The following is a 72089-nucleotide window of genomic DNA, read 5'->3' on the forward strand; positions in this document are numbered from 1 at the left end:
AGAAGAAACACTCACATAATAATGGTGTCGCAGAGACTTTAGTTTATTTTGGTGAAACTGTCCTCCGTCATTCTCTAGGATTCATTCACTTCTGACGAGCTGCAAATTCAGTACCGCCTAAAAAATAGTCACCCCATGGAGACGTGAATTCAAGGATATTTTTTAGTGTTTTGTCTCATTCCTAAGACAATAATTTGATGACCGGCAGCGGTTCCGGTAGGAGACACAAAGAGTCTCCTTTGTGTCTCCTACCGGTCCGCTGGTCATCAAATTATTGTCTTAGGAATGAGACAAAAACTAAATAATATCCATGAATTCACGTCTCCATGGGGTGACTAATCCATAGTAAAAAAGTCATTTTGGGCCCTTAAACCCTCTACCTGATAAAACAGACCTGTAAAAGGGTGTATTAACACGCTCTTATTTCACTCTACATAAATCGATTCGCCGCCAAAAATAGCAGATCTTCAGGTTTCAAGTGTTTATCAAAAGTGGCATTTTAAGTTGTAAGCATAAATGTTACGTTTCGCGTACCGGACTGGAATCGAACCCCGGTCTCCAGCTCGGCTGACCGGCAGGTAACCGGCAACACCAAGAGAGCTAGCTCGCATGGAGGAGCAAGTTACGGCCGGGTCTTTTTGCGGGGTCACTACACTAACCCCCTCCTCTCTGAAGCACGCCCCCACGCCACTATCTCGAGTCCCTCACGTCCCGCACGTAAGGCCACGCTCCACCGGCCCGCAACCGCTTCTGACACCAATGTACCGTTTAGCGCACCGGGCCGGAATCAAACCCCGCAACTCCAAGAGCACTAGCTCCCTTGGAGGAGCAAGTCACGGCCGGGTCTTTTGCGAGGTCGCTACAATATTTAGATTCTCGCGAAATGTTTGCCACAATAATCGTGACATGTTATTTTTTCATTTCATCTGATCCCACCCCTACAGGCCGGGGACGGGGGTCTACCAACACCACCTGTCCCCCTGCTGTGACAGACTGGTGGCTGAGGACAGCAGCCTGAGCCCCCCACCCTGGACCCTAAAGGAGAGCAGCCTGAGCCCCCCACCCTGGACCCTAAAGGAGAGCAGCCTGAGCCCCCCACCCTGGACCCTAAAGGACAGCAGCCTGAGCCCCCCACCCTGGCTGCTGAAGATGACAGAGACATGTCCGCTGTCCTCCGTCGTGTCCCCCCACCACCACCATGCCCAGGGTGGGGGCACGCCCCCCGCCCCCCCGCCCTCCTCCGCGGAGCTGGAGGGCCAGGTGGAGGAGCGCTGTCTGGAGCAGGTGCAGACCCTTGTGGTGGGGGAGGTGCTGGAGCAGGTGATGACCCTGGTGGTGGGGGAGGTGCTGAAGGACATCGACACGGCCTGCAAGCTGCTCAACATCACACCAGGTAGGACGGGGTTAAATGTTAGCACCGTGCTGAGCCCTGACAGGAAAGGAAATCCTGCAAAGTGGCATATCTGCATATTTCATGTGTATTGTTTATTTTAGTGACTGGAGACAGAAATGTTTTGTGACTTTTGCTCTTACTTGGATTAGATAAAAGTACGTTGGTATGAAAATATGCATGTTAGACGTAACCCAGTAGCATTTGTTTAAAACTTGAAAATCGGTAGAACATTCAGGCAGTTGTGACAGTGGCGTCCCCAGGAATTACATTTAGGGCAGGCGAGATTTATTTCTTGCACCCCCACTGTTACCCCCCACAAAAATAAATGTCAACTCAATCGAAAACCGGGATGTTTTGTCCATTATCTCTGGAACAGAAGGTCCAATCGGCTCAGTTCAAAGTTGTTGGATGCGTGACTTTGAGGACATTAAGCACGCTATGACACCTTTTCGGGTTATTTGGGTTTTCTGGGGGAGGCGAGAGCTTAGTTGGGCAGGAGACCGCCTGCCCTGCCTCTACAGTGGGTATACGCCACTGAGCTGTGATGATCTTAATAGTGGAGAGACCGTCTGCTTCAATGGACACAAATAAGCATCAGAAAGGCTCGGCTTCCACTCCCAATATGGCGGAGACGGGTCGCTCCGATTAACTGCAGCGGCCAATGAGCTTTCTAGGTTTCTACATCTATGGTCTGCCAGAGCTCAGAGGGCTCATGGGACATAGAGTTAAAGATAATAGAGAGGTAATGAAAATCACCGCCCATCCACTTGTATGGAGTGGCGTTTTGCATCACTCTGCGCGTCGTCTCGCATGCGCAGTAGTGTCACCTCTGTGCGCGGCAACGTGCGCAAGCTCGTGAGTCGAGCCCATTGGTCGAAACAGTTTTGGCTCGTTCATGTGTCTTGGCCCCGGCCGTAATAGGCTGCAGTACCTATGATCGACCACCGCGTCCAATGCGCTTCACTGCTCCCTCTCAGCTCTGGGGGGCTTGGTTCACCCAGAGGGCTTTTCTGTCCCTTTGATTGGTCAGGCCCTTGACCAATCAATAGCTTATATCTTTCAGCTCTTTCATATCCCTTTTCCATGTCGACGCCCATTATTTATTGGGCCACGGATTCATCACCATTCCATGAGATTTTGACTCTCTGACCCAAAACTTTGAATATTTTGTTGTCGTTGTATAAGAAATGTCAAAATAACAATTCTTCTACATTCTCTAGTTGTGTAGACTTCTTGTAAATTAAGTAATGCAGATGTTTAACAATGATTTAACTCTGGAGAGCGTAAAATGGTCCCGTAAGGGTCCATTTGGTTTAATTTTACGCTCTCAAGAGTTAAAGATCTATAAGGGTCCATTTGGTTACCAACTCTCCATCATTTAGCTGGGGACCACCTGGAAAGTCCTCGTGCTCCCCCGGAGCACTGGTTTACATTTTAGTTAAGTAAAGGCACTGTATGTTGTTTTTTAAGCATGATTTTAGTGGGGTTAATTTTAGACATTTTGGTTGGGTTCATTAAGGTGGGATGAGGAAAGTGTGAGCTTGTAGATCGTCCCCCAGTGCAACACTGTCATAGTATTAGCACAAAGTATAAATCAGGGCTTTAAAGTGTTAGATCTCACTCTCCGTGCGACCATTATCCCCTGAAACAAAAGAACCATTGAGAAACACCTCAATGCCTTCTGTATGACTGCATTGTGCTGACATTAATGGCAGAAGTGTTAGTAGCCAAACAAAACCTTCTAAAGCATCTTTCACTCCTTTGTGTCTGAATCAGCCTAATGTCTTTCTGAACGCCTTGAGCAAACGTCTCTGTGTTGACCAGACCGTCATCATCTTCACTCTGCAGTCACTTTTAAAAGCCATTCTCTTGGCATTAAGGTCAATGATCCACTGTTTACTTTATAGCATTGGAACAGGATCTGATAAATGCCACCAAGCTGTTTGGTTGAATTCATGTGGCGTAAAGTACAGTAACTAAGTAGATTTACTCAAGTACTGTTTTATATTCATTTCCAATTTTCAATACTTCCATCTCAAACGAAAATATTGTACTTTTACTCCACTACAATTATTTGAAAACTTGAGTTACTGCTTTGTATACCTAGGCTATTTTCAAACATTTTAGTACTTTTACTTTTGGTACTTTAAGTACATTTTGATGCCAATGCTTTAGTTTGTTTACTCAATTAACGTTTTCAACACAGGCCTTTTACTTGTAACAGAGTATTTCTACACTGCGATATTGCTACTTTTACTTAAGTAAAACATCCGAGTACTTTTTCCACCACTGGTTGAATTGGTACAGCAAGTTCACAGGTTGACACGGCAAATGTGTGTGTGTGTGTGTGTGTGTGTGTGTGTGTGTGTGTGTGTGTGTGTGTGTGTGTGTGTGTGTGTGTGTGTGTGTGTGTGTGTGTGTGTGTGTGTGTCACACTCAAACTGGAGCGCTACAGCAGTGTCACTTCAGTGTTTAACACTTCAAATGAGGAGGTAAAACATCCACACACTGGTTTAAAGCTCCCAAACACTTTCCCAAACACGTTTCAAAATCAGTCAAATATTATATATTATATTAAATTGAATTCAGTTTTTGATATTTGGCTGATGAAGACCTACTGGTTGCCATTAATAGAATAAGTTTTGGGAGCTTTAAAGCAGTGTGCAGATGTTTTTACCTTCTCCTTGATTCTGATGTCCACCTGGCCTAAATACAGGTACAAGATGGGGACTCCCTCTTTCCCAGGTGTTTCGGCGTGGTTTTGAGGTTAGGTTAAGGCAGTGGTTCCCAAACAGTGGGTCGGGACCCATTTGTGCATTGCGGACCCATTTATATGGGTCGCGACTCACAAGTACATATCCCTTTTTTAATATTTTAAATAAATACATATTTCAAAAGATAAAAAAAAAAAAATATCCTTTTTTCCCCCACAATTGTTCCTAAAAAAAAACGAAATTCCATTTAAAAAGTAGTGAAAATAGCCGATCTACAAGCTCACAACGCGTCGCATCCGCGGGAAGACATAAAATGTCTTTGTCACGACCACAAACGTTGGTGTGAGGTTAGGGTTAGGCTTTGGCATGTAACCACTCCCACCTGGGCCACCAAAGGAAGAGGGAGTCCCGTACAAGACGTGCACACAATCTCCTCTGTAACACTTCAAATGGACATAACTCTGTGACCATTGCTCTGATCAGCACAATACAGGACTAAAACCAGGGGTCTTCAAGATTTTTCAGGCCAAGGACCCCTTAGCTGAGAGAGAGATGGAGCAGGGACCCCCCCCCCCCCACACTTCATATTGTACAAAATGATGTCTATTTTCATAGATCCCTATCCTATCACACAACAATTTGGTGGCCCCCCTACAGAAACTCTGAGGACCCCCTAGGGGTCCCGGACCCCCTGTTGAAGACCCACGGACTAGAGAAAATCTAGTCAGTTAAAACTGTCCTTCCATTGCAGACCCCATGGAGTGGAGCTGTGTTCACGTCCAGAAGTGGTTGCTGTGGACAGAGCATCTGTACCGTCTACCCCAGGTGTGTACGCTGTGTTTATAATAATAATAATAATAATAATAATAATAATAATGTGGGTCATGGCTGACAAAATACGATTCTGGATTCAAGCGGCCGGAATAGGTTTTCTCAGACGGGTGTCTGGCGTCTTCCAGACACGGTGAGAAGTTCGGTCACCGCGGGAGACTCGGAGTAGAGCCGTTGCTCCTTCACTTGGCAGCTAAGGGGGGTCGGTCTTCTAGTACGGATGCCTCCTGAGCGTGTCCCTAGGGAGGTCCTCTGGCCACGTCCCACTGGGAGGAGGAGACCCCCTGGCAGACCGAGGACCAGAACGCCTCTGGATCTGATAGGAGGGAGTGGTTAAAGCGACACTATGTAACTTTTTTTAATGAGTAAAATGTTATTGTGTCCAGTCTGTCTGGTAGACAGGACAGGAATTTCAGGGAGGCCACGAAGGCCATGGCCATCGTTGTCCCCTCAGTTTGGCCCCTCAAAAAATGGCATGCCCCGAGGCCACAGTGGACTGTACCACTTTCTGCTCTGTCTCTTTCTTGTCAATATGTAGACACCATCTTTAAACCAATCCAGTGACTTTGATTGGTGCAGGGCTGAGCAGGGATCAGATTGTAAATACCATAATGTATTTATTTCACTGCAGATAGTCTACATATTACATTTAACCCTTACATTCTATTATTTATTTCAATGGACTAAAATCTTGTTTTATTCGATGGCCTTCCTGCCCTGGCCTTTGGCCTTTGGCCTTTGAGACTTAGATGGTGTCAAAGGTCATGTCTCACCTAGACACAGGATCTGACACAAATTTTGACCTGAAGGTCAAGATTCAATTTATCCCCTGAGCAAGCAGGCTCTGCTGGAACTGTTGCCCCCGAGACCCGGTCCCGGATAAGCGGTTGAAGATGGATGGATAATAATAATAATAATAATAATAATAATAATAATGATCATTATCATTATGATGACCACAGGTGTGTAAGGTGTTCCAGGAGCTGACAGGGAAGGATCTGTGTTCCATGACAGAGGAGGAGTTCAGACAACGTTCTGCACCATGTGGAGACATGATGTATGCTCACCTGGACATCTGGAGGTCAGGTAGGAGCCATACCATCCCATACCATCCCATCCCAAACCATACCATGCCATACCATACCATACCATACCATGCCATGCCATGCCATACCATGCCATACCATGCCATGCCATCCCATGCCATGCCATGCCATGCCATGCCATCCCATGCCATGCCATGCCATGCCATACCATACCATACCATGCCATGCCATGCCATGCCATGCCATGCCATGCCATACCATACCATACCATGCCATGCCATGCCATGCCATGCCATGCCATGCCATGCCATGCCATCCCATGCCATGCCATGCCATGCCATGCCATGCCATGCCATGCCATGCCATGCCATGCCATGCCATGCCATGCCATGCCATGCCATGCCATGCCATGCCATGCCATGCCATACCATGCCATGCCATGCCATGCCATGCCATGCCATGCCATGCCATGCCATGCCATGCCATGCCATGCCATGCCATGCCATGCCATACCATGCCATGCCATGCCATGCCATGCCATACCAAACCATACCATACTATGCACTGTGTTACCATGCACTGTGTTACCATGCACTGTGTTACCATGCACTGTTTTACCATGCACTGTTTTACCATGCACTGTTTTACCATGCACTGTGTTACCATGCACTGTGTTACCATGCAGGGAGGGTGGGAGAAGGGAATTAGAATGCTTAAATGCAGATTGTTAGTGTTGTACGTTGATTGATGTTCTGTCTGTCTGTTTCTTTGCTTTCTTTCCTTGTTTCCAGCTGCCGGTATGAAGGAGCGCTGCCCCCTAGCTGATGGAAAAGCTGGTAAATCCTCCTCTAGATCACATGTAGTCAGACTGCAGCTAAAACTGGGCAATAAATGTGATAAAGGTCAGCATAGCCTGTCCGGGGGGAGGAAGCCGGGCGGGGGGAGGGGGATATTAGTCACTACATGTACTCCTACGGGCTGGGGGGGAGGGGGGGGGGGCTCTTCACTGTCAGGCGGGGATACAACAGCATGCAGTGACAACACAGGAATGTGTGTGGAGAGGAATCAATTTCCATAAGAACTAAATTGGGGAGAAAATGGGATAAAAAGGGGGAAAATAAATGAATGAAAGAAGGTCAGCGGTTCACTTCCTAGGCCAGGTCTATGTTCCAAAGTGTCCCTGAGCAAGACACTGTCAAATAGGTGTCCTCTGATGTGTGTGTGTGTGTGTGTGTGTGTGTGTGTGTGTGTGTGTGTGTGTGTGTGTGTGTGTGTGTGTGTGTGTGTGTGTGTGTGTGTGTGTGTGTGTGTGTGTGTCCATGCAGGTGGTGAGGCCCCCTGGTCAGAGGTGGTCCCCTGTGGCCCCCAGCAGCCCATCCATCTGTGGCAGTTCCTCCGAGAACTGCTGCTCAAACCTCACAACTACAGCCTCTGTATACGCTGGCTCAACAAGGAGAAAGGTAGCCCTGTGTGTGTGTGTGTGTGTGTGTGTGTGTGTGTGTGTGTGTGTGTGTGTGTGTGTGTGTGTGTGTGTGTGTGTGTGTGTGTGTGTGTGTGTGTGTGTGTGTGTGTGTGTGTGTGTGTGTGTGTGTGAGGGAATGTGTGCACACACGTGGTCATGTGTGTGTGGGGGTTCAGACACTCACAGATCTACATAGTGTTATTATTATCTTTAGCTTTTTACCAATTTTTTTACCTCAATTTAGTGGTTATTCCAATTAATTCCTCTCCTCACACATGTCTGTGTTGTCACTGCTGTCACATCCTACCTACTGACCTACGAGTGAGGAGCCCCCACCAGGAGGACGTACTCCTCCCGCCCAACACTCCCCGCTGACATGCTTCCCCCCCCCCCCAGCCCATAGAGTAAGTGCAGTGACTAATATCCTCCTCCTAACACGGGCCAATTAGCCGGAAGCACCACGCTGGATTCAAACCCACAACCTCCGTGGTGGTGGGCTGGTCCTTTACCACTGAGCCACCTAGTGGTGGTGGGCTGGTCCTTTACCACTGAGCCACCTAGTGGTGGTGGGCTGGTCCTTCACCACTGAGCCACCTAGTGGTGGTGGGCTGGTCCTTCACCACTGAGCCACCTAGTGGTGGTGGGCTGGTCCTTTACCACTGAGCCACCTAGTGGTGGTGGGCTGGTCCTTCACCACTGAGCCACCTAGTGGTGGTGGGCTGGTCCTTCACCAGTGTCCATAAATAATATGGTGTTTAACAGGGATTAGAGAAGTTGTCAAAAACACATTTAGTGTATATGGAAGGGTTGGTGGTGGCCATAGCTGAATGTGTAGAGCAGGGGTCTTCAACAGGGGGTCCGGGACCCCTAGGGGGTCCTCAGAGCTACTATAGGGGGTCCGCCAAATCTTTGTGTGATAGGATTTAGTATTTTTTACATTAATCACTCAAACCCTAGAATTCCTTTTCTGAGGGGAACATTAGCCGAAAATATTTTTTGGGCAAATATATTTTTGGCAAAGAGGCTATAGGTGTAGAGGGAAAAAAGAGCAGACTAAGTAAAAAAAAAACTTTAATATGAAACACAATTTTATACAATATAGAGTAGGGGGTCCCTGCTTCATCTCTCTCTCAGCTAGGGGGTCCTTGGCCTGGAAACGTTGAAGACCCCTGGTGTAGAGAGGTCATATAGCTCAATGTGTAGAGAGGCCTGGTGAGGCCTTTGAGGAGGGTCATAGTACCACCACAGCACCAAGACACCACCACGCCAGAATGAAATGTTTGGAACGGGGGGGGGTCTGGTGCAGCGCTCAGGTCCTGGACCTGGTGAGATGAAGGAGGAGCCTGGCCAGGAGGCCACACCCACAGAGCCTAGTCCCTCCACGTGCCAGAGCCTCTCCTCTCCCCCGGCCCCGGCAGAGTAGTTCCGGTGAAGCGGACTGAGGGTCCCTGTCTTTCCCTCAGAGGACTGACCGTGGGTACAGTAGCTACTAGGACATAAGTCTGTCTTTCCCTCAGAGGACTGACCGTGGGTACAGTAGCTACTAGGACATAAGTCTGTCTCTCCCTCAGAGGACTGACCGTGGGTACAGTAGCTACTGGGACATAAGTCTGTCTGTCCCTCAGAGGACTGACCGTGGGTACAGTAGCTACTGGGACATAAGTCTGTCTTTCCCTCAGAGGACTGACCGTGGGTACAGTAGCTACTGGGACATAAGTCTGTCTGTCCCTCAGAGGACTGACCGTGGGTACAGTAGCTACTAGGACATAAGTCTGTCTCTCCCTCAGAGGACTGACCGTGGGTACAGTAGCTACTGGGACATAAGTCGGGGGCTTATTTTTAGCCCACGATTTTTGCAACCCCATTTCTTTTCACCCAGTGCCAATTGTCTAAGTAATCCTGGGTGCTACACTCCCTCTGTCAGCCTAGGGAGAGCCCAGAGCCGAGCTCATGCCTCCTTCAATGCATGAGAGCTAACAGGCCTTCTTTATCACCTGACAGGGGGGGGAGTTTCCCTGGTAGTCGGGGGCAAGTCGGGGGCTTGATCAACCCCGGCTGGGTCACCTGGGCGACACCCTGTGACCCCAGGCTACAACACTGATGATACGTCCCAGGTGCATCCATGTGATGTTTTTCTTTATGGAAGCAGAAGGTCCCAGGCTCGATTCCCGGCCCCATGCAATGTGTCAACGTGTCCCTGAGCGAGACAGCCAACCCCTAACTACCAGTGAAATATTATGAAATAACTTCAGTTTAATTGAAACAGTTACACATAGCGTTAGCATAGTCTCTATGTTGTGCAACACATTATTAGTCAGTGGGTGTTGTTAGTAGGACACTCCTGGTGAGTCAGCATTATAGTTTACAGTCAGGAAGCAGTGAAACAAAGCTTTAACTAGTCATTGTTTACAGTCTCTATCTGTCAGGAAGGAATGGTTACAAAGGTAACCGTGGTTCTGTGAATTCCTGGATGAATTCCAGTCACACTGACATGTTTCTCTCTCTCTCTCTCTCTCTCTCTCTCTCTCTCTCTCTCTCTCTCTCTCTCTCTCTCTCTCTCTCTCTATACTTTTTACTTATGTTGACCTCTAGGCAAGGACAAATGAGATGGAAGTAAAATCTAAACATCTACTAAAACTTCAAGATGTCTTCTATCAATTGAAATAATAATGAGTGCATCTATGACAAATGGTTGTAAAAATATGGGTTCTCAAAAAAAAGTGGTCATGTGGTTCAATTTGCCCCAGGTAAGGGGTAGGTTGATCCTAGTCAAGGGGTAAATTTACCCATATGATATTTTGCATTTTCAAGTTTAAACCTGAACAAATAATGTATTCACGTATCAACAATAATTTAATAACACATTTCCCTTTTGCAAATAGTCTTATTTATTTTCTTAATGGTATTTAAACAATATAAAACCAATTAAATAATGTTTGTTATTCAGAACCTTTTAATATTTGCAATTGTTAATACAATATTGAAAACTTCTCTTAATTTATTTTTTTCCCTTCAGCTGTACCACACATAGCCAGTTCTCCATTAAAGTCAGAGGTTCTTTACTCTGGAATACACACATACTTATTGTAACTCCTCATCTTCACTCAGTAACTTTAAACATAGACTGAGGGCCGGCCTGATGAATCAAGCCTCTCCATCTACCATTTAACATAGCTTTCTGCATACACACACACACACACGCACACACACACACACACACACACGCACACACACGCACATGCACACACACACACACACACACACACACACACACACACACACACACACACACACACACACACACACACACACACACACACACACACACACTGACACACATGTGCAGACACGTGCACGCACATGCACACTCAATACACAGACACTAGCACCCACACATTCAACTGCACTCAAGGTATTTGTTGTTTGTCGTGTCTTATGTTTGATTATTATAACTACTTGTTTATTATTTTCAGGTGAGAACCTTTATAAGCCCTTAATGGGTTTCCTTTTCTCACCTGCACTTATTTCTGTGTTGTTTTAATAATGTTACCTTTGTTCTGTTTTTTTTATTGTGCGAATAAATAAATCGCACAATAAAATGTCCATGTGGTGTATAAGGCAGGATGTAATATCAACATTCTATTGTACATGTCAGTTGATTTATTGTTGTGTAATGTGTCATATAATCCCATATGGGAGGGGCCAAAATGGAGGCATAACACGAATAAAATAAAATCAATGAATTCATTCATTGGTGCGAGCAGATTCCGCGAGCCGATCAGGCTACCAGGTGATATTTAATATAGTTGGCATGCATAGGCATACTGTGTTACCTATACAGTGGTGTAAAGTAACTAAATACATGTACTCAAGTTACTGTACTTAAGGACAATCTTGAGGTATGTTTACTTTACTGTACTTTTACTTCTACTCCACTACATCTCAGAGGCAAATATTGTACTTGCACTCCAATTTAGTTTGACTCAGTTCCCACAGATACATATTGTGAAAATAGCAGATCTACAAGCTCTGATCTTGTAGATCGGCTATTTTCACAATCTTTGCCTCTTTCTTATATTGTTTGACAATTTAGCCAATGTTTGGCCGAGTAGAATTTGGGGGTAAGTGCTCCCCCTGGTGGCTGTGGGTGTCAATCACTTTGGAAAAGTGTAAATGTCACTTTTACACGACGTAGTATAAAATATACTGGGCTTTACCGTTTGACCCTTTGGCCTTTTCACAGACCTTTGATTTAAATAAATCTGAAGGAAAGAAAACTCCAAATAGGGCCACAAGGCTTAACTTTAAAGTTATGTGTCCAGGCAGCAATATGAGGATGTTGTTTGTTTTCAATAATTACTGACTGTCTTCATTGATCCTTTATCGACAGGGATCTTCCAGACAGATCACTCAGCTCATGTATTATTATTATCGTCTCCTGAGAGTCTGTCTGTCTGTCTGTCTGTCTGTCTGTCTGTCTGTCTGTCTGTCTGTCTGTGAACAGCTAATCTCCGGCACCGTAGGCTTGATCGCAGCTAAACTGTGCACACACCCCCTGGATGCCAGAGCAGAACCTCTGCCCCAAATTTTTCACATGGGCCTGTTATAGCGCCACTAGGACGCCGATTTTTGCAAAACATATATTTTGACAGTACTCCTACAGATTTTGTCCAAACGTCACGCAAATCGTTACACAGGATCTCTATAGTCATTAAACAAAACTGGTCTTTCAGATTTTTCATATTCCATCCTGATGGATTGGCTTCCAAAGTTTGCAGGAGTGCTTCGTTTTGAACAAAATGACAATGAAATCATGAGCACAGCGTGCGGATTTCTGTGAAATGTGTTGTCAATAATCACTGACTGACATGTTTTCTATTAAACAGGGATCTTTTCATGTATATTATTCTATTAAACAGGGATCTTTTCATGTATTCTATTAAACAGGGATCTTTTCATGTATTCTATTAAACAGGGATCTTTTCATGTATATTATTCTATTAAACAGGGATCTTTTCATGTATATTATTCTATTAAACAGGGATCTTTTCATGTATATTATTCTATTAAACAGGGATCTTTTCATGTATATTATTCTATTAAACAGGGATCTTTTCATGTATATTATTCTATTAAACAGGGATCTTTTCATGTATTCTATTAAACAGGGATCTTTTCATGTATATTATTCTATTAAACAGGGATCTTTTCATGTATATTATTCTATTAAACAGGGATCTTTTCATGTATATTATTCTATTAAACAGGGATCTTTTCATGTATTCTATTAAACAGGGATCTTTTCATGTATATTATTCTATTAAACAGGGATCTTTTCATGTATATTATTCTATTAAACAGGGATCTTTTCATGTATATTATTCTATTAAACAGGGATCTTTTCATGTATTCTATTAAACAGGGATCTTTTCATGTATATTATTCTATTAAACAGGGATCTTTTCATGTATATTATTCTATTAAACAGGGATCTTTTCATGTATTCTATTAAACAGGGATCTTTTCATGTATATTATTCTATTAAACAGGGATCTTTTCATGTATATTATTCTATTAAACAGGGATCTTTTCATGTATTCTATTAAACAGGGATCTTTAAGATAGAGGACTCGGCTCAGGTGGCCAGGCTCTGGGGCATCAGGAAGAACCGTCCCGCCATGAACTACGACAAGCTGAGCCGCTCCATACGTCAGTACTACAAGAAGGGAATCATCCGCAAGCCGGACGTCTCCAGGAGACTCGTCTACCAGTTCGTCAAACCCGTGTGACGTGGAGCGGTTAAGAGAGACAACCTGGGGGAAGGCAAAGGTCCCAGGTTTGATTCCAGGCCCCTCAGACTGAGCTAGGCACTGAGCCCTAGGATGGGTGAAATGCAGGACAAATATCACGGATGTGTAAAACATGCTGTGATAGAAAACACTCTGAAGGAGTGCGGACCAAATTATTATTATTATTATTTTTATTATTAGAAGCAGCCAATAGGGCATAGCATTGCAGTGGCGGCCATTTTGTGGTGTCAGATAGAAAACCCATATATTTTTCCATAGAGATTCCCAAAAATATTTATATAAATAATTTTAAGCCTGGAACCAAGACATCCAGGCAGGTTAATCATGATCATTAAACATCTGATTCTGTGTAAAAAAAATAGAATATTTAATTATTTGATATACTATATTTAATAAATACTATTTTTTGCGGTTTTCAAATATTTTTTGACGCCCCTTATGATTCACCAGGAGACTGAATGGTTCCAGGCTTAGAATATTTAATGCAAATATTTATATCTGTGGCACCACAACATGGCCGCCACTGCTATGCCCTATCAGGAGACGGCGGCTGCGTCTCAGGTCCTCAAATTTAAAATCCTTGTTTCCTCTTGCTTCCTATCCTTGCATCCTAGCCTTGCATCCTATCCTTGCATCCTATCCTTGCGGAAACGAGGAAAGAGGAGAGAGGAAAAGGAAGACTGTCGTTTAAGAGAAGTGGGACGTGATTGGCTGCTGAAGCGCCGCGTTAAGCCACGTCCATTTTTGATGACATCACCACAGCTGACATGGTTGGAGCTCCTTAACTCTTTAACTGCCAGAGTAATAGTGCAACAGTGGTACGTCACTGCCAGCGAAACGAGCGATTTTTACCAACCATTACACCCACGGGGGTCTCGGGATTCTTGAAAAAAAATCTCTGTTAATCCGTCAATCCGTTGCCTTAGTTGTGGCCAGTTGAATGTGGCTTGTTTTTGCCGCAAAGCAACAGAATCGGAGATAATTTCCCACAGGAAATAAACAGGAATTTTTTTTTTACTTCAGATCCGGGTCTGTCGTCATCTGGCAGTGAAAGCGTCATTCATAGGTTAGCGAACAGCGCCATCTGTTGGAAAACCACTGAAAACACAATTCTCGTCATTCTCATCAGTGGCAGAATCCAACGAGAAATCTCGTCAGTGGCAAAGAGTTGAGAAGTAGTGAAAATTGCAGATTCAAAAGCTTGCAACGTGGCGCGAAGTGACACCTTGGGAGTGTTCAGGGAGTGTTCTGATTCTGTTGGTGGTCATGGCTCTCAGTTCCCACCTGATGTCATGTGAGAGTTCAGACTGATCCACACCGTACTGAATAACTGCTAGCCTACATAACGTCTTCAGACTAGGACTCAAGTCTAGGATTTGCAGGTCATTGGGTTGGCGCTGTCCCCCAAAGAGGATGATGCGATCTCCCACCACGCAACAGCACTTCCAATAGACTGGACCCGGTCCTTTCCCCTTGGGCTCAACCTTCGTCCAGGAACAGGTCTCTGGATTGAATTTCCACATCCTCATGCGACTTAAGGTCTGAAGGTGACTTATGGTAGATTCCCCGTTTTCACCACCAGTTATGTACAGCTCTCCATTGTAGGTAAAGGCTGAATGCAACCCGCGTCCTTCTGGACGAAGCTGTTCAGAAGGTGTGTTCAGCCAGCTGTTGGTCTCTGTGTCAAACACTCTGATGGTGTTGTAGTCCCTCTGGTCCCCACAGCCCCCAAATACAAACATCTTTGTCCCGATGATGGTGGCAGAGTGACAATATGGAGCAGGTGGCGGAGTGTCTCTGGTGTTAATTAAAGACCAGACCATGGTGGTGGTGTCAAACCTGTAGGTGTCATTAGTGTATCCAGTCTGCCAGTGGTTTCCTCCATGGATAAACATGACCTTCCCCAAGTCACAGGCTGAGTGGTTACTCCTCTCCCCTGGAACAGTCCCTGACAACTTGGGTTTGAACCATCTGTGGGTGTCGACATCAAATGCATAAAGCACGTTGCAGTGAGGAGGACACCAGATGTAGACGATATATTCAATCAGCACAACTGTGTGGTCCTTATGCCTCCTAACCTTGCCCCACCCTATCAGGCCCCTCATTTCTTGGGAACTCCCAGTTTCCACCGGGGTCAACGTCCTCCAGCGTAAAGACACTGTGTTGAAAACGTGGGTATTAATCACAGTCATGTTGTCGGAGGTATGATTCTTCATTTCAAAGGCGTACACCTCGTGCTTCACTGCAGTAGCAGCACTGTCATCTAGTGCACAATAGGATCCTTCTGGTCCTCCGTTTACATGTTCCGTCCAGCGGAACATTTCTCACACTGTAGATTTGGAAATCTGTAAATCTGCAAATGTGTAAAGCTCCTGAACAACACACTGAAGTCCTAATGTGCGCGTTTATAGCTTATTATTGCTTCTGTGGAACAAATGTCAAGCAATTTTTGGCCAATCCACAAAGCATGATAGCCTTAAGGTCCTTACACACCGGGGTGATTTTTTCGTGCGAATAATACGCTTTTTTTAAAAACCTTATAAAGTCAATGCAAGCGTACATGGCGCGAAAAAGCGGAAAAGCGAAGCGAAAAAGCGTCTTTTAATTATTCGGAACGAGTCCGAATTTTGCGTATATTCGCACATTCGCCGGTGTGTAACCGCCTTTAGCCTCTTCCACCCTGATCCTTATATGGGCATCTTGTATATCATCTCTGTCGTGTGGGAACCTCCTACGTCCAAAACTGTTACTTGTCAGGATTTAAATTCAAAAGTAGCAGATCCACCAGTTTCCAGCTTGTGGATCTGCTGCTTAACGAGCGTTAATTTACAAATCTTCTTTTTCCTTACCTTTTCAACTAGTCACAGAATATTTATCTCCAGTATGATCGATCCCCTGATCGTTGCTAAACACGGAGGCTTTCTATGTGCTTCCGCGGGAAAAATAAATAAAATCATCGCGATCCCCCGTTCGCTAGTTATTGGCCGTTGAATATAGCATGTCTCGTCAAAAATGCAGAGGAAATCCAGGGAGGCGGGAAAAGGGCATTTTTCCAAATACGCTAACCAGGCAGTGAATGGTGGAGGAGATTTTGCGATCACGTGATCTCCTGGTTCCGTATGTGACTGAGAATGAACTGATCACTCATGTCTTAGCGAAGAGCGCCATCTAGTGTACAAAAACTAAAAGCACACAACAGGCGTCAAAAGACGCTGTTGGCAGTCAATGAGTTAAAGTGGCAAAATGGCGGACCGACTTCAACTTCCTGTATAGGAGCGAGGAGAGAGGAGGAGCTACAGGATAAGGACCTGAGATGCAGCCAATGAGGGCAAAGAGATCAGTGCCGAAGATATGCTGGACATAAACGTTGACACTGTCTCTGGTGTGTTGTGTATATTTTACTGTAAAGACTGCCTATAGCCAAACATGCACTCCTGCCTACTTGTACTAGTTTAAACTACTGTACTAGTTTAAACTACTGTACCAGTTTAAACTACTGTACTAGTTTAAACTACTGTACTAGTTTAAAGGTTTGGTGACATGCTGTTTTTACAAAACATTAAAGTCTTCCTCATGGTCCTTTAAACGTGTATTAAAAGGTTTTAACTGAAAAATCCACTCCAGTGAGCCATGGCAGGTGTTTTTCTCTCTCTGTGTTCTGAAGCAGAAAGTAGAAAGAGAGGGGAGGGGCGGGGAGGAGAGGGGGCGGGATTAATGGACTTTGACATCAAAGTCCACGGGCCAATCACAGCCCTCTCCTGGCCTATTTCGCTTGTTTTATTTTATTTAGTTTTATTATGTTTCACAAATGTGTCAGTCTTTCTCAAAAATAGCCAATCTACAAGCTCACACTGCGTCGCATCGTGACACATGTGAGCTTTTAGATCTGCTGGGACATTGTTACTAGAAACATACATTTATCTGTCCTGGAACTGTTACAGTGGATACAACTTGTTTGATAATCCAAAAACCTATAAAACTGATTAGATGGATGATTTCAGTGACTTGTTCTGTGAAGGAATATACATCATATTATATACATATCATACAGTAAACCATTCATTAGGTTTATATGCAAGGGATAATGCATGGGGAGGTGGTCAGGTCATTATTGAAATTTGAAGCCCGACAGGGTGATTATGCACCGAGGCGGAGCCGAGGTGCATAATCACCCTGAAGGGCTTTAAATTTCAATAATGATCACCTCCCCATGCATTATCCCGCTTATTACACGGCTACTTAATAAATACATAAATACATTTACCCAAAAGTAACAACAAAACTAAGTATTTCCTTGCTTACGGCAATGAAAGTATTCCATAAGTATTGGGCTGGGCGGACAAGTTAGCCTCGGAAAACAAATGACAGTATTCCACAAGGTAACGGGAAGACTCGCCCCAAAATACACTCACCCCCCATTCTATATACCGCCGATTTGCCTGTAATACCGCCGGATTTGCCCCGGGGCGACTGTTTTCGGGTATTCCCCCGTTGTTGTGCCACGATAAACAAGGAAGTGCAGTGGATCAAATAGAATCACTTTTCGGTTATTGCATCGTCTATTTCTCACTTCAAATGTTTTCAAAAACATTCTTGAGAGCAACGTTTAGTTGTAAATGACATTGGTTGTTTGTTTACATGGCTGTCATGTTGGATAAAGCATAAAACCAAGCAGCGCAAGTTGACATGAGCAGGTGTTCTGAGTCTCTGATTAGACAGCGGTCCGTTATAGAGCTCATCGGTCATTATCCAGAAATAATGACCGATGACTGACCAATCAGAATCGAGCATTCAACCAAGCCGTGTAATAAACATATATAATATATAAATACACATTTACATGTATAATAACACTAACATTTTGTCTTAGTATTTTTGATCAACTTGCATTATTCTTTTTTTATACGCTTTTTTTTTTTTGCTTAACTTTTTCTTTTACATTTTCCACAACTCATACACACTGGATGATGATAAAGATGATTTTTTTTCCTTTTTTTTTTAACCCCTTCCCCCCCCAAAAAAAGATCAAACTTGTAACGTTGATGTGTTTGTATTTGTGCACAAGTACAATTCTCAGCGTTAATTTAACTCTTAAGAGTGTAAGGGTCCATTTGGTTCCATTTGTACTCTCTCAAGAGTTAAAATGGATAAATGAAACCCTGAGGATTTTACTGTGCGTGTGCGTGTGTGTGTGTGTGTGTGTGTGTGTGTGTGTGTGTGTGTGTGTGTGTGTGTGTGTGTGCGTGCGCGCGCGCGCGCGCGTGTGTGTGTGTGTGTTTGTGTACATAATGGTAGTGTGTATTTTTGCTAGGCTGGACAACTTTACACTGAGACACAAGTCGAGAGCTGGTGTGATGTGCTTTCCCTCTGTGTGTGTGTGTGTGTGCGTGTGTGTGCGCGCGTGTGCGCGTGTGCGCGTGTTTATGCGTGTGTGCGTGTGTGTGTTTATGCGTGTGTGTGCACGTGTTTATGCGTGTGTGTGTTTATGCGTGTGTGTGTGCGTGTGTGTGTTTATGCGTGTGTGTGTGCGTGTGTGTGTTTATGCGTGTGTGCGCGTGTTTATGCCTGTGTACGTGTGTGTGTTTATGCGTGTGTGTGTGCGTGTGTGTGTTTATGCGTGTGTGCGCGTGTTTATGCCTGTGTACGTGTGTGTGTTTATGCGTGTGTGTGTGTGTGTGAGCTGGTTTCATTAAGTGTGTGCTTGTCGTGGTTTGTGACGTTTAGACAAATTGTTGTTACACACTTTTGTACGGACATGTCCACTTAATAGGTGTGTGACCGCATATTTGTTGTGTGTGTGCTTGCATGTGCATGTGTATTTTATTGTGTGTGTGTGTGTGCTTGTGCGTGTGCGTGTGCGTGTGCGTGTGTGTGTGTGCATGTGTGCATGTGTGCGTGTGCGTGTGCGTGTGCGTGTGCGTGTGCGTGTGTGTGTGTGTGTGTGTGTGTGTGTGTGTGTGTGTGTGAGGGAGAGAGAGAGAGTATGAAGTGCTTTCCTCCAGCATATCGTTGTTGTCGGGCAGAAACCTCTTATCTCCATATTTATCATAAATGAACGCCCCCTACTGGATCATACAGAGCGTCACACCAAAGCATCAACAGTAGCAGATCTACAAACGCCTTTCCAGCAGTGGTGTAAAGTAACTAAGTACATTTACTCAAGTACTGTACTTAAGTACACTTTTGAGGATTTTTTTTACTTCACTGGAGTATTTCCCAGTTACAGTACTTTTACTTCTACTCCACTACATCTCAGAGGCAAATGTTGTACTTTTACTCCATTACAATTATTTGTAAGCTTTAGTTACTAGTTACTGCAAATTATTATTACAAAACATACATTAACCTCTTCAGCCCTATTTGCATTTCGGCCATTTGAAAATAGCAGATCTACAAGCTCACAATGCGACACATTGTGAGCTTGTAGATCTGCTATTTTCAAATGATATGTATAAAACCAAGCAGCGCAAGTTGACATGAGCAGGTGTTCTGAGTCTCTGATTAGACAGCGGTCCGTTATAGAGCTCATCGGTCATTATCCAGAAATAATGACCGATGACTGACCAATCAGAATCGAGCATTCAACCAAGCCGTGTAATAAACATATATAATATATAAATATACAGTACCATTCACTAGGTTTTCAATATTGAAAATTACAAATCCTGAAAAAAATGGCCTGTCTTCAGCCAAAATTGGACCTGCGTATCTTTCAGTTTTGTCAATCTAAATACCCTTATTTATGGAAAGAATATGATTATTACCAAGTTTAAAGCCTCATTATGTAACTTTCTTTGAATGAATACATTTGTATTTTGTCTAATCTGTATGGTAGAGTATGTTAATACAATATAACTTATATAATTGGGGTGGTTGTATTTTGTTTCCCTTCTCTTTTAAACATTTAGATAATGTCTCACCTAGACACAGGATCTGATGGTCACTATGGGGCAAAATAGTCCATTAGGGATAGTTCACCCACATTAAGTTAAAGGGATAGTTCACCCCCAAAATGACCTTTTTTCAATGGATTAGTCACCCCATGGAGACTCGAATTCATGCATATTTACATGTTTTTGTCTCATTCCTAAAGCCAACAATTTGATGACCGGCAGCGGTTCCGGTAGGAGACACAAAGAGTCTCCTTTGTGTCTCCTACCGGAACCGCTGCCTACCGGTCCGCTGGTCATCAAATCATGAATTCAAGTGGGGCAAAATGGGGTAAATAATCGATAGAAAAAAAGTATTTTTTTGGGGTGAACTATCCCTTTAACAAAGGAATATCACTTACCCAACCTGTTACTGGAAAAGGTTCCTGTGTAATTATAGGAGGTATTATTTCATGTTATTCAGGTTAGTATAGGCTGTTTTGGTTTGTTTTATAATAAAGAGCTTTTAAACACAAACATTATTGTCACAAACAGAGTAGATTTGATGGTGTATGCATGCATATACCTGCTGTATATTATAACTGTACATTAACACTATAAAAAAAACACACAGACACTTAACAGTTTTTTTTTTCTCCCTTTGTTTTGTTCAACAAACTGGTTTTTCTCCTTTCAAACCAATAATGGTAATATCCACACCAATCACAACAAATTTAGACTCAAGTTTTTTTTCTCATATAACTATCGTTATTATTATTATTATTATGGTTGATCAATAGTCATCTTTATGCATATTTAAATGAACTGTGTTTTTTTTATCCTTACATTAAGATGATAAACAGGCACTACACCAGTTAGGAGATCATAAGTTTACATCACTAAACTATGAACATACATACATCGTCTACGTATAGGCTAAACATCACGGGGCGTTTCTGTTTTTCCACAACATACGTATAATAGGATGAGTCGCCGGCGCCCCGATCGTGTGCATAAGGAATTTATACTCATAAACATTAAAAAAAGCATGTACATAATATAACACCTCTTTTACTGCCTTCAACGTAGTTAGGTTTTCATTTTTCATCAACTCAACACAGTTGTACAGTTAACAATAGAATATAATCTTTAAATTACATCGTCAAATATACAAATCTTGACCTGGCGTGGGATAGCGTCACGCTCACCGCCCCTAAATCTGTGCTCCGTCGCGCCGCGGCGTCACGACGCGTCGCAAACGGACGAGCTGCGGGCTTGGCAAGGCGTCTCGCGAAATCCAGCTCGCAGGTCGGCCCGTTTCCGGCCGCGTGACACCGTCGTGCGGCGAAGTATAAATCGGGGCATTTATACTGTGTATGGTACACTGACAATTCCATTGCAATGAAATTTCATACGATATGTACTTAATTTATGTCATATGTTTTTCCATTGCTGTTATTCTTGATGAAACACATTTACATGTATAATAACACTAACATTTTGTCTTAGTATTTTTGATCAACTTGCATTATTCTTTTTTTATACGCTTTTTTTTTTTTGCTTAACTTTTTCTTTTACATTTTCCACAACTCATACACACTGGATGATGATAAAGATGATTTTTTTTCCTTTTTTTTTTAACCCCTTCCCCCCCCAAAAAAAGATCAAACTTGTAACGTTGATGTGTTTGTATTTGTGCACAAGTACAATTCTCAGCGTTAATTTAACTCTTAAGAGTGTAAGGGTCCATTTGGTTCCATTTGTACTCTCTCAAGAGTTAAAATGGATAAATGAAACCCTGAGGATTTTACTGTGCGTGTGCGTGTGTGTGTGTGTGTGTGTGTGTGTGTGTGTGTGTGTGTGTGTGTGTGTGTGTGCGTGCGCGCGCGCGCGTGTGTGTGTGTGTGTGTTTGTGTACATAATGGTAGTGTGTATTTTTGCTAGGCTGGACAACTTTACACTGAGACACAAGTCGAGAGCTGGTGTGATGTGCTTTCCCTCTGTGTGTGTGTGTGTGTGCGTGTGTGTGCGCGCGTGTGCGCGTGTGCGCGTGTTTATGCGTGTGTGCGTGTGTGTGTTTATGCGTGTGTGTGCACGTGTTTATGCGTGTGTGTGTTTATGCGTGTGTGTGTGCGTGTGTGTGTTTATGCGTGTGTGTGTGCGTGTGTGTGTTTATGCGTGTGTGCGCGTGTTTATGCCTGTGTACGTGTGTGTGTTTATGCGTGTGTGTGTGCGTGTGTGTGTTTATGCGTGTGTGCGCGTGTTTATGCCTGTGTACGTGTGTGTGTTTATGCGTGTGTGTGTGTGTGTGTGAGCTGGTTTCATTAAGTGTGTGCTTGTCGTGGTTTGTGACGTTTAGACAAATTGTTGTTACACACTTTTGTACGGACATGTCCACTTAATAGGTGTGTGACCGCATATTTGTTGTGTGTGTGCTTGCATGTGCATGTGTATTTTATTGTGTGTGTGTGTGTGCTTGTGCGTGTGCGTGTGCGTGTGCGTGTGTGTGTGTGCATGTGTGCGTGTGCGTGTGCGTGTGCGTGTGCGTGTGCGTGTGCGTGTGTGTGTGTGTGTGTGTGTGTGTGTGTGTGTGAGGGAGAGAGAGAGAGTATGAAGTGCTTTCCTCCAGCATATCGTTGTTGTCGGGCAGAAACCTCTTATCTCCATATTTATCATAAATGAACGCCCCCTACTGGATCATACAGAGCGTCACACCAAAGCATCAACAGTAGCAGATCTACAAACGCCTTTCCAGCAGTGGTGTAAAGTAACTAAGTACATTTACTCAAGTACTGTACTTAAGTACACTTTTGAGGATTTTTTTTACTTCACTGGAGTATTTCCCAGTTACAGTACTTTTACTTCTACTCCACTACATCTCAGAGGCAAATGTTGTACTTTTACTCCATTACAATTATTTGTAAGCTTTAGTTACTAGTTACTGCAAATTATTATTACAAAACATACATTAACCTCTTCAGCCCTATTTGCATTTCGGCCATTTGAAAATAGCAGATCTACAAGCTCACAATGCGACACATTGTGAGCTTGTAGATCTGCTATTTTCAAATGATATGTATACTTTATGAAGTTGTGAAATGGGACATTCTGCCCAATGAGTACTTTCTACTTTTGGTACTTTAAGTATATTTTGATGCCAATACTTTTACTTTTACTCAAGTAAATTTTGATCACCGGACTTTCACTTGTAACAGAGTATTTCTACATTGCAGTATTGATACTTTTTACTTAAGTAAAAGTTGCGAGTACTTTTTCCACCACTGGTGTCCAGCTTGTAGATCTGATACTTTTGATATGTTTTAATTTTGAATCCAGAAAAGTTACCCTAACAGTTATCTTTTTTTTTTTTTGGTTTCCACCCGACAGAGACGACCAAACCCCCAAAATGAGACCCAAACCTGCTGAAATAGAATCATAAAACACCAACCATTCATAAACAGAAACATTAAAAACATAAAAACATAAAAAACACTAATTCATAAACAGCAGATTTCTGTTGCATAAGAACTGGTATTATTCACACCATTCCAGAGATGAGGGAAAAAAATAAATAAAAGTGTTAATTTAACCACTAAAACCCTATGTACTCCATTGACCGGGGTCCCCCAGGGGTCTATCATTGGCCCCCCTCTTGTTTCCCCCTCTACATCACAACACAATGCATTGTGAGCTTGTAGATCTGCTATTTTAGTCTTATTATTGGCCTATCGTGACAAACCCAGAATAGGGATGCTACTGTATGGTGGATGTGGTTTAAACTCCATTAAGGCTCTTTTTTTTTCCACTTTCTGAGTCAAATTAACACTCAGGATGTTGCTGTGCACTTATTGAATTAAAGGAGTAGTTCAACCCAAACATGACTTATTTTCTATCATAAACACACCCCACGAAGCCTTGAATTCGTGGAGATTTCTTTGTTTTTGTCGCATTCCTGAGACAATAATTTGATGACCGGCGGAGACTCAAAGAGTCTGACCGATGACCCCATCATCACATCATTGTCTCAGGAATGCAAAACAACAAATACATCTCCATGAATTCAAGGCTTCGTGGGGTGTGTGTTAGATAGAAAATACGTAATTTTTGGAGTGAACTATCCCTTTAAATGTGTAGTCTGTGAGTCATGGGCTGAGTAAGTACAGTAACCCTCCAGGGCGACGCCCTTGTTCAGCACAGTTACTGCAGATAAATAGATTCTATATTATATAATATATAATAGTGAGTACAGATAAATAGATTCTATATTATATCATATATAATAGTGAGTACAGATTCCTGGTGTCATTTCAAAGGGCAAACAGTAAAGTCCTGAGTGTTCATTTAACTCCACAGTTCAATCAGCTCTATATTTCCCGTGTGCTTTTGATGTTTGCCTGGATCTGTATCTGAGTTGTTGTTTTTTTCATGGAGTTATTATATTATTATTATTATTATTATTATTATGATGCCGTCTAAGGGATTATTGCATGGAAAGAGCATAAAAAAAATGAACTGGGAAATAATCTCAGTTAACAGCTGGCGTCCTCCTGTGTTTGACAGCATAAAGGTTCTGATGGTACCATTATACCAGAAACCAGAGGGTTCTGATGGTACCATTATACCAGAAACCAGAGGGTTCTGATGGTACATTATATCAGAAACCAGAGGGTTCTGATGGTACCATTATACCAGAAACCAGAGGGTTCTGATGGTACATTATATCAGAAACCAGAGGGTTCTGATGGTACCATTATATCAGAAACCAGAGGGTTCTGATGGTACCATTATATCAGAAATCAGAGGGTTCTGATGGTACCATTATATCAGAAACCAGAGGGTTCTGATGGTGCCATTGTATCAGAAACCAGAGGGTTCTGATGTACCATTATACCAGAAACCAAAGGGTTCTGATGGTAACCTAGCTGTAACCGGGTCATAGCTGTAACCCAGAAGGTTCTGATGGTACCAGGTCATTCTTTGGCTCAGCAGGGGAATGGGTCATTCATACATAACTAGTAGGTTCAGGGCTTTAGGGGGCTTTAGGGGGGTCTGCAGAAAGTGTTTTTTATTTGTTGTTGTTGTTGGGTTTTTTTTTAGCTTCCAGGTGACTTTCTGACATATATTTCTATGGTAAAGATGACATATATTTCTATGGTAAAGATGACATATATTTCTATGGTAAAGATGACAGATGATATATCTCTATGGTAAAGATGACAGATGATATATCTCTATGGTAAAGATGACAGATGATATATCTCTATGGCCTACTGGGCGGTTTAAGCAGACAATAGCAACTTTCAGAGAGCAGTGAAGATAAGCACCTGGAACAGGCAATGTTCCAAACCCTTCATCTGTTACCATGGTGATGAAGTGCAACAAGCAAACACACAAAACACCACTCCGTCTGAATGAACGCCTCGTTTAGTTCATTATCCATTATGATGTTTTACTACGTTGTACAGGGCTTTCTTTGTGCCAAAGTAGCCTTTCTGCCAAGCCCACAGCGCATGGTGATGTGAACAGTTTGAACATTTCAGAACATTTCGGAAAACCTTTTGAAAAGCCCCGCCTAGAATGCCACGCCCAACATATGGACACCAGGTTGAACGTGGTTACAATCTGAACAAATGAATGAACAAATGAATGAACAAATGAATGAATGAATGAATGAATGCCTAATTTGGTTAATTAAGTTTTTCCTCGTTAAGCATGTTGGACAGACAGCAAAAGCAAAGCTGAAACCAAGACCTTAATTAACCTAGAAGATGAGAAAAAAATAAAAGCTTCTATCTCAGCAGATGGAAAACATCAAAAAACGAATAATAATCTCAGTCCACCTCGACCAAGCTTTGGTCTGAATCGACACAGAAGCCTGTTTAAAAAAGTCTGAACGTTGGAACCGTGGGGTTCTCTGCATCTTTGTCCTCGACAACGCCACGTTGTTGCATCGCGGCTTTTTAACTCTCGCCTGAACGCGATGACGAAGCAGCCGTTTGAGATTCAGGGGGAACACGAGGTTTTGTTGCATAGCGCCGCATGCTGCTATGCAAGCTAGCTTCAGAAGACAGTTCAAAACACGTTGCACCGACTGACTGCACACACACTGGGGGGGGGGGACCAAAATCACCAAGTAAAGAAAATAACCAAAAATAATAAAAATAGAGGATACAGTTTGTGGTACTTTTTAAACACTAAAACGCCATTCCCCATGAATAAGAATGACGACTTGGAACGCACACACAGCATTAGAAATGCTACACAGACATTGCATCATACTTGTATATATATATATATATATATATACATACTGAGAAGCTCGGTGTAACGGTTAAAACTCAAGCCTCGTAATTCACTCTTGTCGCACGAGGACGGTGTCGTGCGGGTCGAAAACAGCCGACCTACAAGCTCACGACACGTTGCGGATTAGGGACGCACGACATTGAGATATTTGGCCGATATTCGATTACCGATTAATTGCGCCGTCAAATCCAACGATACCGCAATACTAGTTCCCACCAGTAGGGTTTATCTCACACCTGTTTATACAGTAAGTTTGAATCTGGGTGCAGATGCAAAATTCTAATAACTATTAAGTATCTGATTTATGCTGATGCACATATTAGCTGACCCTTTTGAAAGCTTCCCCAAAAAACACTGATGAGTCTAGTTCTGCAGCCCTCGTCACATTTTCCAGCTTCACATTCAAATAAAGAATACGATAAAACAAAACAGTGGCTAAAACCGATCGATTACTTTGATATCGGTTTATGATACCGATCTTGCGTTTTTAAACGCCGATATTTCTGTTTACAGATATGTCGATTAAACCGCGTGCGTCCGTAGTAAGCGGACGAGTCGTGAGCTTGCATGTCGGCTGTTTTCGCCGCGTGTCACCGTCGTGCGACGCCCGGACCACAAATCAGTCTTAACGTTTTCTCCCGCCGTCTGCTATAAGAGAAACACACCCAAACTGAGATCAGCGGAATTATGTGGCGAACACTGCTAACGCTATTAGCATCATGGTATCCCTGCATCGGCTTGATGTTACGCATCGAGTGTGTGTGTATATACCGGAATAACTGTGTTTTTAATCTTTAAAGTCCACCCACCCCCCGAATGCTGGATAAAATATATTATAAGGATATATTATTATTGTCTTTTTTTTTAAACGTTGTTTACTAAGTTTTTAACTGCTTGGCGGCATCGGGGGACCGGTGGGGACCGGTGGGGAGGGATGGGTGTGGCTTCTTTTAAGTCTCTGGCTATGTGCGGTAGGTAGGTAGGTAGGTAGGTAGGCTGCGATTGGATGGGACAGTTCAAGCTGCCGTCCAATGGCGCGTGTCCTCGCGTATCCGACCATGTGACTAAATGGGCTCGACGTAATTGGCCGGGTACAGTCCCTCTCGGCCGCTGTCCAGGCGACCTCGACACCATCCCTGGTCGTCTTCGTCCTCCGTCTTCGTCAGTTCCTCACCTGAGGAGAAAAAACACCCCAAAAAAAACACCCGTCTTAATCCAGTTTGTTTCAATGTTGGGTCCAGAGACCCCTAGTGGTCCAAATGGAACACTGATATTATACCCCAAAAAATGCCTCCCTGATTTCTCAATCCAAATACCTACCAAATTGTTTTGAAAATAGCTGATGTACTAACCCTAACCCTAACCCAAGCTCACAAGGCGTAGATCCGCTATTTCAAAATCAAATACAGTGGATCGCTTTATTACCCAGAAGCTGCGGTGACCAGTGGTGGAAAAAGTACTCAAATGTTCCGGAATTCAAAATGTACTTGAGTAAAAGTACAAAAGTATTGGTACTGTATCAAAATGTACTTAAAGTACCAAAAGTAGAAAGTACTCATTATGCAGAATGTCCAACTTCACAAGTTTTCAAATGTATACAATTCATAAAAATCTTTTGAAAATATGCGTCTAATATATTAGACGCATTGTCAGCTTGTAGATCGGCTATTTTCAAATATAAAATATAAATAGGTCTGAAGTGGGTAATGTATGTTTTGTAATTAACAATACAAATCTACAAAGTAACTAGTAACTACAGTTTTCAAATTTTTGTAGTGGAGCAAAAGTACAATATTTGCCTCTGAGATGTAGTGGAGTAGAAGTAAAAGTACTGAAAACTAGAAATACTGAAATACTTTTTGTTTTTGTTTTTAATTGAATGGTGTGGCCTTGGTAATGACTATGACGTCATGTCAATCAATCAATCAGTCAGTGATTGATTGACACGGGTGGTTGCTATGGGAACCATGATATACCTGTCAGTGAGTGATTGTGGGCAGGTGTGCAATGGGAGAAGCCACACCCTTTCCCACCGTGCTACGTATGTCAAGCCGTGTTCATGCCGTACCAGGTCGGCGTTCATGTCTGTTTTATGAGTTTATTTGTCATCGCTATGGATTAATTGTGTTAATAAATGGATTGACATATCCAAAGATAAAGGCACTCTCTGGACATTGAATGAATTGCACGCGTCAAACTAAAAAGTCAGCCCCTCACAGGAGTACCTACAGGTAAAGGCTCTACAGGAGTACCTACAGGTAAAGGCTCTACAGGAGTACCTTCAGGTAAAGGCTCTACAGGAGTACCTACAGGTAAAGGCTCTACAGGAGTACCTACAGGTAAAGGCTCTACAGGAGTACCTACAGGTAAAGGCTCTACAGGAGTACCTACAGGTAAAGGCTCTACAGGAGTACCTACAGGTAAAGGCTCTACAGGAGTACCTACAGGTAAAGGCTCTACAGGAGTACCTACAGGTAAAGGCTCTACAGGAGTACCTACAGGTAAAGGCTCTACAGGAGTACCTTCAGGTAAAGGCTCTACAGGAGTACCTACAGGTAAAGGCTCTACAGGAGTACCTTCAGGTAAAGGCTCTACAGGAGTACCTACAGGTAAAGGCTCTACAGGAGCACCTACAGGTAAAGGCTCTACAGGAGCACCTACAGGTAAAGGCTCTACAGGAGTACCTACAGGTAAAGGTTCTACAGGAGTACCTACAGGTAAAGGCTCTACAGGAGTACCTACAGGTAAAGGCTCTACAGGAGTACCTACAGGTAAAGGCTCTACAGGAGTACCTACAGGTAAAGGCTCTACAGGAGTACCTTCAGGTAAAGGCTCTACAGGAGTACCTACAGGTAAAGGCTCTACAGGAGTACCTTCAGGTAAAGGCTCTACAGGAGTACCTACAGGTAAAGGCTCTACAGGAGCACCTACAGGTAAAGGCTCTACAGGAGCACCTACAGGTAAAGGCTCTACAGGAGTACCTACAGGTAAAGGTTCTACAGGAGTACCTACAGGTAAAGGCTCTACAGGAGTACCTACAGGTAAAGGCTCTACAGGAGTACCTACAGGTAAAGGCTCTACAGGAGTACCTACAGGTAAAGGCTCTACAGGAGTACCTACAGGTAAAGGCTCTACAGGAGTACCGTCCTACAGGTAAAGGCTCTACAGGAGTACCTACAGGTAAAGGCTCTACAGGAGTACCTACAGGTAAAGGCTCTACAGGAGTACCTTCAGGTAAAGGCTCTACAGGAGTACCTACAGGTAAAGGCTCTACAGGAGTACCTACAGGTAAAGGCTCTACAGGAGTACCTACAGGTAAAGGCTCTACAGTCACGATACGACGCTTTGTGAGGTTCTAGCTTTTGTTTAGAATAAGAAGTAAAAAAGGGATATTTACTTGCGAGTCGACCTCAAAACTACGCCCACCTGGGTGAAACACCTGGGAAAGAGGGAGTCCCGTGCACCTTTCAGAGCTAGTGGAGCTGCAGCCCAGGCCTGGTACTACTGGTGGGCAGTGAAGTAAAGTAACTAAGTACATGTACTCAAGTACTGTACTTAAGAACATGTTTTAATATATTTTGACTTGACTGGAGTATTTCCAATTTTCTGTACTTCTACTTCTACTCCACTACATCTCAGAGGCAAATATTGTACTTTTACTCCACTACAATTATTTTGAAAACTCTAGTTACTAGTTACTTTGTAGATTATTATTACAAAAGCACTTCAGCCCTACAGTATATACATTTATATACATACAGTATATACATTTATATACATACAGTATATACATTTATATACATACAGTATATACATTTATATACATACAGTATATACATTTATATACATACAGTATATACATTTATATACATACAGTATATACATTTATATACATACAGTATATACATTTATATACATACAGTATATACATTTATATACATACAGTTTATAAATTTCGGCCATTTGAAAATAGCAGATCAAATGGCCGACTGGTAAATTCAGTGGCCCCTCTCTGGCATTAAAGCTGCATCCACCCCTGATATATATAGACAGTTGTAGAATGCCGTGCCGTGTGTGTACTGGCCTGCTTTGAAGGTCAGCTCGTCCTGCTCCTGTCCATCGTAGTCGTAGAGCGCTCGAACCCGGACCCCTCCCGCACCCTTCCCGGACCCCCCTCCAGCACTAGTGGAGTCTTCTTCAAAGGAGTTCCCGTTTCCACCGTTTCCACCGTTTCCACCGTTTCCACCGTTTCCACCGTTCTCGTTGCCGCTGTTCCCTGCAGGCTGCTCGTCATCCGACCACTCAGTGCTGTAGGCCTGGTTCTTCTCATAGCTGCTCACACTGGGATCATAATAATAATAAGATATTAATAATAATAACATGTAGGCCTGGTTCTTCTCATTGCTGCTCACACTGGGATCATAATAATAAGATATTATTAATAATAACATGTAGGCCTGGTTCTTCTCATAGCTGCTCACACTGCAGACACACACACACAGAGAGGGAATTGTTGTTTGACACATTATATCAATAATAAGCCCAAAATGGACTTTGAACTTTGAACAGAGTAGATGTTATTTCCAGTATTCTAGTGGATTTTGGGAGTTTGATACTTTTATCCGGCTTTACTTACATAGGATCCATTAAAAAGCTAAAAGTAGGCACAGAAATTGATATGATGACTGAAGCAATAATAGAGCCATGTTTAATAATAACCACTAATTACTTAAAAGTGACTATCTCTTCATAATTGCATTCAATTACAATGTATCACTTATACACCAGTGTATGGAGAGAGAGAGAGAGAGAGAGAGAGAGAGAGAGAGAGAGAGAGAGAGAGAGAGAGAGAGAGAGAGAGAGAGAGAGAGAGAGAGAGAGAGAGAGAGAGAGAGAGAGAGGCAGGGGAGGTGAGGGGAGGGGAGGTCTTATTATGGGCCTGACACGCAAAAAGGGTGAACTCCCCTACACTGGAGAATTTTTTTAGAAAACACCCGTCCTTGGTTCTGGTGACCGATATTGTCCTTCTAATACGTGAGGAGACTGTGTTTTTTTTATTACTTTTTTCATTTATTTATTTTTAATTCTTTTTTTGAAAATGAAAAATAAACAAACAAACAATATAAAGATTAAATGAAATACACGAAAAAAGTAATCGAAAAAACACGGCCCCCTCACGTATTAGGAGGGCAGGGTGAGTCACCAGAACCAAGGACGGGTGTTTTTGATGAATCTAACATGTTAGAAATTGAGTTTGGAGTTATAATGGGTTTGTACAGGAAGGGGGCGTGTCTGATAAAATGAATATCAAATATCTAAATACTGAATCAAGCAACTTACAAAAGCCTGAATAGACTATAAAATGACCCATATTTTTTTTTAAGTGAAATATCCCTTTAATTACCATGGTGTAGAGACAAAAAATTAAGACAGGGTCCAAATTTAAAATGTCCAGCTCCTGAAACAAAAAGCTGCTAAATCCATTCAAGAGTAGGATATCACTGTAGCTATTATTATAATATATTTACAACTGAAGACGGTGTCATTGGACGATTCATCCATTGTACCAAAACAGGCATGTAATGAACACTTGCCTGCTGCGGTCACCAGGTGGCGCCACATGGTCAGTGCTAGGGGTGGGCGGGGCTCCATCTGGCTTCTTCTTCTTGACTGGAGCGCTGGCCGCGTCTGGGTTGTACTCCTGAAATATCAGATTACATTATATATTACATTATTATGTTATAATTAAAGCTTATATTCCTGTGAATGAAAGGAATGTGAGAGGACAAAAGAGAAATTACCTCAATTGCTGACCAGTTCATATTCATTATTATTATTATTATTATTACCCTTATTATTATTATTATTATCCTCATTATTACCTCGAAGGCGGGCCAGTTCATATGCATCCCAGGTCCATGGTTGTTACTGAACCACTTCAGGTCTTCTTGTGTGTTGGCACCCAGGATGGTACGCTCCAGGTCTCTGTACACTGTGCCATAGCTGAGAGGACACACACACACACACACACACACACACACACACACACACACACACACACACACACACACACACACACACACACACACACACACACACACACACACACACGTCCACACACACACACACACACACACACACACACACACACACACACACACACGTCAGATTTTGAGAAATCAAACAATTGCCTGCTGTCTAAAAATAATATTATCCAAAGTTGGATCACTGGATAGATATGGTTGATTAGACAAATGATTCTAGTGTTCTTATCACAGGTGTCTTGATTGTCTGATTCTCTGTATTTGTACATAACAGTGTAGTGTCTGATTCTCTGTATTTGTACATAACAGTGTAGTGTCTGATTCTCTGTATTTGTACATAACAGTGTAGTGTCTGATTCTCTGTATTTGTACATAACAGTGTAGTGTCTGATTCTCTGTATTTGTACATAACAGTGTAAACTGAACTGAATCAGAGAGTTGTGTTGCGTCTCCTTTCTAACTGGCAGTTTGTTGCATCCAGACTGGAGGAGGTTTAATTCTGTCTAAAAGGCAGGAACACATGTGGTTCACACAGAGAGCAGAGACGTGTCATTGACCCTCGACCTCTGTAAGGTTTTTAATCCACGTGCAACAACTTAACCCTTTAAGACCGGGAACGCATCTCTGTCATTTCAAGATTTTCTTTGGCTATTCAAAAATAGCAGATATACAAGCTCATAGTGCTATGAGCTTGTATATCTGCTATTTTGGGGGGAATATCGTGGAGATTTGTGCAAATCCATGAATATATCAGTGGCGCAGCCAGAACGCTAGTATAGGATGGGCCTAGGCAGGAGCGGGTGGGCACACATGCATGCGCGCGCAGCGACCCCGACCCGTGAACATTTTCGGATATTGGGCGTTTTTGGGTGTTTTTTTGTTACTTTATTTCGGTTTTAGGGTTAGGGTTAGGGTTAGGGTTAGGTTAGGGTTATGTTATTTCATTCTTATTTTTGCCTGGTTTTACCGATTTATATCAACAAATTAATTATAAAAAAATCCATTTCCATTCCAATTTCTTTTTGCAAAATGGATTGGGTGGGCCAGCTTTCTATGTGGGCCACGGCCCACCCAGGCCCACCCAGGCCCACCCATGGCTGCGCCCCTGGAATATATACATTACAGTTACATTTTGTAACTCAAATCTTTGCTTCTGGGGGATTCTACAAAAAAGCACGTATGTTGCTATAATATCATTGGTTCTCAAAAATGATCATTGTATTTGGCCGTGGACCCCCCATCTCAAACATATTTTGTTCCAGGGACCCCCAGAAGTTGTAAGAGAGTTACAAATGTTCGCTTTAAAAAATATAGGCTATATTCAAAGATTTGCAAAACTGTTCACAAATTTTCAAAAGAAAATATACCAAATCTTAAAATGACACACAGATGTGTTCCCGGGCTTAAAGCAAGGGCGCTGGAAGTGGGGTGCTGAGGGTGCTGCAGCACCCCTGGTGGTGGGGAAGAGAAAGAAAAAAATATTATTATTATTATTATTATTATTTTTTTTTGTAAATTAAACAAATATATATCATTTCTAAAGTCTATATACACACTTACATATTAAAACAATGATGTATTTAACTTTGGGGATGTGAAAACAAAAAATCAAAAATCGCGCACGTGCGCGAGCCAAGCCCAGCCCCCCTTGGAATAAATGACTTCCAGCGCCCCTTGCTTAAAGAGTTAAAACTGTCACAGTGACAAAACCATGTTCATGATTTAAACATGGAGATAGAATCAGCATAGAGTCTCATGTTTACCATGACGTAAGAGACCATTCCTCATAAGGTTAGTGGGTGACTCTCCTCTCCCACAAGGTAAAAGGTGAAAGACGAGAGAAGAAAGAAAAGCATTGAATAAAAGAACAACCCTTTACAGGAAGGTGACATGTAGGTGAAATGAGCCCCTTGTTAAAGGTTTAGATTGAACCCTCTCTAGGCTGATTGTTTTAGAGTCCAGGTTAAAAAAAAACAACAGCTGAGCTGAGTTGAGAAAAGGACCAAATATGAACAACAAGAAACAACGTTATGAAGCCGATGGCAGATAAATGAGATTATAGATTAGAATATGATCATTAGAATAATATATGCACAACATGGCAGGCAGAGTCATGAGAGTGTGTGCTCATAATATAGCAGATATAGTGCTTTAAAATGTCATCCTTCAAATACATTTCTGTCAGATAACTCACGAATAGATTGAACCAATATTACAGGCCAAATATATGAAACAATATTATAGAATGAGAATACAAGAGTGGATGTAATATTTTATCTTGGCGTTCAGGCTCTGCTACATTTTTCTCCCTGCTCAGCACAATTAAGACAACCATCATTAACCATTAAGAGCAGGGAGATAGATATATAATAACAACCCCCCCCCCCCCCCCATGGGGAACAGAACCAATAGCAGAGCCCACTGGTGGTGCTGGGGTGGTGGTGGGAGCAAACGCAGCATGACAACACCCATGACCACATAGCAGACGGAACACAGATGTAAGTGGACTTAAATAACCCGCCCGATTGGACAGCTGACTGCCACGTCAGTGTATGACGTACTGTATCAGTGTATGACGTACTGTATCAGTGTATGACGTACTGTATCAGTGTATGACGTACTGTATCAGTGTATGACGTACTGTATCAGTGTATGACGTACTGTATCAGTGTATGACGTACTGTATGGGTCTGACGCTGTAAACAGCCACATATAGAATGAGAACCTCTCGAGTATATATCTGCCAGAACTAGCTCGCAGACGTACGTATAATTGTCCAGTAGATGTAGCTGTGATGTATAACCTCACGTCACCAGGTTTTCCCACACGGCAGAAAGCCTTGTTTTGTTGATAGTGCGGTCTAGCCAACTCCCGAATGGTCGCCCTCCACGCCCTCCTGTCTAGCATCAGGGTCTTGAACTCTGCTGTGTTGTTCGTAAAGTAAACAGGCCTAAAATAAGGACCGGCCCTAACTGGGCCCTATAAAACCAGAAAAGGGCTCATTTCGTGCTCAATGTCCCCAAAGTCACGCATCCAACAAGCTTTTAACTGAGTAGATTGGACCTTCCGTTCCAGAGATAATGGCCAAAACGTCTTGAAAACGGCCACGATTTTCAATCACCGATTTTCGATTGAGTTTTGGCCATTATCGCCCGTTTTTCTTTAATAACACGGACTAGAAAGGTCGGACGGCAACAAACTAGATACCTTTAAGCTGCATCCAACACATCCAACACATCCAGCACATCCACTGGCATATCCTTTCGGCCTTACCGTTAGGCCGTCCAACTAATTAGAGGTGTGATCAGGGTGTTATGACACCCCTGGTGTGCACGCACGCACACACACACACACGCACACACACACACACACACGCACACGCACACACGCACACGCACGCACGCACGCACACACACACACACACACACACACACACACACACACACACACACACACACACACACACACACACACACACACACACACACAGGGGAGAGCCGACATGTTCCATCTGCTCTAGAGAACACTGGTTCTCAATCGTTTTAATTCCAAGGGACCCCCACAACTCTGAGTGTACAAATGGAACCAAATGGACCCATATAAGACACTGAGTTACAGACATGTACTGTAAGGCAGTGCTTCTCAAACTTTTTCATGTCAAGGACAAGGAGTTTGAATGAAGGTTGTTTTCGCCAAAAATCACGTGATTTGCTGCTTCACTGGGAGTCGAATGGTGACTCATACAGTAGGTTAGCGAAGAGCGCCATCTAGCGTCTAACACGGAAAACACCAAAACACGTCAAACACGTCATTGGGTGAATGAGTTAACGCATGAACACACAGTCACACATGTGTTCTATACAGACCAGGGCACATACATGTGTTCTATACAGACCAGGGCACATACATGTGTTCTATACAGACAACCCGATCTCCAGAGATTACCGTAACATTGCACGGAACGAGTGCACTTCATTCCGTGGATAGCCGCCTCGGAACTCCCGAATTGCGTGCATATGGTACGGCGCTGCCTTTGTGACAAAACCATTTCGGAGGCGCGCAGTCACAGGCGAATTGTCCCCCCGTGAAGGACCACCGAGGGAGCTAAGGCGACCGAGTTGCCGTCCTGAACGGTGGGACATTCGCCTGTGCCTACTCAGCGCCGTTTGAGTTATGTACCGATAGGCACAGAATCGTAAATTTTATTGTGCGGACTGCTCTGCTTCCGGGTTTTTCCGTGTTGCGACAGGTTACGCCCACCGTGGGACTCGCCGTACATATGCACGCAATTTGGGAGTTCCGAGGCGACTATCCACGGAATGAAGTGCACTCGTTCCGTGCAATGTTACGGTATTCTCTGGAGATCAGGCTGATACAGACCAGGGCACATACATGCACAGGGGTGCACATAACTGGTGCGCAGGTGCGCATGCGCACCCAAAATAAATAATGCGTGGCACATCAGACGACGCGAGGCGCTTTTGCGTACCAACAGCTGGGACAGGAATTTCCAAGCTTTTATTTTTTAGCAAAACTAAAAACTAAAAGCCTGGAGATCGAGGCTAGGAATGTACTTCCTGAAGACACACTCACACAATCACGCTAAATCACGCGTCGGCCCCATGTACAGCCATTGCAGGAGGAGAGTACGCATGCTGCACGTGATTGTGTGAGTGTCTCGCATCGCCTCGCATTGCCTCGCTGCGTGCACGCAGCCAGCAGCGGCTGTTAGAGGCACTCGTCACCGATGATAAACGCACCGTAATGGTCCAAAATATGCCGTGAACGTCCCAATCTGGCGGATAAAAGCAGCGCAGCACAGGGCACCAACCTTGGGGGCTTCACCAAACGGCGTGAGAAAAAAAAACCGGCGAAAATCGGCGGAATTTGGAAGCAGAGTGTCCTTTTCTCTCGCGCAGCACGCACCCCCCCCCCCCCTCCCCCCCCCCCGTTGACAAAACTGTCCGGTGGGCACCGTGCTGAATGTCCCCCCCCCCCCCCCGTTGACAAAACGGCACGGGACCATTTATTTGGTGCGCACCAAGTCACATCTCCAGGTGCTCTTCTGAGTACTAGACCTAAAAAGTTAGGTGCACCCCTGTACATGCATCACCTCCAGAGCTACCGGATGTTCCTCCTCAGGGGAATGAATGCTCTCCATTGTTTGTGTAACATTGGTGAACTTTAACAATAGTAAAGAAAGCTCCGTGCATTGACCCCACTCGGCAGCCATTTTGCTTGTAGTTTATTTTCAGTGAGTCAACACTTCAACGCAAGTCAAATGGACTACAAACACACCAGAGAAGCTGCCCGTCACCTGCCTTGTTGACACACATGTATGTTAAGCCAATGTTACCGTGTTAACTTGTAACGTGTTAAGTATAGCGTATTATTGCTGCTCTTTTAAAAGTGCGCCACAAAAGTCTGTTCTGCAGCTCTACAGCGCTGCTAGAGTTTACCGCTAACTTCTGGGAACGGATTATCTCCATCATCCAGAAGTTGCTGTGAACAAATTGGTCCATTTGAGGGAAGGAATGTTGTCACAACTCTGTCTCTACACCACTCTGGTCATAACTGCTGTCATGGCAGTTTGACTGTGTTGTCTGTTCTGACTCTTCTATTTCTATGTTCTATTGGGTTGGAGCTGCATTCCACAAGTGGGGAGTTGTGAGCTTGTAGATCTGCTATTTTCAAACATTTTAGTACTTTTACTTTTGGTACTTTAAGTACATTTTGATACCAATACTTTTGTACTTTTACTCAAGTAAATTGGTATTATTCAGCTTGAGAAGCTTTGGACCTCAGTTAATTTTTGGACTTGTTTTAAGTTATACCTTTTATGCCTCCTGAGGCTTGAATGTTTTTGAAGCCTGTTCTTTTTTACTTAATTAAATTCCACTTTAAGTGGCATTCTCCGTGTCCTTGGTCTTTGTCTGCATCACTGTCTGCCTTGACAACTACTGAGATGATAGACACGTCCAGGCCCGGAATCTCTGTTTTTTGTTTTGTTTTTTAGGGACCAGGCCATCTGGCCTTTGGTGTTGTACATTTTCTTTAGGGCACAAAGGCCAAATGTCAGGACAGGAAGGCCATCAAATAAAACAATGATTTAAAGGGATAGTTCACCCAAAATATATATATTTTTTCCTATGGATCAGTCACCCCATGGAGACTTGAATTCATGGAAAAAAATGTTTTTGTCTCATTCCTAAGACAATAATTTCATGACCAGCGGACCGGTAGGCAGCGGTTCCGGTAGGAGACGCAAATGAGACTCTTTGTGTCTCCTACCGGAACCTCTGCCGGTCATCAAATTATTGTTTTAGGAATGAGACAAAAACTAATATAATATCCATGAATTCAAGTCTACATTGGGTGACTGATCCAAAGAAATGTTTTCATTTTTGGGGGGTGAACTATCCCTTTAATGTCACAGAGACACGGAAACCCAACTGCTGGACATGGCAGCGGTTGAGTTTATGTTTTCCTTGAAGCGCCGTCTGGAAATAATGTTTCCCCGGCGTGTTTGAAGGTAAACCCTGCCGTTCTCTCCCAGTGAACCTTGTGGTCCCAGTAGCATTTCTGTTGAATGACGTTCCCTTGGTTTTTAGAAGATGTTTTGCTATCTGCGTCGCACCGCGCTGCACAACCATGACCCAGGATGACCTCACTGTGTATAGGGTTAGGACCCCCAAAGGAAAGGATTGGGGAGGGGAGGGGCGAGGAGGAGAGTGGGCGGGATTAATGGCTTGGACAGTGACTTCACTGTCCAAGCGCCAATCACAGATTACTTTTCAGCCTAATTATTCAAAATAACTTTAAAAATAAAAAAAGTGAAAATAAATGTCATAGAACCTTTAAAGGTTTCATGACATGCTGGTTTACTAAACATTAGAAGTCTTTATCTTGGTCCTTCAAACGTGTATTAAAAGGTTTTAACTGAAACATCCTCTCTCTCTCTCTCTCTCTCTCTCTCTCTCTCTCTCTCTCTCTCTCTCTCTCTCTCTCTCTCTCTCTCTCTCTCTCTCTCTCTCTCTCTCTCTCTCTCTCTCTCTCGCTCTCTCAGTGGAGGCAGATGGCGGCCCAGCTAGAGGCAGGTTGTGTTGGAGGTTTCTTCCCGTTAACAGGGAGAGTTTCCTGGCCGCGGTGCTTGATGCCGATGGAGGGACAGATAGAACGGTCTGGTCTATTTATAGACATCCATACATAGACGCCACATGACGGGACGCACGTCAACACGGTCTCCATGTTAAGCAGCTGGCAGCTCGTCATAACTCAGGTGATATGCTGTGTATAAGTAGTACCTGAGACTCAAACCTGTTTTATGTTTTATGTACAACCAGCGTTCATTTTGACTAAATCGATGACGCAATTTTTTGTCGACTACCTTATTTCACTGACGAACAACAAATAAAAACTAGGCTAAAATGTCACCGAGGGAGGAGTGGAGAAGAGATCCAGTGGAACTAAAAGACAAGTCATTTTATGCTTGGTCACGCTCCAAAAATAGTAGATTTTCGGCACACATTATAAATCAGGCATTACGATGCCACCAAGGCATCACCAAAATACATTTTAGTTGACTAAAATCGTTTGGTATTTAGTCAGCTAAAACTAGACTAAAATCAAAATTTGTTGTCAAAATGAACACGGCATCCATTCTCTTCTCCACAACCACTGACAGCAGCTCTGTGCAGAGCTGTTTGTCTGCTTTACAGTGAATGAATCACAGTCCTTGATATTTCTATATGTGTATTTATGTGTTATTGCAGCAGTGACCTCAGAATGTCTCAGAATGTCTCAGAATGTCTCAGAATGTCTCAGAATGCCACTGCAGCATTAACAGTCCTTCAGCAGGAGCAGCTACAGTAGTAGGTTGGTGTGTAGATCAGATGTTTTTTAAAGGCACTGGAATGAACTGATTCCTACATGATTAGACATGAGAACACTGCTCAACCAATTAGTGAAATGTGTCAATACTGATGACGTCCACGAAACAAAATGGCCGACACATCAGCCAAACCGTCTGTCTGTCTGTCTGTCTGTCTGTCTGTCTGTCTGTCTGTCTGTCTGTCTGTCTGTCTGTCTGTCTGGACCAACCGACCTTTGGTTCTCGGTGAGGTTGAGGTGTCGTTTGATGTCCAGCAGCGCCTCCTTCAGGAAGGTCAGCCTCTTGACCTCGTGTTGCTGACACTGGTCAAACACCTGCTCCATGCTCTCCATGTACTGAGGAGTACATTTACTCAGCTCATCCAGGGACTTCTCATACTTCTCCTTAGCCTGGAACATAGTAATAGTAATATTAAATATATTAGGCCATACATGGGCAACTGGCGGCCCGGGGGCAACATGCGGCCCCCACCTTCACTTAATGCGGCCCAAAGGTTCATATCAGAATAGTGATATATTATTGATTTCAGCTGTTATGATTCCAAACATGCAAACATGACCCGCTTGAATTACTTCAGTCTATACTCTATATTAGTAGCTTTATGACTAGTAATACATTTCTATTGTCTTTTGTATGTCCAATGTATTTTTATTTAAGTTCATAAAGTTAACATAAGTATAACTAAATGCATTTGAATTTAAATAAAAATGTAACTTTTCAGGATTCCAATAAAAAATTTGCAAAAATTTTGAGCTTGTAGATCTGCTATTTTTGCACATTTTTGATAGCATTAATTTAGGAAAAAAGTTAAACTACGGAGATAAGAGGTGTCTGCCAGACAGTATCTACAATGTGTTCCTCTGGAGTGAGTGTGTAAATATAGTGTCCCTCTGCATCATCAAAGTTGCATCACCGCTGTATTAGGCTATATTACATTTACTCAGCTCATCCAGGGACTTCTCATACATACTTACTGTGTGTGTGTGTGTGTGTGTGTGTGTGTGTGTGTGTGTGTGTGTGTGTGTGTGTGTGTGTGTGTGTGTGTGTGTGTGTGTGTGTGTGTGTGTGTGTGTCCTGGGCATGACGTTAAACTGCCCCGTTGTAACTACCACCGTTAATGTAGCAGGTGTACATTTAAGATGCATTCGCAACTTCTGGGGACTGTGTGCTTCATTACGATCACAAGCTTGCATACAAGAAGGCTCTGCTCACTGATGGAGTGAACCGACAGCCCACGCTGCCTGGCGGCCCTTCCCTTGAGCAGCTATACCGGGGAGAGAGGCGGTGTAACTAACTACCACCCGGCGGTGGATAAAGACCCGGCAGTCATCTAGAGGTGTGTCCACTAGCTGAGGAACAACAATGGGTGAACAGACGTTCAGGCTCATGGGAGCAGCTACGCTACGGAGAGAGCTTTGACACCGGGCGGCAGTGTGGGAGTGGACTGAGAACTTTGTTTCCTCTGGTGGTCCAGCCTGAGACATGCCTGCAGACTGGTTGTTAGAGGCGGGTTTCTACAACTTGGGACCCAGAAACGAGGCAGGAGGGCTGGCAGAGTGTGTGCTGTCTCTACTATGATGCGGAGACACTGCTGCTGGTGCCCATGGAGGGCTGGGTCACATGACCAGAGACACTGCTGCTGGTGCCCATGGAGGGCTGGGTCACATGACCAGAGACACTGCTGCTGGTGCCCATGGAGGGCTGGGTCACATGACATGCTTGTTGTATCATGAGGACACATGCCCTGACTTTGTGGATGTAACCTCGCTGCACCGTAATATGTGTCCTTTATACATTTCATTTTGTGTAGACATAAATAAATTGTTAAAATGTGTGTGTGTGTGTGTGTGTGTGTGTGTGTGTGTGTGTGTGTGTGTGTGTGTGTGTGTGTGTGTGTGTGTGTGTGTGTGTGTGTGTGTGTGTGTTACATTTAGTGTGTAAGTCCATTAGTCGGTGCTGGTCTGCTGTAATCTGTTGTGCTCATTACCAAGCGTCCCTGAATAGAGGAGCAGAGATAATCTGCTGTGAACCTGTGTAACCTGCTGCCTCTCAGCGCTGCATGGAGCGCCGGCACCAACACACACACATGATGTCTTTTATACAGTGGTGTAAAGTATTTACTCAAGTACTGTACTTAAGTACAATTTTGAGGTATTTGTTCTTTACTTGAGTATTTCCAATTTCCAATACTTTTACTTCTACTCCACTACATCTCAAGAGGAAAATATACAGTTATTACCTACAGTTATTTGAACGCTTTAGTTACTAGTTACTTGATTTGTATTATTGTTACAAAACATACATTAACCCCTTCAGCCCTATATACATTTCGGCCATTTGAAAATAGCCGATCTACAAGCTCACCATGCGTCGCATTCTAGATCTTCGGTCTTAATGGGTTAAATAACACAATATTTCCTCTGCCAACATGCTGAGATTTATAATAAACTAAATAAATACATCAGTGGTACTTTTTCATGTCAAGGACCCCCAAAAGGATATATATCTAGCCGCGGACCCCCATGTCAAACATTGAGATGGGGGTCAAAGCAAAGATTTGAGTTACACATGTCCGCTTTAAATATATATATATATATTGAAAGGTTTGAACACATTTTCATGATTTTTCGAAAATAGCAGATCTATGAGCCCATGGGCACTATGAGCTTGTAGATCTGCTAAATGTCAGACTAGACAGTGGAGGGCAAGAGAGAGAGAAAAGAACAGTAATACAGGATATTTGTCCAGAGCGAGACTCTAAAAGGTCAGATCAAGTATTGTGTAATAAAACCTCAACAAAAACATCAAACCATATTTTATACGATATGTATCACAGTTCAAACTGATGCAGCTAAAAAGATAGATTCTCCACATGTCCACCCAAAATGTTTCAGACATATTTAATATGCATGAAACACCCCCCCCCCCCCCAGTGTTGTAGTGCTAACTTTGGAAGTGGGGGGGCGCATCGCGCAGCGCGCGTGCATGTGGGACCCCGCTTTTTTGTGGGACCCCGATTTTTTGCGGTTAATTCCGCGGATTTGGGGACTTTATATTGTTTTTTTTGTTACTTTATTTCGGGTTTAGGGTTAGGGTTAGGGTTAGATTAGGGTTATGTTATTTAATTCTTTTTTTTTTGCGGTTAATTTCGTGGATTTGGGTACTTTATTTTCGTTTTTTTGTTACTTTAAATTAAAATTAAAATTACTTACTCACCTTCTGCAAAGATTGTCTTGGTTTCAGAGAGCAGAGCATGGTGGTAAATATGAACTTTTGCCCCAAACTTTAAGTCTTTATATTCCATATGTCCACGTCGTGTTCAGTGTTGTTTAGTGTGTGAGCAGAACGTAGGATTAGGAACGTAGTCAAGCAAGCGGCCACAGAAGTCTGTTTCCTTTCAAAGCGATGTGCATTTCAGAATAAGAGGTTTTTTAAATCTATACTTGAAATGTGTTATAATTCAACACACGTTTTATTTTGAAATACTACAAAAACACACTGTCTGAGTGTCTGTGCCCATGGTGGCCTACTGAAAAAAAAAAAAAAAATTAAAAATCGTTGTTTTTGTTTTTTTTTGCAGTTAGAGAAGTGAGGGAGCGCCGCCCCCCCGCGTCCCCCCTCCACTACACCCCTGCCCCCCCCCCCCAAGCTTCTTATTAATGATTGACAAGAGGGCATCGTGTAGATGATTAAATGTGAGATAGTTTTGTAAACAGACAATACCGTTTCAGTTGGTTAATGTTTTTTTTTGTAATGCCTTGTTTTGACTTTATATTTAATTTCCCCCCTTCATAGTATTTGATATTTCGTTAGATTTAGGTGCTGTAAGTGATTATTCTTTGGTTAAAACGTGTGATAGTAATCATTGCTATAGAGTGTCTGTGTTCTAATCACTGGAGCAATTATTTTAGATTTATTGTCCACCTTTGGAGTTACACCATGGCAAGGTAACTACCAAAGTGGTCTTGCCCTTTAAGTAAAGTAAAAGTACTTTAGTTACCTTCTGTGTGTCATGTCTGCATTCGTCCACTTTAAGTAAGTAAAGTAAAAGTTCTTAGCCACTTCCAACTGCCCATATCTATGGAATGGATTATCTATCGCTGCGGCATATTCTTTATTCTCCGGTTCTACGAGACACCCCTAGGACTTTTAAAGACCCCCCTAGGACTTTTAAAGACCCCCCTAGGACTTTTAAAGACCCCCCTAGGACTTTTAAAGCGATCGGCAGGTGGATCGTTGTGAAGAACAATATTCTATGATTTTTCAAAGGCTAGTGAAAACACTCGGAATCGCTGGCAAGGGCAGATAGACGATGTTTTAACTCTGACAGTCAATGTGTTAAGTAAGTCAAGTAAAAGTACTTAGTTTACCTTCCCGGTGTCGTGTCTACATTTGTCCACTTTCTCGTGGAGTTTCTTCTGTTGGTCGGGTGTCACCGACGCCTCCGTCTTCCCGTTGGCCTCTCTGGTGGCGGCCAGCTTCTCCTCCTTACAGGCCAGATGGTACGTCTTCTTAGCTGCCTCCATCTAAACACACACACACACACACACACACACACACACACACACACACACACACACACACACACACACACACACACACGTTTATATTTTCGATTAGTTTAGATTCGCAAGCACAGGATCACTCCACATGCCTCCAAGAGGCCTCCAGACTGTTGATCAGAGCTATGGCTACCTCCATCAGTGATCAGACTCTCGGCTTGATTGATTCTCTAATTCGCCTATCAGACCCTCAGCCTGATCTGGCAGGTTGCCATAGCAACCAGATAGAGGAAGTCTGACCTCTTTATCACATGACCGAGGTTGGGAGGTTGGGGAGGTTGGGACTAGAGGTTAGGGCCGCAAAGCAAAGCGGGGAGGGAGGAGAGGAGCCGAGAGGAGAGGAGAGGAGAGGAGAGGAGAGGAGAGGAGAGGAGAGGAGAGGAGAGGAGAGGAGAGGCCAGAGGGGCCGGACTTTGCATGACGTGTGTGCAGAGTGACTAGGCCAGCAAAGGTCGCCGTCCTGGTTCATAAATATCTCTTACAGAGCCATGCCACAGAATTGGAACAATACAAGGTGGACAAGGATAAAGATTATGTTAACTCATTCCCTGCCTAGGACGTAAAAAACTTAATTATTTCCAATTACCAATTCTGCCTAGGACGTAAAAAACGTAATTTTGAAAAAACATTGATTTTAAAAGATCTCACCGTCCTTCATCTCTCGCAGTGACACATTTCATTGTAGCACACCCGGATACGGAAATACGTCAAATCGAAGATTTTCGGTTCCGTCCGCGGCCTGTTTAGGTCCCCCTCTAAAACGGTCTTTTCTCGGCTTCGTTTTTCTCCCCCGTGTAACGCTGTTTAGAAACGCTTTTTAGAAACTGCTACTACTTCAAAATGGAATGTCGCCGATTGAAAATGTCTTCTCTGGGCCACTCACACAACTACCCTGTGTGTCTACAAACAGTTGAACACGCGATCATAAGGGATTTAGCGAGGTCTGTGGCGAGGTGAAAAAAGTAAGTGATTCGACCGGTCACATGGCGATACATGGGGTTTTTACACTGGGCTGAAGGAGAGAGACTCCGCCTCGGTCGGAATGTTTGTTGTCTGAGCGACGTGCACGGATCGCGGGTGTGTTTAGAAACGATTGGACTTGCGATCATAATGAAGAATATTTTTTTTTTGAATTTTTTTAAGTTATAAAAAACACTAAATCGCTGGCAGTGGGCAAACACAGCCAGAAATAAGTCTGGCAGGGAATGAGTTAATCTTCCAACCACATCATTGAAGGATGAGGAGGAAATTGACTATGGTTTGTTGACTTTGAGCCACGGAAATGCCAACCAGGTAGACAGAGAGGTGGAACAATACAAGGTGGCCACGGGAAAAAACGATGATGATGGCAATATTGTAGGAACACCATTACAGAACGAGAAGGAAATTGACTATTTAGAAGGGATAACAGTCGAAATGTTTAGGAACGATGAGGAGTTTGAACGATGGTGCAATAGCGATGGTGTCTTAAAGGACAACTTTGTTTTTTTACAACCAAGGTTTATATTTTAGCTTATAATTAAAGTAAATTAAAGATGAGTGTTCTTTTTTTTTCATTTACTGCTTTCTATAGTTTTAGCAATTTTCGCGATATTTTTTACAGTGGGCGGGGGCATTCTGTCCGGTGGCTACATATGCCTTTTTTTACACAATAAAAAAGGTCCTGTGGTCTTTGATGGTCAGATGTGAGTTATTGGGGGCTAGAAGAGCTACTGTAAATAATAATAATAAAGAAAACGCCGGGTTATTTTGTAAAAACAAGACATATTTAGCCACCGGACAGAATGCCCCCGCCCACTGTAAAAAAGATCGTGAAAATTGCTAAAACTATAGAAAGCAGTAAATTAAATTTTTAACACTCATCTTTTATTTACTTTAATTACAATCTAAAACATAAACCTTGGTTGTAAAAAAAAACAAAGTTGTCCTTTAACTTTGAGCCAAGAAGACACCAGCCAAGTAAATAGGGAAGAACTTGAACAATACAATGTGGGCAAGGATATAGAAGATCGGGCCTAGATGTGAGGGCCCCTTCGCGGCCCTGACATCTAGTTACTATAACGGTAAATGGTGCATTTATAGCACTTTTATCCAAAGCGCTTTACATAGATTGTGCATTACACTCACCTATTCACACACACATTCACACACCGATGGTGGAGGAAACCATGCAAGGCACCAACCTGCTCATCAGGAGCAATTAGGGGTTCAGTGTCTTGCTCAAGGACACTTCTACACTAACTCTGGGGGAGCCCGGGATGGAACTGGGAACCTTGCGGTTCCTCGAGATTCCCATCGGTCGCTCTACCGGCATCTCTACCCCTGAGCCACTGCATCTCTACCCCTGAGCCACTGCATCTCTACCCCTGAGCCACTGCATCTCTACCCCTGAGCCACTGCATCTCTACCCCTGAGCCACTGCATCTCTACCCCTGAGCCACTGCATCTCTACCCCTGAGCCACTGCATCTCTACCCCTGAGCCACTGCATCTCTACCCCTGAGCCACTGCATCTCTACCCCTGAACCACTGCATCTCTACCCCTGAGCCACTGCATCTCTACCCCTGAACCACTGCATCTCTACCCCTGAGCCACTGCATCTCTACCCCTGAACCACTGCATCTCTACCCCTGAGCCACTGCATCTATACCCCTGAACCACTGCATCTCTACCCCTGAGCCACTGCATCTATACCCCTGAACCACTGCATCTCTACCCCTGAACCACTGCATCTCTACCCCTGAGCCACTGCCGCTAATTGTGAGGATCATCAACATTTTAGGGCAGCATTGAAAATAGCAGGAAAATGTCAGATCTAAAAGCTCAACTGTCATATAATAAATACAAATCAGGTGTAACTCAAACCCCTAACCCTTAAAACTCTAAATGCCTAATCATAATCCTAACCCCAACCTGAATATAATCCTATAATTGTATGCCTGATCCCCCCAAAATATTTAACTTTAAACCATTGCTCTTTTGACTCGAGAACTAGGAAAATTGTCCTAAAAACTGATATAGTTCATATAACACTGATATAACACTGACATAGTTCATATATTATAACACTAATATATAGTTCATAACACTGTGTTCATCTCAGGACTCTGTTACTGAGCACAGGAAGTCAAGTGCAGACAAGGTGAATCAATCCCTGATGCAATCAAACTGTCTCTGTGTGCGTCATTCCTCTCCTAGCTTCCTTCCCTCAGCTTCCTTCCAAGGAGACAGTGTGTGAGTCATTCCTCCTCTCTCCTAGCTTCCTTCCGAGGAGACAGAGTGTGCGTCACGCCTCCTAACTCCTAGCTTCCTTCCTTCCTAGCTTCCTTCCTAGGAAATAAAGTGTGCATCATGCCTCCTCTCTCCTAGCTTCCTTCCTAGGAGACAGTGTGTGAGTCACACCTCCTAGCTTCCTTCCTTCCTTCCTAGCTTCCTTCCTAAGAGACAGTGTGAGCGTCATGTCTCCTCTCTCCTAGCTTCCTTCCTAGGAGACGGTGTGTGCATCATGCCTCCTTCCTTCCTAGCTTCCTTCCTAGGAGACAGAGTGTGAGTCATGCCTCCTTCCTTCCTAGCTTCCTTCCTTCCTAGCTTCCTTCCTAGGAGACAGAGTGTGAGTCATAACTCCTTCCTTCCTAGCTTCCTTCCTAGGAGACAGAGTGTGAGTCATGCCTCCTAGCCTCCTTCCTAGGAGATAGTGTGTGCATGATGCCTCCTTCCTTCCTAGCTTCCCTCCTAGGAGACAGAGTGTGAGTCATGCCTCCTAGCTTCCTTCCTAGGAGACAGAGTGTGAGTCATGCCTCCTTCCTACCTAGCTTCCTTCCTAGGAGACAGAGTGTGAGTCATGCCTCCTAGCTTCCTTCCTAGGAGAGTGTGTGCATCATGCCTCCTTCCTTCCTAGCTTCCTTCCTAGGAGACAGAGTGTGAGTCATGCCTCCTAGCCTCCTTCCTAGGAGATAGTGTGTGCATGATGCCTCCTTCCTTCCTAGCTTCCCTCCTAGGAGACAGAGTGTGAGTCATGCCTCCTATCTTCCTTCCTAGGAGACAGTGTGTGCATGATGCCTCCTTCCTTCCTAGCTTCCTTCCTAGGAAATAAAGTGTGCATCATGCCTCCTCTCTCCTAGCTTCCTTCCTAGGAGACAGTGTGTGAGTCACACCTCCTAGCTTCCTTCCTTCCTTCCTAGCTTCCTTCCTAAGAGACAGTGTGAGCGTCATGTCTCCTCTCTCCTAGCTTCCTTCCTAGGAGACGGTGTGTGCATAATGCCTCCTTCCTTCCTAGCTTCCTTCCTAGGAGACAGAGTGTGAGTCATGCCTCCTTCCTTCCTAGCTTCCTTCCTTCCTAGCTTCCTTCCTAGGAGACAGAGTTTGAGTCATGCCTCCTTCCTTCCTAGCTTCCTTCCTAGGAGACAGAGTGTGAGTCATGCCTCCTAGCTTCCTTCCTAGGAGACAGTGTGTGCATGTTGCCCCCTTCCTTCCTAGCTTCCCTCCTAGGAGACAGAGTGTGAGTCATACCTCCTAGCTTCCTTCCTAGGAGACAGAGTGTGAGTCATGCCTCCTTCCTACCTAGCTTCCTTCCTAGGAGACAGAGTGTGAGTCATGCCTCCTAGCTTCCTTCCTAGGAGACAGTGTGTGCATCATGCCTCCTTCCTTCCTAGCTTCCTTCCTAAGAGACAGAGTGTGAGTCATGCCTCCTAGCTTCCTTCCTAGGAGACAGAGTGTGAGTCATGTCTCCTAGCTTCCTTCCTAGGAGACAGTGTGTGCATCATGCCTCCTTCCTTCCTAGCTTCCTTCCTAAGAGACAGAGTGTGAGTCATGCCTCCTAGCTTCCTTCCTAGGAGACAGTGTGTGCATGATGCCTACTTCCTTCCTAGCTTCCTTCCTAGGAGACAGAGTGTGAGTCATGCCTCCTCTCTCCTATAGCTTCCTGCGGCAGTGACTCACCAACGACCTCGCTCGTCCTTCCAGAGGAGAGATTAACCAATTACACCAATCACAGAGTGTGGCTTTAAGAGAATGAATGAGGGAGACATGGTGATGTGTGACAGGCTGGTGGAGATGGATCAGAGATGAGATGGAATGTAGAGATGGACCCATGAAAGCATTCCCACAACTTGCATTTCAGGTCGATACCGTACCGACCTGATACCATGTGTGTCATTTAGAAACAATCTAGGACAGGGGGGGGGGGGGGGGGACCTTGAGGGGGTCCAAATGGACCCTTACAGGTCTGTAACTGTGAGAGTGTCCACTTTGAGTGTATATTCAAAGATGTGCACAAATATTCACGATTCTTCCAAAAATAGCAGATCTGCAAGCTCATAGCACGGCACTCGGTGCTGCGCTATGAGCTTGTAGATCTGCTATTTTTGGAACAGCCCAAAGTAACAGATAATGGTTAAAGTCTTAAAGGGTTAATGGGGTATCTCCTCACCTCCTTGAGTTTCTTGGCCCAGGGTTTCTGGGCCTTCTTGAAGCCCTCGTCGGCCTCCTTGGCCTCCTTGAAGCCTCCGATCATCTGCTTGTGGTACGCCTCCTTCTGCCAGTTCTTCACCTTCTCCACGTCCTCGTTCATCAGGCCGTTCTTCACCTCCTGGTGCAGCTCGCTCACCTTGTCCGCCTCCGTCATCACCGCCAGCCACGCCCGCTCCACCGAGCCGTACTGTGGACCTATCGGGACGCAAGAGCATTATGATGTCATCACCGTCAGCCACGCCCACTCCACCGAGCCGTACTGTGGACCTATGGGGACGCAAGAGCATTATGATGTCATCACCGTCAGCCACGCCCGCTCCACCGAGCCGTACTGTGGACCTATGGGGACCCAAGAGCATTATGATGTCATCATTATGATGTCATCATTATGATGTCATCACCGCCAGCCACGCCCGCTCCACCGAGCCGTACTGTGGACCTATGGGGACGCAAGATTCCCCTATGGGGATTTCAACACAAACAATAAAGCCACGAAACAGCGGAACAGCGCCCTCTAGCGGCAGTAACTTCAGACGTACAAAATATTTTACAAATGTTCGCTTAAAAATATATATATTCAAAGATTTACAAGCACTCGGTGCCGCACTATGAGCTTGTAGATCTGCTATTTTTGAATAGCCAAATAAATCTAAAAATGACAGAGATGCGTTCCCTGATTGAATGTATTACGTACAGTGCAGTTTATTTATTTAAAGGAATATTGTACCTTTCTCGATGAGTTGCCTCCATCTCTTGGACCAGGCGGTCAGCTGGTCTCCGTAGGCCTTCTCTATCTTGGCTCGCTCCTGCAGACATCCCATCAGGTCGTTGCACAGCCGGTGGCCGTCATCCACCCGCTTGACGGCGCGCTTGTAGTTCCCTACCTGGAGAAAACAACATGGAGGAAAACTTGTAGTTCTTCTACTTTGTAGTTCCCTACCTGGAGAAAACAACCTGGAGGAAAACTCAATGCATTAACCTATTATAAAGACCAAGGAAATGCGTCTCGTTTTAAGATTTCTTTCGGCAATTGAAAAAATAGCAGACATACAAGCTCATTGCCACGCTATGAACTTGTAGATCCGCTATTTTTTTTGAAGAATCGTGAAATATTTGTTCAAATCTTTGAATATATTTTTTAAGCGAACATTTTTAACTCAAATCTTTGTTTCTGCATGTGGGGCAGTGGCGTCAGTTCAGCTAAAGCTAAGGTATGGCAGGGTTAGGGTTTGCCAACTCCCAGAGACTAAGATAAGGGACACCTATCCTGGGCGCGCGGAAAAAACTTTTGGGGGGTCAAACCCCCAAAACCCCTGAAATACATAGAAAACTATGCATTACACCTTTAACACAATACAAACACAATGGTCTTACACCTGCATTAGGATGCTGTTCATGAGGGTTTTTTTGGGTGGTCCTTGACATGAGAAAAGTTTGAGAACCTGATATTATAGCAAAGAAGCAAAGATTTGAGTTAAACATTTTCATTTTACAAATATATATATTCAAAGATTTGCACACATTTTCAAATAAAAATAGCAGATCTACAAGCTCAGGGGCGTCGTTACGCGGGGGCTTCGGTGGCTATAGCCACCAATGTTTTATCCAAAGCCACCAATAAAAAAATATGTATTTTTTAATATATATATATATATATATATATATATATATATATATATATATATATATATATATATATTTTTTTTTTTTAAAATTATATATCTATAACCCTAACCTAACCCTACCCCTAACCCTAAAACCGAAATAAAGTAACAAAAAACGGGGGAAAAAGTACCCAAATCCGCCTAATTCCGCGAAAAGAATTGCGCGCGCGCGGGACACATGCACGTGCGCTGACCTAGCGACGCATCTGTACAAGCTCGTAGATCTGCTATTTTTGAATAGCCAGAGTATAAAGTAATGGTTATAGTTCAAATCTAAAATGACACAGATGTGTTCCTGGATTGAATGGGTTAACCACTAAAACCATAATACAGTAGACTGTGTTAACCGGGGGTCCCTCAGGGCTCCATGCTTACCCCCCCCCCCCCTCTAAAAAGACCAGATTCTTCTAAATCCTGACTGTTTTCTGAACAATTCCTGTAATCAGTGGCTCTCAAACGTTTTCATGTCAAGGACCCCCAAAATAATATGTATTTGGCCGCGGACCCCCATCTCTAAATATGTTTTGAGATGCAAAGATTTGAGTTACAAATGTTTACTTTAGAAATATATATTTTTTCTAATTTTAAAGATTTGCACAAATTTTCAGGATATAGCAGATCTACAAGCTCATAGCGCTTGTAGATCTGCTATTTTTGAATAGCCAAAGTATAAAATAATGGCTAAAATCTAAAATGATACAGATGCTGCTCCTGCTTTATCACAATGAAAACTAATTTTGCAGGTTTGGAAGAAAAGATACCATGAGTCACCATGACTATTTGTATTATTTTTTTACATACAGGCCTAGTGAAAATATTAATGTTACATCATCATTTAAATCTCAGTGTTTTTACAATTATTTGGAGGCCCCGCTTGTAATACTCTCACGATCCACCAGTGGGACCCGGTCCCACAGATTGAGAACCACAGCTGCTCTAAACCAGGGGTCTTCAACAGGGGGTCCGGGACCCCTAGGGGGTCCTCACTCCTCAGAGTTACTACAGGGGGTCCGCCAAATATTTGTGTGATATATAATTTTTTACCTTAACCACTTGAACCCTAGCATCCCTTTTCTGAACAGAACTTTAGCCAGAAATAGCAGATCTACAAGTTCACAACGCCTCGCGCTGCGAGGCGTTGTGAACTTGTAGATCTGCTATTTTTGGCAAAGAGTTATAGGTGTAGAGGGGAAAAAGAGCAGACCAAGTAAACTAAAAAAGTTTAATCTGAAACACAATTTTACACGATATAGAGGAGGGGGTCCCTGCTTCATCTCTCTCTCAACTAGGGGGTCCTTGGGCTGAAAAAAACAAGGAGATTGTAGATCTGCAATGTTTTGTGCTGCTTTTGTGTGACACTGTAGGTATATGATGAAGAAGGACATTAATATACAAAACATAAATAGTTTAAATATGGAGATGTAGTACTCAAGTAAATGTACATTCCTTCATGTCATTGGTCCACCTTAAGAAGTTCCACCTTAAAAAAGAAGACAGCAGCAGTGTGTCGTGTGGCCCCGCCCCCATGAGCTCATGGTGCATGATGGGAGGGGGAGGGGCCCTGGCTCGTGCTGGTGCATGTGTAGTTATGCAATGTGTGTGTGTGTGTGTGTGTTTGTACGTGCATGTGTACGTGCGTGTTTAATCCTCTTCAGTAGTGAAATACAAGCATGCAGAGTCGCATACATAAAACCCCTGAGGCTGGAAGATAACACTCTCTCTCTCTCTCTCTCTCTCTCTCTCTCTCTCTCTCTCTCTCTCTCTCTCTCTCTCTCTCTCTCTCTCTCTCTCTCTCTCTCTCTCTCTCTCTCTCTCTCTCTCACACACACACACACACACACACACACACACACACACACACACACACACACACACACACCATACATACACAAACACAGTCCACACAGTAAAACGCCTGAGTGTTCATTTTAATTTAACACTGGGATGTTTGTGGTGCTTAGGCTTGTCTTTATATATATATATATATATATATTAGTGGTGTCAAAAATAATCGAATAATCGATTAATCGCAATGCGGACATGGACAATTATGAATCGATTCACAAATGTCAATAATCGATTAATCGAATAATCGATTTTGAAAAAGAAAATATATTTTTTTTATTGAATTTTTTTTATATATATATTTTGTTTTTGTTTTTTAATCATGTTGCTAATTGCACAGAGAAGCAGGCAGAATTATATGTCGTTCAGTATATCTGACTGCTTGTATTGACTGATGAAAAAGTTTCCATGTTGTACAATAATATAGAAAAGTGTGATGCATCATCGAATCGAATCGAATCGAATTATTACAAGGTTAATTGTAATCGAATCGAATCGTTACCTGGTCAATCGTAATCGAATTGAATCATGAGGGCAGTGCCAATGCACACCTCTAATATATATATATATATATATATATATATATATATATATATATATATATATATATATATATATATATATATATATAGCATATATAGCATGTTGTTTAAACAGATAACAGATTCATTGTTTACCTATCCTATAGTTTCAATGTACAGATTATTTATTTTAATATTATATTGTTCAGACCAGGTCGGATAGTTCTCAAACCTTTTTATGCCACGACCTCATTTTATGGTGGAAACCGCACACTTTATTTATGGTGCAATTTCAAAGTGGAAATAAAGAATAGCCTAAAATAAAAGCAGCCGTTGTTATAGCAGCCTTTTATATGAATATTTATTCGAAAATGAAATTAACGCAGTGATTCCTGCATATTTGTAAGCCTATATTTTACTGAGTTTACTGAGACACTACACTGTCTCTGTATTCTATGATCCTATAGTTTACTGAGACACTACACTGTCTCTGTATTCTATGATCCTATAGTTTACTGAGACACTACACTGTCTCTGTATTCTATGATCCTATAGTTTACTGAGACACTACACTGTCTCTCTGTATTCTATGATCCTATAGTTTGCTGAGACACTACACTGTCTCTCTGTATTCTATGATCCTATAGTTTACTGAGACGCTACACTGTCTCTGTATTCTACGATCCTATAGTTTACTGAGACACTACACTGTCTCTCTGTATTCTATGATCCTATAGTTTACTGAGACACTACACTGTCTCTGTATTCTATGATCCTATAGTTTACTGAGACGCTACACTGTCTCTGTATTCTATGATCCTATAGTTTACTGAGACACTACACTGTCTCTCTGTATTCTATGATCCTATAGTTTACTGAGACGCTACACTGTCTCTGTATTCTACGATCCTATAGTTTACTGAGACACTACACTGTCTCTCTGTATTCTATGATCCTATAGTTTACTGAGACACTACACTGTCTCTCTGTATTCTATGATCCTATAGTTTACTGAGACACTACACTGTCTCTCTGTATTCTATGGTCCTATAGTTTACTGAGACACTACACTGTCTCTGTATTCTATGATCCTATAGTTTACTGAGACGCTACACTGTCTCTGTATTCTATGATCCTATAGTTTACTGAGACACTACACTGTCTCTCTGTATTCTATGATCCTATAGTTTACTGAGACGCTACACTGTCTCTGTATTCTACGATCCTATAGTTTACTGAGACACTACACTGTCTCTCTGTATTCTATGATCCTATAGTTTACTGAGACACTACACTGTCTCTCTGTATTCTATGGTCCTATAGTTTACTGAGACACTACACTGTCTCTCTGTATTCTATGATCCTATAGTTTACTGAGACACTACACTGTCTCTCTGTATTCTATGGTCCTATAGTTTACTGAGACGCTACACTGTCTCTGTATTCTATGATCCTATAGTTTACTGAGACACTACACTGTCTCTCTGTATTCTATGATCCTATAGTTTACTGAGACGCTACACTGTCTCTGTATTCTACGATCCTATAGTTTACTGAGACACTACACTGTCTCTCTGTATTCTATGATCCTATAGTTTACTGAGACACTACACTGTCTCTCTGTATTCTATGATCCTATAGTTTACTGAGACACTACACTGTCGCTGTATTCTATGATCCTATAGTTTACTGAGACACTACAATGTCTCTCTATTCTATGATCCTATAGTTTACTGAGACACTACACTGTCTCTCTGTATTCTATGATCCTATAGTTTACTGAGACACTACAATGTCTCTCTATTCTATGATCCTATAGTTTACTGAGACACTACACTGTCGCTGTATTCTATGATCCTATAGTTTACTGAGACACTACACTGTCTCTGTATTCTATGATCCTATAGTTTACTGAGACACTACACTGTCTCTGTATTCTATGATCCTATAGTTTACTGAGACACTACACTGTCTCTCTGTATTCTATGATCCTATAGTTTACTGAGACACTACACTGTCTCTCTGTATTCTATGATCCTATAGTTTACTGAGACACTACACTGTCTCTATGTATTCTATGATCCTATAGTTTACTGAGACACTACACTGTCTCTGTATTCTATGATCCTATAGTTTACTGAGACACTACACTGTCTCTGTGTATTCTATGTGTTTACCTTACTGTAAGTCTCTCTGGATAAAGAGTGTCTGATAAATGAATACATTGTAAAACCATATAAAAATGATCTATTTTCACAGAGTTACTTGAAAGAGTATAAATATATTTTAATTTAAGACAGACAGACAGACAGACAGACAGACAGGTGCAAGGTGAAACAGACAGACAGGTGCATGGTGAGACAGACAGACAGACAGACATACAGGTGCATGGTGAGACAGGTGTGTAAACTAGCTGGTAAACAAATCCGTTATTGTACCAACGCACAGGTGTGTGTGTGTGTGTGTGTGTGTGTGTGTGTGTGTGTGTGTGTGTGTGTGTGTGTGTGTGTGTGTGTGTGTGTGTGTGTGTGTGTGTGTGTGTGTGTGTGTGTGTGTGTGTATGTCTCTACCTCCCAGAAGCTGTCCATAGTGTCGTCCCCAGCAGCAGGCTCATCGTAGGAGACAGACATTCTGCTGGACGTTGTAAAGCTCACTGAACACTGAATGTGACCGCTGTCTCACAGCTGGACTCCTCATGCACTGAAACACACACACACAAAGAATAGAATTACACACATTGCAGAGGAACACACTAAACTGATTCATTCAATTTATTCAACTGTATAATGCCACCAGCCATCAAAAGCAAGGCTGGGTCTTCACTCGGTAGAACCAAGCCCCCAGAACCCAGTGGTTGCATTGAAGCGCATTGGACATGCTGGTCATTCATAGGTACTACAGCTAAAAACGGCTGGAGCCACTGTACACGAACGAGCGAAAACGGTTCGACCAATGGGCTCGACTCACAAGCTTGCGCACGGGGCCGCGCACCGAGGAGACACAAAACGTGTCACAGTGGCCCCCAAATAGGCCTCGTCCATCAACCCAGAAGAAGGGGTGATTTCGCATCATGCTCTGGGAGAGCAACTCAATGCAAGTGGATGGGAGGGGATTCCCTGTGCCCTCTCTATTATTTTCTAACTCTATGGGTAGAACCAGTAGAAAGCCTAGAAACATACCCTACGTTATCATTCATTTTTAAATAAAAGTGACCATAATTGACCAAAACACATATCATGGTGATGGAAAGAGGACTTTAAACTACTGACTGGAAGCATATAGTATTTATGACAATGTTTATTAAGGTAATAACATCAAGTGTAAAGTTCGGCCAAAAACCCATCCGCTTGAATAGAGCCATCATAATTGCTTCTGCAACCAGCAGGGGGTGAAACAGTGAGACTACAGGCAGGCCCGGGTTAAGGGCCCTCAGGGCCGCGGAACTACACCAAATCAAAGCCCCCCCCTCGACATTAATTGGACAACATTGGGTTAATTCACGTGCCCAGCGAATGAACGCGCTCGTGCGTCAGGTGAACATACCACCGCCAGCACGATCGGCGCTGACACAGGCACTGAGCACAGCCTGTCCAACTTCAGTGTATGCTATAACTACAGTGTCTATCATTACAAATTACAATTATCATTAAGGAGGTTACTTTATGGTCATTACAGTCGTAGGCTACAAGACATATGGTGATGAGATGGGTAACAAATGGGTACATTTTATAACAAATGTTTCATATTTATTTTCTTATTCTTCATAAGAAATTCAACAGTCTCAATTCACGTTTAGAATGGAGAAAATAATACTCAGAGATGGGAAAAGTACTACTCACATTCTTTACTTCAGAGAAGTACTCATTCAACTAATTACTCAAGTAAAAGTAAAAAGGTACAGGCTCTGAAATCGTGAAAAGTAAGAAGTAGTTTTATCGGATGTTTCAGCACAATGCCAATGATTACCTGGCATTGCAGGTTATCATAAAAAGTCATATAATTTGAAACTTGAAAGATCCACCAAACACACATCGTATAACTGGCCCAGGATTGGTTTCCAAACTGTGATGTGACTATTTCGAATTTCCCTAAACCAATCACAAGAGATCCACGGATCCGCCTACATCTGACGTCATCGCACAGCTTGTTTTAGCAGATATTCGCTGATTGGCTTGTCGTTAGACCCACCCCCACCTCAGACTCTCATTGGACGGTACTTTTTCAACACCAGACCAAGAGGAGACGGTCCACTCAGAGAGTGGGCGGGGTCTATGGTTTGGAACCAGGCTAGCTGCTGTGTGTTACACAAACAGGTAGTGCTGCATCACTGCTGCATCAGTGCTGAGTCACTGTGTTGTCCCATGCAGACACAAACACCTGCATCAGTGCTGAGTCACTGTGTTGTCCCATGCAGACACAAACACCTGCATCAGTGCTGAGTCACTGTGTTGTGACTCAGCACTAATAAACACACACACACACACACACACACACACACACACACACACACACACACACACACACACACACACACACACACACACACACACACACACACACACACACACACACATGTGTGAATGTTATGAATGCCATAAAAAAAATAAAAATTAACCATAGGCCTAAATAAATGTCTGATCCTAAACCTAAACCCTATAGTCTACACTGTAAAATCCTTGGTGATAGTTTAAACCTTTAGAGGGTCCATTTGGTTCCAAACTATCGATCATTTAGCTGGGGACCCCCTGGACTCCCCTCAAGGACCCCTGACATTTGGTCCTCATAATATACCCCCCCCCCTAATAAGCCCCCAATATGCTTCTGTTGGTATTCACTCTTGTTTTGAACGACCTGCCAGAACACGCCTGCTGCCAGGTGTGATCCAGGTGTGATCCAGGTGTGATCCAGGTGTGATCCAGTCACAGGTGTGTAACAGGCACCTGAGCATGGGTCCTGCAACTTTGACATCTGTCTTTGGTACCGTTAACGTCAGTGGTGGAAAGTAACTAAGTACATTTACTCAAGTACTGTACTTAAGTACAATTTTGAGGTATTTTTTTTTTCACTTCACTTGAGTATTTCCAGTACTATTTTCAGTACTTTTTCTTCTACTCCACTACATCTCAGAGGCAAATATTGTACTTTTACTCCGTGGTGGAGTTTTGTACTTTTTCCACCACTGGTTAACGTTGTGCAAATCTTGCCTGTAAATCTACAGTATATGGTTCCTCAGTGACACCAGATAATGCTGTCACTCTGCATAACGGAACACCAGCTTCCGCTTTGCCCTGTTGCACCATAAGGGCCTTATTAGACTGAAGGGACAAAACGTGACATCTTTCCATGTTGCAGGACCCATGCTCAGGTGTCAGTCACTCTCCTGTGACTGGATCACACCTCCTGAGCAGCGCTGAGACTAAACTACATGAATACAAATCTATTTTAACCCGTTAAGACCTGGGACGCATCTGTGTCACTTTTTGATTTGAGCTAAAAAAGCATTATTTTACACTTTTGGCTATTTTTGAAAAATCGTGAAAATGTGTGCAAATCTTTGAATATATATATATTTTAAAGCGAACATTTGTTACTCAAATCTTTGCTTCTGGGGGGTCCCTGGAACAACATATTTTCAGATGGGGGTCTGCGGCCAATAATTTTTGGGGTCCTTGACATGAAAAAGATTGAGCACCACTGATATAGAAACATAAGTTTTTCCAGAATACTGTTGGGATTTCGGAGACATTTGTAGAATCGGCTTCAGGTCTTAATGGGTTAAAACCTAAACCACATGACGGTGTGTAACAGTGTCGGTCAGCATAAATAGATATAGCAGCATACATGGCTTCAGGTGCAAAACAGCATAGCAGTATAGATTAACATAAGTCATATAGTGTGTTTGCAGTAGAGCCACATAAGTAGCCACAGTGGTGGAATGAACTCCCCACTGATGTCAGGACAGCAGAGTCACTGATGTCAGGACAGCAGAGACACTGATGTCAGGACAGCAGAGACACTGATGTCAGGACAGCAGAGTCACTGATGTCAGGACAGCAGAGTCACTGATGTCAGGACAGCAGAGTCACTGATGTCAGGACAGCAGAGTCACTGATGTCAGGACAGCAGAGTCACTGATGTCAGGACAGCAGAGTCACTGATGTCAGGACAGCAGAGACACTGATGTCAGGACAGCAGAGACACTGATGTCAGGACAGCAGAGTCACTGATGTCAGGACAGCAGAGTCACTGATGTCAGGACAGCAGAGTCACTGATGTCAGGACAGCAGAGTCACTGATGTCAGGACAGCAGAGTCACTGATGTCAGGACAGCAGAGTCACTGATGTCAGGACAGCAGAGTCACTGATGTCAGGACAGCAGAGACACTGATGTCAGGACAGCAGAGTCACTGATGTCAGGACAGCAGAGTCACTGATGTCAGGACAGCAGAGACACTGATGTCAGGACAGCAGAGTCACTGATGTCAGGACAGCAGAGTCACTGATGTCAGGACAGCAGAGTCACTGATGTCAGGACAGCAGAGTCACTGATGTCAGGACAGCAGAGTCACTGATGTCAGGACAGCAGAGACACTGATGTCAGGACAGCAGAGTCACTGATGTCAGGACAGCAGAGTCACTGATGTCAGGACAGCAGAGTCACTGCCCGTCTTTCACCGCAGGCTGAAAACCCACCTCTTCAGGAAACACTACCCTTCCTCTTCGCCTGGCCTACTTGTTGTTAACTAGTTGTACGAACTCTTGTTTTATTGGATCTTGTTTATTCAGTACTTATTTGTTTTATCTCTTGCTCATTTGCTTTTTCCTATTTGTCTCATCTGTTGGTAGTATGTAGCTGATATATTGCACTTTTACCTCAGCGCTAGGTATACTCTTAGTTGCTTGTTTTAGAAGAGAATACACTTAAGACTTGTGATTAGTAGTTTTCTTGCCTACCTATGTTGAATGCACTTATTGTAAGTCGCTTTGGATAAAAGCGTCTGCTAAATGACTGTAATGTAATCCAGCTAGTATATTAGTTCAGTGCTTTGTTCATAAGCCTGATGGCAGCCCAGTAGAACGTATACTGCACAGTCTGTGCAGCTGGCAGGGCTGAGATACAGATACTAGTGATGAGCGGGCCGACCCGTAACCCGCGGGTTGACCCGCGGGACCCGTGGGTGGTCGAGTCAGGATTTCAGAGGCAATTATGCGGGCTGCGGGTGAGCGGGACAGCTGCTCTCACACGCAAAAAAATAAATATAAAAATCACATGCTCTTGTTTTGTCTTTATTCCTAATAAGAATAAGAATAATAACAATAAAACAGTTTGAATACACTTGGGGATTATTTTCTAACCTTCATGATTTTACAGAATTATGGGCACTGGTGAACACTCACAACTTATGTGTGCACACAAACGCACACACACAAACGCACACACACAAACGCACGCACAAACGCACACACACACACACAAACGCACGCACAAACGCACACACACAAACGCACGCACAAACGCACACACACACACGCACAAACGCACACACACAAACGCACACACACAAACACACACACACGCACGCACGCACGCACGCACGCACGCACGCACGCACGCACGCACGCACGCACGCACGCACGCACGCACGCACGCACGCACGCACGCACGCGCACACACACACACACACACACACACACACACACACACACACACACACACACACACACACACACACACACACGGCATATCTGCAGTGCAACTGGCCATTTCAGCCAAGAACAAACAGCGTTGTTGGAGCTTGTAGAATAGATCAGCTATTTTCACTTTTGAAAATAGTGCTTAAGTGGTTCAATTCATGATGTATTTTCTCTCTATAGTTTGGATTGAAAGTCATAAGTTTCCAAATCAAATAAAAACACTTGAGTAGAGTGCAAATACTCAAAACAATGTACTTAAGTACAATACTCAAGTAAATGTACTTTGTAACAGTCCACCACTGAGAGCAACAGGACGTTTTTTCAGCCAAGAACAAACAGACAGACAGAACAGAGGACTGTTGTTCCTTTAGTTAGCACCCGTCACTGACCATCACTGTCTGTCTGTCTGTCTGTCTGTCTGTCTGTCTGTCTGTCTGTCTGTCTGTCTGTCTGTCTGTCTGTCTGTCTGTCTGTCTGTCTGTCTGTCTGTCTGTCTGTCTGTCTGTCTGTCTGCCTGCCTGCCTGCCTGCCTGCCTGCCTGCCTGCCTGCCTGCCTGTCTGTCTGTCTGTCTGTCTGTCTGTCTGTCTGTCTGTCTGTCTGCCTGCCTGCCTGCCTGCCTGCCTGCCTGCCTGCCTGCCTGCCTGCCTGCCTGCCTGCCTGCCTGTCTGTCTGTCTGTCTGTCTGTCTGTCTGTCTGTCTGTCTGTCTGTATGTCTGTGTGAAACAAGTTAAACAAAGTTGTCGTTCTCAAAAAATATGGAAAAAATATCAATATATCAATCAATTATGAAAATGCTCAGAATACTTCCAGCTTGTCGGAAATATAATTGAAAGAAAATGTGAATTGTGATATCAAATGATATAAGCTAATTTATGTCAAATTACAGTGTAGAATAAAATGTTTAGTCTATAAAAAGACTAAACAGCGCCTCCTGTCCACCTCATGTGTTATATAAGTATCCCTCACAGCAGATTCCAGCATTTGTGATGATTTTTTCTGTGACTACAAATTGTATTCTTTATAGTAAACTGCACATGTGTAGATCACAGTGTACAAACTCTCACATTCCTCAATGTCTCCTGCTCGCTCAAATCAGGTTTTGATACAGAGTATCGCTAAGTATGTATAGCAATATCCGAGCGCAATAGTTTTAACGAATTAGTGATGTGTGGAAGACTGGAAGCAGATCTGTGCTGTTGCAACTACTGATTAGAGAGGTTGAAGTAAGCGATTTTAAGTTGTACTGGAAAATGGGCTCAAGTAAAACAATTATATACGAGTGTAGTGTAAATGTTAGATTATAAGTGTGCAACTGTGATTTACACGTGTGTGCTTTTTTCTGCAAGCTCAATTTTAGTTTTTACACATTGCAAATTCCAACCTGCACCTGTTCAGATCGCATATTACGAGCGCTCAAATCAAATGTATTTGCTCGTGAATTTTGCTATGAGCTTGTAGATCTGCTATTTTTGAACAATCTTGACAATTTGGCAAATCTTTGAATACATATTCTACAAATGTCTTCTAAATCCTAACAGTTCTTTGAAAAAACTTATGTTGCTATATCAGTGGCGCTCCAACTTTTCCATGTCAAGGACCACCCAATATGTATTTGGCCACGGACCCCCATCTCAAAATATGTTGTTCCAGGGACCCCCGGAAGCACAGATCCGAGTTAAAAATGTTCACTTTACAACATATATATATTCAAAGATTTGCACAAATGTTCAGGATTTTTCAAAAAATTGCAGATCAACAAGCTCATAGCGAGGCACTCGGTGTCACGCTATGAGCTTGTAGATCGGCTATTTTTTATACATTCGAAAACTTGTGAAATGGGACATTCTGCATAATGAATACTTTCTACTTTTGGTACTTTAAGTACATTTTGATACCAATACTTTTGTTCTTTTATTGAAGTAAATGTTGAATACCAGACTTTTACTTGTAACAGTATTTCTACAATGCAGTATTTATACTTGTACTAGAGTAATACATGTGAATACTTCTTCCGCAAACGGTAACAACGTGTTTAACAACATGCTGACGTTCGGCTGACATCTCCCCGACGACGGTTGGAGTAACATCATTGGGTAATTCTATGTGATGACGTCATAATCTCGTCATCACGACCATGTCCTTTAAAATGAATTGTCAACTAAACAAAATATCATTCAGCGACTTTTAACTACTTCACCTTGAAGATTATTAACTCTGCTGAACACACTGTCTGTTGTGTATCTGAACACACTGTCTGCTGTGTATCTGAACACACTGTCTGCTGTGTGTCTGAACACACTGTCTGCTGTGTAGCTGAACACACTGTCTGCTGTGTAGCTGAACACACTGTCTGCTGTGTAGCTGAACACACTGTCTGCTGTGTAGCTGAACACACTGTCTGCTGTGTATCTGAACACACTGTCTGATGTGTATCTGAACACACTGTCTGCTATGAAGCTGAACACACTGTCTGCTGTGAAGCTGAACACACTGTCTGCTGTGTAGCTGAACACACTGTCTGCTGTGTAGCTGAACACACTGTCTGACGTGAATAATGTTCTAGATTGGGAGATCAACAGTAATCTTCCTTGATTGGCCAACCCAACCCATCGGCTTTGAGGGCGTGTAACCTTGTAGACGCGTCTGTGACACTGAACCAATAAGCGGCGGTGCTCACATCAAGAATCCTTTTTTTCCAAAGCAAGACGTTACAAATCCAACCTGGTCTACGGTGTGAGAAATGTTCTGCTGGACGGTGCATCTGAATGGAGGACTAAAAGGATCCTATTATGCTGCTGTTACAGTGGAGCACGAGGTGTACTACTTTGGAGCGGTCAATGACAATCATTTGTCAATTGACGTGGACGTCTTCAACACAGTGTCTTTATGCTGGAGGAAGTTCCCTCCAGTGACAACTGGAAGAGGAGAACGTCACCTTCATGTGCCCTCCAGACTTCAGGGTCACACAGCTGTACTGATAGAATATATTGTCTACATCTGGGGAGGTTTTCCTCACTGCAACGTGCTTTATGCATTTGATGTGGACACCCACAGATGGTTCAAACCCGAGGTGTCAGGGACTGTTCCAGAGGGGAGGAGCTACCACTCAGCCTGTGTCTTGGGGAAGGTCATGTTTATCCATGGAGGATGGAACCAGCATTATAGACGCACTAATGACACCTACAAGTTGGACACCACCACAATGGTCTGGTCTTTAAATAACACCAGAGGAACTCTACCACCTGTTTCATCAGGTCACTCTGCCACCATCATCGGAACAAAGATGTTTGTATTTGGGGGCTTTGGGGCCCAGAGGGACCCCTACAACAACATCAGAATGTTTGACACAGAGACCAACTGCTGGCTGAACACACCTTCTACACAGCTTCTTTCAGAAAGACGTTGTGATCATTCAGCCTTTACCTACAATGGAGAGCTGTATGTATATGGTGGTGAAAACTTTCACCAGTACTTCAATGATCTGTGGAAATACAATCCAGAGACATTCTCCTGGAAGAAGGTTGAGCTCAAGGGGAAAGGATCGGGTACAGTGTATATGATGTCCTGTTGCATGGTGGGAGATCATATCATCCTCTGTGGAGGATATAACAAACCCAATGAACTGATCATCTTAGACTTGAGTCCTAGTCTTAAGACGTTATGTAAGCTAGCAGTTATTCAGTACGATTTGGAGCAGTCTGAACTCCCACACAACATCAGGTGGGAACTGGCAGCCATGACTACCAACAGCAACTGAAAAAATGTAATAAAGAAAAAAGAACAGTCCACTAAACAAGAGGTTAATAAATCACAGATGACTTGAGCACAGTCCATAATGCTCTTCTGTGTTTTACAGTGGAACCATTAATAAGAGCTTCTTGTTTGGTACCTGCACCAAATGATCACCTTTTGATTGATGTTTGTGATCAATAACGAGACCCAGTTAGAGTCTGATATTCCAATATAATAACTGTATCTGTTGTTTAACAGTAAATAACAACATAATAACTCTATCTGTTGTTTAACAGTAAATAACAATATAATAACTGTATCTGTCACACCATCACACCAGAATGAAATGTTTGGAGCGGGGGAGTCTGGTGCAACGCTCAGGTCCTGGACCTGGTAAGACGGAGGAGGAGCCCGGCCAGGAGGCCATCCACAGAGCCTAGTCCCTCCACGTACCAGAGCCTCTCCTCTCCCCCATTCCTGGCAGAGTAGTTTCGGACAAGCGTCTTTCCCTATTTAGGACTGACCGGGGGTAGCTACCTGGGACGTAAGTCGGGGCTTGATCAACCCTGGCTGGGTCACCTGGGTGAGGGTGTATGTTGTTGCGAGACCCGAAACATTCTATGACCCCAGGCTACAACACTGATGATACGTCCCAGGTGCATCCATGTGATGTTTTTTCGTTATATTGTTTAACAGTAAATAACAATATAATAACTAGCTGTTATGCATATTTTAAGGCTACAACATTTTTTCCCCTTATTTTTTTCTGGTGGATGGGGGGCGGTAAGGGACCTGGATATTAGATGGGGGGCGGTAAGGGACCTGGATATTAGATGGGGGGCACTGGCCAAAAAAAGGTTGAGAACAACTAGCCTGGAATCCAGACTGATTGCTACGTTCTGCGTTTTTTCTTCTTCTCGCTTCGCATCTCAGTCTGGTTAAGGTGAGCCTCCTATTACCAAGGGGCGGGACGAGCACAAACGGGAGAAAACGTCCCGCGGCTTCTGATTGGTCTGTGTATGTGTGTGTGGGGGGGGGGGGGGGTGTGGGGGGGGGGGGGGGGGGCAGTGTCTTCCAATGTAAAACTCGAGTCACTTCCTGACTTGCCTACGTAATCTGCGTAATCTAATCGGTGACGTTTGGAATCGGTCTGGATTCCAGGCTTGAGAACGACTGCTCTACATCAAATCTCTCGGGCCTAAATATCCGATCTACAAGCTCACAGCTTGTTGGAGCGTCTATTTTCGGCAAACATTCCCCCCAGAATAGGGATGCTAAGGTTCAAGTGGTTAAATAATACGAATAGGTTCCCATCACACAAAGCTTTGACGGCCCCCCTGTAGTAACTCTGAGGACCCCCTAGGTAGACTGACACTACATACACAAACAAACACACACATTCACAAAGCTGCAGCGACTTGTTGAAAGAATTCTACTCCTGCACCAATGTGACATATTTACACAAAAATGATGTTCTTACATCAGGGAAGAGTGATTAAGTCATAAGTACAGTCCAAACCACTTTGGGGGCCGCCCCGAAATAATTGTATTTGAACTGCAGGGACCCCTCATCCTGACAGGCACTTGGGATTGTCGGCATTACATTTAGTTCTGACTCTGTTCCACAGATAGATATAGTGAAAATATCAGATCTACAAGCTCACACCGAGGTGTGTGCTAGGCGTTGCACCCTGTATACACTTTACTGTATGTGGTTCTTTACTGTTGAGTGAGGAAACAATGTTGCAGCTAATCATCTGGAGACCCCCATAAGAGTGTGTGTGTGTGTGTGTGTGTGTGTGTGTGTGTGTGTGTGTGTGTGTGTGTGTGTGTGTGTGTGTGTGTGTGTGTGTGTTCTCGTATTTGTTACCTACTTAGGACCTTTACCAGTAAAAAGAGCTTCCATATTAGGACCGGTGGACAAGTTAGGACCAAAATCATGGTCCTTATAAGGATGACCACTGCAACAGATAGAGGGTGCCATTTTACCATGCCTGGTGTTGAAATTGGGATGGTCCTAAAAAGGAGGCATTTTTACATTTGAGATCGCCCCCCTCTGGCCAACTCATGTAATTACAGGTGTGTGTAGAATTTCGAAGCGCCGCCTCTGGCCAACTTATGTTTTACATGTGTGTGACTGTTTAGTAAGTGAGACTGTTTAGTAAGTGCCATTGAAGGATAAATCAACATTGAAGAACATAAAATATATATAATGAATAAACTAATAAATATAGAATAATTATAGAATAAATTACTATATTTGGCTGCCATATAATATAACATATTAGCATAATTAGCCTATATATTATATTTACACATAGTATTATAATTAGCCTATACATTATATAATTACATTTTATCATTACAATCATCCATAAAGGCTATAGCAAAAAGTCTGGTGTTGAATTGATTCACATATAGGCAAACAAAGGCCAGCCTACTGTACATGCTAGACCTCCTGCTTATGGAACACATACATCATGCAGAGAGAGTAACTGGGGCCGTGCATGGATAGGTTTTCTCTTTTTTTTGGGGGGGGGGGGGGAGGCAATTTCAGTAGTCAGTCCCCCAAATTTCCCCCAAAACTACAGGTAGATAGACATTACATGCCAATTAAAAATAGAGACGATTTCAATAAACATTCCATTATGTCAGATGTTATGGTATTTTAGGTTTGCAACAATGTCCAAATTACATTAAAGTTGGCAGCTCATCTCAGTGTGCTGTTTGATTCAAATAACTTGACACGATGATCAATTCGAAACGAAAGCTAAATTAACTCCCAGATGTGTGTACTGTACGTGTAAGTCTACACAGTTTTATCACAGTTTTTAGGTCATTAAATTAATCTACAGGCCATTATAATATATACAGTATACAAATAGATAGGCCTACTGCGTTGGCCACTGCTGTACAAATGGAGCCAAATGGACCCTTACATGGTGGCCACCTCATTCATACTATAGCAGCCACAAATTCAAGCCATGTCATCCCAGCAGCCACAATCTGTTCACTCACAGCAAGGTCCAAACCTACAATTCCATGGATCTGTTCATAGCCTCTGCAAATGGGATACCCAGGTCATCACTTCCTGTGTTCAAAAGTGTTCGAGAGAGTGAATTTGTCCTACTGAAAATGGCTCTAGATAACCTCCTAGATATTCACCCCCAACTTACTGAACAATATAAATATCAGATCCTACTAGAGACCATCTTCAGCACTCAGGTGCTAACAAATTGGCCAGATTCAGCATGCAAGACCATATTCCACTGCTTTTTTTGTGACCATCTTTTTATTTTATTTTTATTTTAAAAGCTTTTCAGGGGAGGAGACATTATGTTATTTATCTGAGCATGTACATACAATTCATACGAAATCACAATAACTTACAGGAGTAAATGTTTTTTTTTTTTTAGAACACAAATTGTCCTTATGTGATCGTTTATGTACCCGCATGGTTTGCCTACTGGCAACATTTTTAGTCTCTTCCTCCGATAGTGGCGGTTCTGTGGTTGCTAAGCAACCCAGTCCGCTTCTTAACCCCCCCACCTTACCCCCAGGATCGATACGATACGATAATACTTTATTGTCAGTTTGCACTGAAATTTGTCTTGCGACCCAGCAGCCATGTATGCAACATATAACAGTACACACATTTGACATGACACAAGAAAACAACAAAATACATACATAAAGAAAGACATGCAAAGACAAGAGCAATGTCCACCTCTCAGCCTACCCCTGGCTTATAACTCCTGATTAAGCCTCAATGTCGTCTGATGGACAAAGGACCTCTTCAGTTTGACCTTATTGTATGTAGGAACACTGTATCTCCTTCTTGAAGGCAGCAACCTATATTCTCCATACAAAGCATGGCTAGTGTTTGAAGTGATATTCCTTGCCAACCTTATCATACTGTTATTATACGTGGATGTATAGAGCCTCTGAAGTGGTTGTCCAACAATCTTTGAACAAATGTTCACTTGCTGCAGCAGTTGTGATTTTAAAGCTACAGACAGACATCCATACCAGGTGGTACTACAGTACTGCAGAACACTCATAATAACAGAAGTGAAAAACAAAAGAAGAATCTGTCTACTAGCACCAAAAGATCTCAGACGGCGAAGGAAATAGACTCTTTGTTTTGTCTTCTTACCCACTGATTCAATCTGGTCTTTCCATGACAAAAGGTGGTCTATTACTACTCCTAGGTATGTATACGAACATACCTGGTTGATCTGTTCACTATGAATAGTAATGGGGGATCTGTGTATCTCTAGTGGAGCACCAAAAACAATCTCTTCTGACTTTTTTGTGTTAATGATAAGAGCGTTGTTATCACTCCACTCCACCACCTTATTTACTCTGTGTTGGTGCAGTCCAGGATCACTGGAACTATCCAAAAGAGAAATCAAGACTGTATCATCAGAGTACTTTAGAATGTATTGGTCTGGTTTGTCAGTGCGACATTCAGACAGACATTCCTCAGTACGACAGCTGTCAGTATAAAAGTTAATGCTGAGGAGAGGGTTTTGTTCACTTTCACCCTCTGTACTCTGTTCGTAAGGAAGGAAGCATACCAGTGAATTAAGTATGGATTCAGTTCCAACTGTACCATCTTTGACACCAGAATATCAGACTGTATTGTATTGAATATACAATTCATCATTCATTGATCGCACAGACTTTTTTGGAAAAGGGAAAAGGGAGACACATGATGTACATATGCATATTACACACTTATTTTTAGCCATATTCCACTGCTCTCTGAGCACTTCAAGAACGATATGGCCTGCCAAGGCTGCTAGTTCAGAGTGAAATTGTCACATTATTGAATTCCCCTATTATTCGCATTAGTAATGTTAAGGCCTTGGATGATTTTTCCCTTATCCATGTTCTGGTGGGAATGTTGCTGTGCTTAGAGGGCCCTAATGGCAAAAACATGTTGTAATGAGGATATCCTTAACTCTGTCCAACATAGTTCTTATGTTGATATTTGCCTTTAAAATTCCCCTTCATCTCACAAAGCCAAGTCCCTAATTGACAAAAATGAGACCCCTACTTGCTGATGGTGGGTTTGACATCAGATAATGGGCTAGCAATGACACAGCTGCAATAAACCATCTCTCACCAGATCCGAAAAGTGAACCGTGGCTATCAGAGAATGGAGGAGACCCCAAGGAGCTAACATTAGGCCTCCAACGGAACTGCTCTACTGACATACTGAGTTATAAGAACAAGTCCATTATTTACCATCAGCCTACAATGAGGAACATTTAAAACAAATAGTGTCAAGACATTATGATCCTCTGGGCTATATGACTCCTTTCACATCTCGTGCAAAGATCATAGTGCAGGATCTATGGAACCAGGAAAGAGGATGGGATAACTTCATTAAAACGTATAGCTTGTTGGAGAAATGGCACGCATAGGAAATGGAGCTGCAAAATCTCCCTGACATTCACTTTGCTCATTATCTGTCCCCCTCTATCAATGCAGCCATTTCAGAATCCCACCTGCTTGTGCCTCGGAGTGTATCTATGGTTCTGTAGCCTACCTTCATACTACAGACAAACATCACCACACCCATGTCAGTTCTCCAGTTAGAACTTTAAAACCTCACACTGCATATATGTAACTCAGAGTGTACAAATAGGCCCTCCTCATTCCTACAATAGCAACATATAACAAATGCAGGTAAATGCAAGGTTATCAATTCTCCTGTATAATATACTGTATAGGTACATGACACTCAGACTGGTGTCCTGTGATCTGTCACAGGCCCCTGTTGCTAAATAATTAGCATTGTTTGGCTGGAGCTAAGTAGCTTCCAAAAATCACATTCCTACATTTTGATGCGTTCTTTCTGGGGTAGCATATAATGTGATCCTTTTTTGTGAGCAGCCACACCATTCTGATCCTAACTAAGGCTGGGAGATGTGTATCAAGAACCTAAAACATTCATATTAACAGTTTGAAAAAGCCTATTGATTTGCCTACATTTGGGCATTTATTTTGAGTATTAATGTTCCAAAAAGGTTCCTCTTATGTCACTAGTCATCTCCCTCAATGCCTCATTCCAAAATAAAACAGAATAATTTGACATTTGTCTCAGAATAATGTACATTTATGACCTTATGTTGATGTTGCATTGTCTTTTTTGCATTTGTGGAAATTCTCTATAGCAACCATACCATAATATATGTGTGTCACTATTTCAGGTGGGGAACATCAACA

General features: G+C 43.1%; 2 protein-coding genes across 2 annotated transcripts; one reads left to right on the forward strand and one right to left on the reverse strand.

The window, feature by feature from the left end:
* Nucleotides 1–1149: 1149 nt before the first annotated feature.
* LOC308096667 (SAM pointed domain-containing Ets transcription factor-like) lies at nt 1150–13516 on the forward strand (the record flags this gene model as incomplete). The annotated part of the gene is made up of 6 exons (XM_080444078.1): nt 1150–1393; nt 4859–4932; nt 5901–6024; nt 6776–6820; nt 7310–7444; nt 13057–13516. The coding sequence occupies 6 exons, from the start codon at nt 1150–1152 to the stop codon at nt 13233–13235; spliced, it is 801 nt and encodes a 266-aa protein (XP_080300204.1). The 3' UTR covers nt 13236–13516.
* A 13976-nt stretch (nt 13517–27492) lies between these two features.
* Nucleotides 27493–57054, reverse strand: pacsin1a (protein kinase C and casein kinase substrate in neurons 1a; the record flags this gene model as incomplete). Its single annotated transcript, XM_080445293.1, has 9 exons — nt 27493–27602; nt 30513–30769; nt 32023–32129; nt 32311–32431; nt 40577–40752; nt 44734–44889; nt 50354–50589; nt 51122–51278; nt 56995–57054. 9 exons carry the CDS (start codon nt 57052–57054, stop codon nt 27493–27495), a joined length of 1380 nt encoding a protein of 459 aa, XP_080301419.1.
* Between the last annotated feature and the right edge of the window lie 15035 nt (nt 57055–72089).

This window comes from Gymnoscopelus braueri, assembly GCF_963280865.1.
Source record: "Gymnoscopelus braueri genome assembly, chromosome: 12".
Lineage (NCBI taxonomy): Eukaryota > Metazoa > Chordata > Actinopteri > Myctophiformes > Myctophidae > Gymnoscopelus > Gymnoscopelus braueri.